Raw genomic sequence first — 72,089 nt, forward strand, 5'->3', positions numbered from 1 at the left:
AACACACGGAGGTCTTTTACAGCGCTTATTTGACAAAAGCGCTGTAAAAGGCGTAAAAGGCATTCAAATAACATAATAACACACGGAGGTCTTTTACAGCGCTTATTTGACAAAAGCGCTGTAAAAGGCGTAAAAGGCATTCAAATAACATAATAACACACGGAGGTCTTTTACAGCGCTTATTTGACAAAAGCGCTGTAAAAGGCGTAAAAGGCATTCAAATAACATAATAACACACGGAGGTCTTTTACAGCGCTTATTTGACAAAAGCGCTGTAAAAGGCGTAAAAGGCATTCAAATAACATAATAACACACGGAGGTCTTTTACAGCGCTTATTTGACAAAAGCGCTGTAAAAGGCGTAAAAGGCATTCAAATAACATAATAACACACGGAGGTCTTTTACAGCGCTTATTTGACAAAAGCGCTGTAAAAGGCGTAAAAGGCATTCAAATAACATAATAACACACGGAGGTCTTTTACAGCGCTTATTTGACAAAAGCGCTGTAAAAGGCGTAAAAGGCATTCAAATAACATAATAACACACGGAGGTCTTTTACAGCGCTTATTTGACAAAAGCGCTGTAAAAGGCGTAAAAGGCATTCAAATAACATAATAACACACGGAGGTCTTTTACAGCGCTTATTTGACAAAAGCGCTGTAAAAGGCGTAAAAGGCATTCAAATAACATAATAACACACGGAGGTCTTTTACAGCGCTTATTTGACAAAAGCGCTGTAAAAGGCGTAAAAGGCATTCAAATAACATAATAACACACGGAGGTCTTTTACAGCGCTTATTTGACAAAAGCGCTGTAAAAGGCGTAAAAGGCATTCAAATAACATAATAACACACGGAGGTCTTTTACAGCGCTTATTTGACAAAAGCGCTGTAAAAGGCGTAAAAGGCATTCAAATAACATAATAACACACGGAGGTCTTTTACAGCGCTTATTTGACAAAAGCGCTGTAAAAGGCGTAAAAGGCATTCAAATAACATAATAACACACGGAGGTCTTTTACAGCGCTTATTTGACAAAAGCGCTGTAAAAGGCGTAAAAGGCATTCAAATAACATAATAACACACGGAGGTCTTTTACAGCGCTTATTTGACAAAAGCGCTGTAAAAGGCGTAAAAGGCATTCAAATAACATAATAACACACGGAGGTCTTTTACAGCGCTTATTTGACAAAAGCGCTGTAAAAGGCGTAAAAGGCATTCAAATAACATAATAACACACGGAGGTCTTTTACAGCGCTTATTTGACAAAAGCGCTGTAAAAGGCGTAAAAGGCATTCAAATAACATAATAACACACGGAGGTCTTTTACAGCGCTTATTTGACAAAAGCGCTGTAAAAGGCGTAAAAGGCATTCAAATAACATAATAACACACGGAGGTCTTTTACAGCGCTTATTTGACAAAAGCGCTGTAAAAGGCGTAAAAGGCATTCAAATAACATAATAACACACGGAGGTCTTTTACAGCGCTTATTTGACAAAAGCGCTGTAAAAGGCGTAAAAGGCATTCAAATAACATAATAACACACGGAGGTCTTTTACAGCGCTTATTTGACAAAAGCGCTGTAAAAGGCGTAAAAGGCATTCAAATAACATAATAACACACGGAGGTCTTTTACAGCGCTTATTTGACAAAAGCGCTGTAAAAGGCGTAAAAGGCATTCAAATAACATAATAACACACGGAGGTCTTTTACAGCGCTTATTTGACAAAAGCGCTGTAAAAGGCGTAAAAGGCATTCAAATAACATAATAACACACGGAGGTCTTTTACAGCGCTTATTTGACAAAAGCGCTGTAAAAGGCGTAAAAGGCATTCAAATAACATAATAACACACGGAGGTCTTTTACAGCGCTTATTTGACAAAAGCGCTGTAAAAGGCGTAAAAGGCATTCAAATAACATAATAACACACGGAGGTCTTTTACAGCGCTTATTTGACAAAAGCGCTGTAAAAGGCGTAAAAGGCATTCAAATAACATAATAACACACGGAGGTCTTTTACAGCGCTTATTTGACAAAAGCGCTGTAAAAGGCGTAAAAGGCATTCAAATAACATAATAACACACGGAGGTCTTTTACAGCGCTTATTTGACAAAAGCGCTGTAAAAGGCGTAAAAGGCATTCAAATAACATAATAACACACGGAGGTCTTTTACAGCGCTTATTTGACAAAAGCGCTGTAAAAGGCGTAAAAGGCATTCAAATAACATAATAACACACGGAGGTCTTTTACAGCGCTTATTTGACAAAAGCGCTGTAAAAGGCGTAAAAGGCATTCAAATAACATAATAACACACGGAGGTCTTTTACAGCGCTTATTTGACAAAAGCGCTGTAAAATGACTTGAGTTAATGCATGAATTTTTGGAAAAACGATCAGGGAAATCGATTTCCCAATCGATTGGATGAGTTGCAGGAAGTTCACTATTTTAACCTAATCGATTTGCCAATCGATTGTATAAATATGTCTTTCAAAATCTTTTAAGAAATCGATTTGGAAATCGATTGGCAGAGAGGCAGGAACTCAGCAAAACTGCCAAAATCGATTTGGAAATCGATTTGGCAACACAGGGACTCATCAGAACTGACAAAATCGACTTAGAAATCGATTTGGTCATGCAGAAACTCAGCAGAACTGACCAAATCGATTTGGCAATCGATTGGCTCAGCAAAAGTCCTTATTTTGAGTTAGATAATCGATTGCTCAATTGATTTATCAATGCTTTGGTCAGTTATGTATTACTTGATGATTTGAGAACTTCATTTTGAGTTCATTGTTAATTGGCAAGCATTATATGAACTTTTAGCATATGGAAAATCCTTTTAAGGTGCATGCTTAGTTGAAAGGTTATTTTGTGCATTTAAAACTTAAATGTTATGTGTTATCTGTTAATTTCGGTTGGTGACCCTTTACAATTATTGTGGAAATCTGGGCTTTGCCCTCAGATGAGAGTCAGGACGATCCTACCGGTTCGTACCCTACGGACGGGAATGGAGATGGGAACGCTTGACTGCAGCTACGTTAGGAGGATCTCACGGGGCGCGTGGAGATCACTCAGGGTGTATAGTTTTTGGTAGGATGATCAGATTAGGTTGATGTATAGGGACTAGACGTCCTACTTTTTGGGTTGGAGTATTTTGATTTGGAAAACTGTACTTATACTAATATTGTCAGTTTGACATCTTATTTGAATGGGTCCCATGTACCATTTGTTGTTGTGTAAATGCTTTGGATTTATATTTGGAGAAACTTTTCCGCTGCTTGTAAATTATAATGACTCAATTACTTATCCAAAGGCATTTTCTTGTTTATTTCTCTGTTTCAGTTTAATTTCTTTTGAAAAAAAATACACCCTCGCTAAGAAAAACAGGGTGTTACAGGAAGCGCGTGTTAATAAAGAAGGAGTGGTTGATGATGAAAATGTCAAAAAAGTTGTTGAACTTTGTGTAAGTATATTATCACTTTAATATTTTTTAATATTGTATTTTAAAAATGCTATTGAACTTATCTTTTTTATGTCACATGTATTTTAGGAAATTATTGAACAAAGTTCTGAAACTCAAGAGGGCAACAAGGATACTTGCAGGGACATTCTTGGGAAAGTGTTTAATGTCCCTGAGTATTCCGGTCGAGTTAGGGGGAAAGGATTTGGCGTAACTCCCAAAAGCTTTTTTCCTCAAGAGAAGCGCCAAAAACCTTCCAACGAGGAAGTATTAGAGAAGCTCAGAATCCTATCGGAGCAAGTGGCACTCTTGGTGAATACGAATAAAGACAAGCAACTTCCGGTTCAGCTCCAACCTGAAATACAAATGGAGAGTGAAACCGGGAGTTGCAACGTCGGTTTGAAGAGTATTCCCGAGGTAATTAATTACTTACTACTTACTTGCTTATGTAATTACTTATGTATTAAACAAACTTATATATTAACTGTACTTATGTTTTAACTATTGATGTAGGGTGTCACTACATGTGTCCTATACTTGTCCTCGCCGACTCAACGGAAGGTGGGAAAAGGAATATTGCACAATACTTCGGGAGAAGTATTGCACAATATTCCGATCCCCGCGGGCCATGTCAAAGTATCGCCTACGGTTGCTTTCGAACCAACTGCACCGTTGCCCATACCGGACAACGATGGAGATATGAAGTTCTTAAGCGACGCTATTGGCAGTTACGTGGCATGGCCCACACACCTTGTTGCCCTCCAAAAAAAGATTCCCAAGGACAAATCAGTTACATCTCCCGAAAAGGTTTGTCACATTTATTGCCTAAGGTTTTTCATTTTTTCAGATTCAATAAACTAACATTTTACCTCATTTTTGTAGGTCCAAATAAATAAACCACCCCTACAGCCAAAAAAAGGCAGCAAACCTCAAAAATTGGAGGTTAATAGGGCTGCCAAACTACAAAGGCTGGAGGGTAATAAAGCTGCCAAACTTGCAGCAACAAAAAATCTGGATCGGGGAAAATCGGTCGCTGCTGCTGCTGCTCCTAATAAAAGTCAGCCACGCCTTGGTAAATACGGGGCGTGTCTTGACATCCAAATAAAAAGGAACATGGGCAGCAGCAACGATTCGCCCATTGTACAAATGAATCAAGACATCTTTGGAGATGAGTATATTGAATACCTCGAAAAGGAGCAAATGTACGATCTTCTCGAACATAAGGAGCTGAGTGTTACTGTAATCAGCTTGTACATAAGGTAAAAAATACTTTTAATTGCATTTATTTGTAATTAATTAAATGTATTGGTAATTAATCTAGTTTAAAATTTTCATTGAAGGTTTTTGTACGAGAAGGTCGTGTGCACGAGGAAACTGTTTTTTTAAAAAGCGTTGTCTTTTATCTTTGTGCCCAAAATTATTTTTGATCCAAAATCACTTCACAATCAGTGCACACAACAACAAAACATATTCAAATACCATAAGCAGTTCACACAATCAGTAGAACATAAATCAGAACTCTGTAACTTTTTTAACATATATGTAACTCTGTAATTTACAACCTAAGTAACTACATTCAGATACATATATACAACCTAATTTACAACCTAATTACCTACATTCAGATACGTATATATATATAACCTAATTTACAACCTAAACTACATTCAGATCCATATGCATGTTCATATATTGTGTCCTATGATCATTTACATATAATAACTAACAGAATATACATTATATGCACTAGCTACCATATAATATTCAGATCCCTTGCCCAGCAGCAAGCTATTTCCCAGAAAATCAAATAATTTTCATGTCAAGCACGTACTGACACCATTCTTCCTTTAATTCCATCAGATCTTCCTCAGAATATGATGGACTGGAATTGGCAAAGTACTGCAATATAAAAATTGAACATATTATATTAAGTTAGTATCAAATATATAGATAATTTATATATGAAAATCATATAATGCAAATACCGTACCGTTTCTGGGATAATAGTTTTATTCTTCTCAACAATCTCCTTCATGAATCTCAATATGTAGTACCCACAGTCGATGTTATTTGTTTGACGAGGGCACTTTATTGAGATCCATGTAATGTTATTAGACTTCTGCTTCGACACTTTAGCACCTCTTTGAGCTCGATAAACTTTTAAGGCACTATCGAATGAATAAATGTGATTATTAGAGCATGAATATTTATATATATATATATATATATAAATATTCATGCTCTAATAATCACATTTATTCATTCGATAGTGCCTTAAAAGTTTATCGAGCTCAAAGAGGTGCTAAAGTGTCGAAGCAGAAGTCTAATAACATTACATGGATCTCAATAAAGTGCCCTCGTCAAACAAATAACATCGACTGTGGGTACTACATATTGAGATTCATGAAGGAGATTGTTGAGAAGAATAAAACTATTATCCCAGAAACGGTACGGTATTTGCATTATATGATTTTCATATATAAATTATCTATATATTTGATACTAACTTAATATAATATGTTCAATTTTTATATTGCAGTACTTTGCCAATTCCAGTCCATCATATTCTGAGGAAGATCTGATGGAATTAAAGGAAGAATGGTGTCAGTACGTGCTTGACATGAAAATTATTTGATTTTCTGGGAAATAGCTTGTGCTGGGCAAGGGATCTGAATATTATATGGTAGCTAGTGCATATAATGTATATTCTGTTAGTTATTATATGTAAATGATCATAGGACACAATATATGCATATAATGGATCTGTTAGTTATTATATAATGGATCTGAATGTAGGTAATTAGGTTGTAAATTAGGTTGTATATATGTATCTGAATGTAGTTACTTAGGTTGTAAATTACAGAGTTACAGAGTTACATATATGTTAATAAAGTTACAGAGTTCTGATTTCTGTTCTACTGATTGTGTGAACTGCCTATGGTATTTGAATATGTTTTGTTGTTGTGTGCACTGATTGTGAAGTGATTTTGGATCAAAATAATTTTGGATACAAAGATAAAAGACAGCGCTTTTTAAAAAAAATGCCATAAAAAGCTAAAAAGCGCTTTTCATTTCAAATAATTAATTTACAGCGTTTAAAAAAAAAAAACACACATTTTACAGCGCTTTTTTTAAAAAGCGCTGTAAAATGTTGTTCTAAAGCGCTTTAATGGTGCACCTTTTACAGCGCTTTCGTGAGAAAGCGCTGTAAAATGTACAAGAAAAGCGCTGTAAAATGCAGACCCATAATATGAAATTATGGGTGGGTATTTTACAGCGCTTGTTTGAGAAAGCGCTGTAAAATGCACACCCATATATGAAATTATGGGTGGGCATATTACAGCGCTTTCTTGAGAAAGCGCTGTAAAATGCACACCCATATATGAAATTATGGGTGTGCATTTTACAGCGCTTGTGTTAAAAAGCGCTCTAAAAGCATACCCATAACTCATATAATGGGGTGCATATTACAGCACTTTTTTGTGAAGAAGCGCTGTAAAATGTGCATAACAAGCGCGTGTTGTATTTACATGTTTTATAGCGCTTTTTTAAAAGCGCTGTTGTATCATTTACAGCGCTCGATTCCACAGCGCTTATTTTTTTGAAAAAGCGCTGTAAATGGCTTAAAAAAAGCGCTGTAAAATGCGTTTTTTCGCGTAGTGTATATACGTTCTCCAATAAAACGTGATTTTGACTGCAATATGTAAGTTCCCAACCTAGAATGATCCTTAAAGTGATTCATGACAAACAATATCATATCATTTTCTTCTACTAAAAAAAAGGAAAATACAAAAAAAAAAGATTAAAAAAAAAGTAGTTGTATTGTTAAAAGTAGTGCACATTACGTGTTTGACAAAATTCCTAAGAATAAATTTTTTTCAATCACATTACTACTGCTTTGTGTTACTTTAAGTTCTTTGTACCAATTTTAATTTAAAAATATTGAGGTTCTTGCTGATTCAATTAAGAACTTGTAGAGAGCAATTGAGTGGAAAAAGGAAATTATAAAAAACAAACATAAATTGAGTTAAACACGAGTGAAAAATTCAAGAGTGTAAATATGTAAGTTGTGTGGTGAGGTCATTTTCTTTCACTTTTGTTTGTTTTCTTTTTTTGTTTAAAATATGACAGGAATAGGAGGTGGTGATAGTCCTCCTAAAGGGGGAAACAACAGATTGTTAGTGAAGGCTATAACTACTCAAATGCAAAGAATGTTGAAGGAACATACTAAAGATTTACATGCTAGAATTGAACAGTTAGAAAATCAAGAAAATCATGGTGATGACGGAGGTAGAAGAAGGAGAAGAGAAACTGAAGATGGGGTATAGGATATAGAATAGAGGGAGTGAAGCTTAAAATACCATTGTTTAAAGGAAAAAATGATATGGAGGTCTACCTTGAGTGGGAGATGAAAATTAAACAGCTCTTTTCATGCAATAATTACACGGAAGACAAAAAGGTAAAGGTGGCAGCCATGGAATTTACTGTTTATGCAATCATTTGGTGGGACAAGTTACAAAAAGAAAGTTTGAGGTATGAAGAACCAATGGTGGATAGTTGGGTGGAGATGAAGAGATTTCTGAATTTCCATAGCTTTCTGAATTTCCATAGCTTTCTGAATTTCATAGCTTTCTGAATTTCCATAGCTTTCTGAATTTCCATAGCTTTCTGAATTTCCATAGCTTTCTGAATTTCACATAGCTTTCTGAATTTCCATCTAAAAAGAACATGCTACTTAAGAAGAATGGAGATATTACTAGTGAATCATCTTCCGAATCTGCTACATCTAGTGATGAAGAGAATGAGGAAGAAGTTGTTGAGGGAGGAGACTTGTTCCTGGTTAAAAGAATGTTGGGCAGCCAATCAAGAGACTTGGATGAAACGGAAAGGAAGAATATTTTTCATACTTGATGTCTCATCCAAGGTGAGTTATATTCTTTAATTATAGATGGAGGAAGCTGCACTAATGTTGCAAGTGCAAGAATGGTGTCGAAAATGAACCTAGTGACTAAACCCCACCCAAAACCTTACAAACATCAATGGCTTATTATGCGAGCAAATTGTAAGTGGGCAAGTGGAGGTGAGTTTTTCTATTGGGAAGTATGAGGATACAGTTATATGTGATGTAGTTCCAATGGAGACTTGTCATTTACATCTCGGAAGGCCATGGTTGTATCATAAGAAAAGCAGTCATGATGGTTATACTAATAAATTCTCTTTTGTACATAAAGAACACAAAATTACTCTTGCTCCTTTGTCTCCAGGAGAGGTTGGTGAGGATGAATCTAAAATGAGAGAGAAAAAAAAGAAAAAAAAAAGAGAAAAGAAAAGAAAAAGAAAGTGAAAGTGAAAAGAAAGAGAGAAAAGAAAAAAAAAGAGTCGATAGAAAAAGGGAAAAGAAAAAGAGAGTGGAAAGAAAGAGAGAAAAACACAAAATTTATTCATAAAATAAAAAGAGGTGAAAAAGGCTATGCAATTAAAAAAGTCAATGCTATTGCTTTTGAGCAAGCAAAGTGACGTAAACTTTGTAGGTCTTACTAATTCTTTTCCTAGTGAAGTTGTTTCTTTGTTGAAGGATTTTGAAGATGTAATTCCCAAAGAGGTTCCTCAAGGCCTACCACCTATAAAAGGTATAGAACGTCAAATGGATCTCATTTCAGTTGTTTCATTGCCCAACATATCAGCTTATAGGGCTAACCCCCAAGTGACCAAAAAAATGCAAAGGCAAGTTGAAGACTTTATGCAAAAGGGATGGGTGCAAGAGAGTCTTGTAAGTAAAGAAGTGCGCCTAAGAGTATGGGTGAATTAGGTGTTTAGAAATTTTCTTGTTTTTAGAGATTTAGTGTTTGATTTTTCTAATTTAAGATAGTGTATGGAAAAGATAAATGGAAGGAAAATAAAGAACACAAAGATATTATCCTGGTTCCCCTTATAACCAAGGGTACATCCAGTCATCTTGCACACCACAAGAGATTTTCCACTATTGTTAGAATATGTACAAGTCCCACCCTAGGACCTTTGTTACAAACTCCTAACAATCACCCTAAGATAGCACACCACTATCTTAGTTTACAAAACTTGAAGAAAGAACACCATTTTCCTCAATTTACAACACTTGAAGAAAGTACACCACTTTCTTCAATTTTCAACACTCGAATGGTTTAGCAATATTGATTTTGACTTAGATCAATATGATATAATAGGTGATGTACAATGATAACAATCCAATATAATTTCAAGTACACTAGAGAACTTTTCTCAATGATATGAAAATGTAAAATCTGTACTTGAAATATAAAAGTGAAACTTTGAATAAATCAAAACATTTTAGAAAGTTTGTTCAAAGTTTGTTCAAGGTTTGATTGTAGGATTGGATTTGTTTGATATGAAGTTATGGTGTATTTATACTCCATAAACATCTCTTCAGATTTGTGGCCATTGATCCAAGATGTTTGATGAAGAAATGCAATGATCCGGAACCATTTCAGAATTGAAAAATTGCATTGTTTCTAGGTGTATTCGACTACAGCTTGTGTGTAGTCGAATACACATCCTTTTAACGTTCAGTTTTATTTGTATTTTGAAGCTTGTATTCGAATACACATTCTTGTATTCGAATACAGATGTTTGAAGATGTTCAGATTTAGCTACTGACTTGTCTGTATTCGACTACAACATGTTGTTACACTTATGTATTTTGTCAAAAATATTATTTTCAAACATTATTTATATATTTTTACTTTTTGAAAATCCTTTTGATGCATATGCTAAAATGAAAGGTTCTCATGTGCATTTGAAATATATGAATATTAGATTGCATCATGTACCTTTACATTATAAAACTTCTAGCATATTTGACCATAGTTGTCTTTGATGTTTGACTTCTTTTTGAGCTTGCAACTTGATCACTTTCCTTGGTCTTTGTCTTCATCAAAAATATGTATTTTACAAGTCTAAGTCCATGTGTAGTCCTTGTTATTCTTGTGGCTATGAAAGATGAGACTTGGAGGATGTGCACTGATTGTAGAGCCATCAATATTATCATGCTAAAGTATAGACATTCCATTCGTTGATTAGATCATTTATTGGATGAATTGCATGGTGCTTGTGTGTTTTCAAAAATTAATCTTAAAAGTGAATATCATCAAATTAGGATTAGAGAAGGAGATGAATGGGAAACAACCTTTAGAACAAAATATGACTTGTATGAATGATTAGTCATGCCCTTTGGATTAACAAATTTACCTAGTACTTTCATGAGAAACATGTGTTAAGGGAGTTTCTAGGGTAATTTGTTGTGGTCTACTTTGATGACATTTTGATTTATAGAAAACCTTATGATGATCATCTTTTGTATTTGAGAAGTCTGTTGGAAGCTCTTAGGCTTGAGAAATTGTATGCAAACATGGAAAAATGTTTTTTATATACAAATCATGTAGTTTTTCTTGGTTTTGTTATCAGCTCACAGGGAGTGCAAGTTGATCAAATAAGGTGAAAGCTATTCAAGAGTGGTCAACTCCTAAGAATGTTAACGAGGTAAGAAGCTTTCATGGCTTAGCTAGTTTCTATAAGAGGTTTGTTAAATATTTTAGTACATTAGTTGCACCTATATATGAAGTGATTAAAAAGAATGTGGGATTTAAATGGGGTGAAAAACAAGAGCAAACATTTTCTACCCTCAAAGAAAAATGGACTCATGCACCTGTTGTTTCATTGCCTAATATCTCTAAATCTTTTGAAATTGAATGTGATGCATCAAATATGGGGACATAGGCTGTTTTGATGCAAGAGGGGCATCCTATTGCTTATTTTAGGGAGAAACTTAATGGTGTTGTTCTTAATTATCCTACATATGATAAAAGAGTTGTATGCATTAGTGAGAGCATTACAAACATGGCAGTACTACCTTTTACCAAAGGAATTTGTAATACATAATGATCACGAATCATTGAAGTATTTAAAGAGTCAAGGTAAGCTCAACAAGAGACATGTCATGTGAGTTGAGTTTCTTAAGCAATTTCAGTAAGTGATCAAGCATAAAAAAGGTAAGTCAAATGTTGTTGCTGATGCACTTTCAAGAAGGTGTGTTTTGTTCTCTACTCTTGAAACTAAGTTTATTGGTTTTGAGTTAATTAAGGAATTGTATGAACATGATCCTGAATTTTCTCAAATATATAAACCGTGTGTGCTTGCTGCCCAAAATGGGTATTTTAAGCATCATGATTATTTGTTCAAAGAAAAGAGGTTCTATATGACAAAATATTCCATTAGGGATTTACTTATGAAGGAAGCACATGAGGGGATTAATGGGATATTTTGGAGTACAAAAGACTTTAGACATGTTGCATGAACATTTGTATTGGCCACACATGAAACGTGATGTACACAAATTGTGCGAAAGATGCATTGTTTGTAAGATATCTAAGTCTAAAGTTATGCCTCATGATTTGTATACTCTTTTACCAATACCTAACTCCCTTTAGATTGATATTTCTATGTATTTTGTTTTAGATCTTCCTCGGTCTAAAAGCGGAAAAGATTGAATCTTTGCCCCATGTTAAGAATATTAAGACAAAATAATATTAAGACATAGGAAGAATGTTGCCCCATGTTAAGTTTGCATATAGTAGGGTTGTTCATAGCACTACTTGTTATTCTCCATTTGAAATTGTTTATGGTTTTAACCCTCTCACTCCTCTTGATTTAATGTCTTTGTCAAGTAGTTATATTCTAATTCGTAAGGATGGGAACACTAAGGATGAATATGTTCGAAGATTACATGATACGGTAAAGACACAAATTGAAAATAAAGTGGATAGCTATGCTCGACAAGCTAATAAAGGAAGGAAAAAGGTTGTGTTTGAACCAAGTGATTGGGTTTGGGTTCATTTAAGGAAAGAAAGATTTCCTTCTCAAAGAAAATATAAGCTTCTTGATTTAAGGAAGCTTTGTCAAGTAGTTATATTCTAATTCGTAAGGATGGGAACAGTAAGGCTAAATATTTTTGAAAATTACATGATACGGTAAAGATACAAATTGAAAATAAAGTGGATAGCTATGCTCGACAAGCTAATAATGGAAGGAAAAAGATTGCATTTGAACCAGGTGATTGGGTTTGTGTTCATTTTAAGGAAAGAAAGATTTCTTTCTCAAAGAAAATCTAAGCTTTGCCAAGAAGAGATGGACCTTTTCAAGTGTTGTTAAAAATTATTGATACTGCCTATAAAATAGATCTTCTAGGTGAGTATGATGTTAGTCCTACTTTTAATGTGGTTGATTTGCCTCCGTATGATGCAGCTGAAGAAGATTGCAATTTGAGGTCAAATTCAATTCAAGAAGGACGAAATGATGAGGTTATATAATGCATAACTAAGGAAGGCATCATAGAGGATATTCAAGGTCTTGGAACTCCAATGACAAGAGCAAGGTCAAAGAAGGCAAAGGAAGTTCTAAATAACTTGATAACCACCTTATTTGAAGCAAGTACAACTCATGAAGAATTGAAGCCCAAGATAGTGAATTGCTTAATCCAAATTGAAGAAGTTAAGGAATGAAGGCTACATCTATGTGTTATCAAATTTTAGAATTAGTTTTAATTAAAGTAGTAGATTGAATTAGTAAGAAAATTTGGGTCTAATTGTAAAAACTTGAGTTGGGCCAAATTTAGACAATTTGTAAGGAGGTGCCACTATAAATGGCAAACCCTTTTTTTTTTCAAGGTAGATTTTAGAACATATTGTTATTTTTTGAGGCTTTACTCTCTAGAGTTGTTGAAAGAACCCACTTTGAACTTATCAAGGTTGTTAATCCTTGTGGCGTTCTTTTGGCTTATCAATCCCTACATTGTGGCGACATTCTGTTATTGGTTCGTTTGCTGAATAATAATTTTGAGTTTCCTTTACATCAAACCCTAATACACAAATTCTACCAATTTTCTTGTTTAGTAACCTGCAATCATGTATCGAGTTCTACATACATTTTAACGGTGATTCAACAGCCTAACTTGCGTTTTAGAACGTTATCTTTCACCTTATTTTGGAATCGTCCAATTTTGAGTTTCGTAGCTTCGATTATCGTGTTCTCCAACAAAACGTGATTTTAATTGCAATATGTGAGTTTTCAACCTAAAACAATTCTTAAAATGATTCATGACAAACAAGATCATATCATAGAAGTTTTGTCGCTTAGCAGTGTCATCGTGTAGCATCGCCACACCCATTTCAAACCTCTACAACCCCATAGTCGTGAAGGAACAACACACAATGAAAAACATTTTGTTTCGCTTCGTTTCTCTTCATTTTTTTTTTTCTGATATGGGTGATTTGTTTAGATATGAATTTTTCATTTAACTCTGCTTTGAAATTGTGTATGTGAGTTTTTGCTACCATTAAAATTAAAATCATTGATTTGTTTTGGAATGTTCAAATTGCATAATGTGAGATTCAATGGTGGTGTATTAGCATACAGACCATAATTGTTAAAAAACTTTATACCATATTAAGTGACAACGAAAATTGTAGGTAAAGTTTAAATATTTTATCATATTTAACTTCTTTTTAGCTACAGACAATGGTCAAAGGTAGAAGTCGAATACATGTGGTGATGGTTTGCAAAACTTAGTTACAGTCGAATAAATATAGTGATAGTCTGCACCACAGCTAATGTCATATAAACAAAATTAACAGAAATTTGGTCGAAATAACTAACTTGACAAATGAAGTAAAGTTAGGAGACCAAAACCATAAATAAAATAAAATAAAAATACAGTTATGGAACCAAAGTAAAACTATAAAATAAGTTAATGGATCAAATGTACAATAACAATAACCAAAACGTAGTTAAAAATAGGGAAAAAAACCAGTAAACTAGAATAAATAATAATTAAAAAAAATAAAAATAAAAATAAAATACACAAACTAGAAAAACCATTAAACCAATAAACCAGCAAAGAGTAAAACCAAAATTCATTAAATCAGTATTTATTAAAAAAAAAAACATCTCAGTAAACTAGAATGAATAAATGCAGTAAACATAAACAGAAAAACTAGAAAAATTAGTAAGGTAATTCATAAATTCATTATACTAAACTATAATACATCACAAAATAGATTCAAAAAACAGAATCCACACAGAGTTCATTAAAAAAAAACCTAGAATTTCAGGACTTTATTGAACCTTGAGGTGTTTGACAACAACAAAAAATCTGAACTTTTAGGGATTAAATTGTTGGTTTTTATGATAAATTAGAGACTATTTTGAAGTATTTTTATAGTTTAGGGACTACTAACGGTCAATTAACAGATACAATTAGCAGAGGAACTAACTTGATGGTGATGGTTTGCAAAACTTAGTTACAGTCGAATAAATATAGTGATAGTCTGCACCACAGCTAATGTCATATAAACAAAATTAACAGAAATTTGGTCGAAATAACTAACTTGACAAATGAAGTAAAGTTAGGAGACCAAAACCATAAATAAAATAAAATAAAAATACAGTTATGGAACCAAAGTAAAACTATAAAATAAGTTAATGGATCAAATGTACAATAACAATAACCAAAACGTAGTTAAAAATAGGGAAAAAAACCAGTAAACTAGAATAAATAATAATTAAAAAAAATAAAAATAAAAATAAAATACACAAACTAGAAAAACCATTAAACCAATAAACCAGCAAAGAGTAAAACCAAAATTCATTAAATCAGTATTTATTAAAAAAAAAAACATCTCAGTAAACTAGAATGAATAAATGCAGTAAACATAAACAGAAAAACTAGAAAAATTAGTAAGGTAATTCATAAATTCATTATACTAAACTATAATACATCACAAAATAGATTCAAAAAACAGAATCCACACAGAGTTCATTAAAAAAAAACCTAGAATTTCAGGACTTTATTGAACCTTGAGGTGTTTGACAACAACAAAAAATCTGAACTTTTAGGGATTAAATTGTTGGTTTTTATGATAAATTAGAGACTATTTTGAAGTATTTTTATAGTTTAGGGACTACTAACGGTCAATTAACAGATACAATTAGCAGAGGAACTAACTTGATGGATGCAAAAATAGTTTAGGGACTAAATTAGTGAGAGTGGTAATTTATGGACTAAATTGGTAGTTTATACTAATAATGTATATACATATATAACAAATTAATAAAAAATTTAAATCAGTCTCTTGTCTTTGAAATAAGAGATATAGCTACTTCCTTACTTTTCTTTCCAAAGTTAATCTTTCAATTGAAAGAAAATTCATAACGTATATATATTATACAAAAAATGAAACCTACTCTTCGTCGAAAGAAAATGGAGAAATGTACACGATTTGAATGAGCCAAGCAGCATCAAAACAACAAAGTGACTGACAAGGAATCAGTCAATTGACGAGATAGGAGACGAAGATTTAGCATGCCGTGCCACAAAAGATTCAACCAGTGGGTTCACAAGATGAGGAGCTTCATCCTTCATAGAGTTACATTTAATAAAGTAAGAAGATTACGGTAAACAAAATAAAGTTATACATTTGTGATATGGCCAATTAATGTTCCAACAGGTTCTAATATAAAGATAGAAATGAGAGAAAATACACATACCAAAAACAAGCATTGAAGAAAATTGAAATATTAATGTAAACCATCCTTATGGAGCAAAATTGAAACTCATTTTATTAAGAATGGCCATTTCAGTTATAATTAGTGAGAAGATGTCTAGTTTTATCAAAGTGAAAACAACTTTTGTTGTGAATAACTCTAACCTACCTTAACAAACTCAACTAACTATAACAAATATAAAATTAACTTATAAGTAACTAATGAATGATAAAGAGAAAATGTTACTTATCAAACTAACTACTTATCTTATAGTAGCCCATGTAGCTTCCATTCAGTTCTAGAGTTCCTCATTTGTATCAACATACAAATGTAATGCTCCCTAAGCATCGTTTGACTACCCTCTGTTCTATTGAACTATCCACGCCATAAAAATTACAAACAACAAATATACAATATTTTGAACAACGGCTGAAAACAAGGAAAGTTTTTAACCCTAGACATAAATACCAGAAGATCTTACATATTCACCAAAGCGTAGGCTGCTAATTTTAGAAACTGAAAGTATAGTCTTCTTATTGAGACTCCATATCATCAAAACTGTGACAATGTACTGAGACATGATAGTGAACTGGGCATCAACAAACACATTCCAGTGACAAGAGGACATAGTATTGGAGACCAGAAGAGAGCTACTAATTTTCCAAAACTAAAATATAGTACTAAGAGTGTATTTGTAGCAATAGCTTCATCTACAAATGAAGATGCCACACTAAGGAGAGGTAACTTGAAAACCTTTGACATAATTCCATAAATTTGCAAGAGAACACTAGCAGCTGCCATGTAAGCAGTCTCCATCAAGTGTGCTACAGGTTCAAGTGCTTGTCCAACAATGGCAGGAAAAGAAAATATTATAAGTTGTGGAAGTTGAGGTTGAAAGTCACATTGTAATAAATTAAGAGGCGAGCTGCTATGTCCCCAGCATCAACATAGTGATCATGGAAAATAGAAGGCTGTGATGGCTTTCCCTCACTCACATGTTCCTCCAAAGCTCTTGCCATGATAACATGGTTTAGAGCACCATCCACAGTTTTAGATATGTAAGGGCATACTGATTTCTCTGGTATAAGTATCACTAGATCCACATGACCATCGAATAATAAATGCTACAAAAAAAAGTATATCAAGTGTGTAGGAGCATACCAAATTTTTAGAGTTGGTGAGTCCTGAACATGTCGGCATTGTCCCAACAATAAGAACATCAAGTCCAACCAGTTGAGAAATATCCATTCCTTTCAATTTTACATCATCAACGAAACCTTTGTATCACAGTTAAAATAATGGCTCCATTTGTACTTCATCAAGTCATGTACCTGGTGAGGACCGGCAGGATGTGTCCAAATGGAGTATTTTAAATGGATGATATGTGCAATCCTAATCTTCGTTTTTCTGAAAAACAACAATCATATCTTGCTGAGTAGTAATAGGAATCACCAAACTACCCACATAATCAATGTATTTTCCAAACAAGTTCACTCTTCCCAGGATTTTTTGTTTGGTCAGGTCATAACCCTTGTCTTCGTCCCTTTGATGTAGTGATGGGGTGACTTTCTCGGTAGAGGCAATAGCAGTGGAGTGTTTGGAAGCTCCAAAGGGGGAGCCATCGTTTGGTAGATTGTGGCAGTGAGGTTACAAACCCATAGTTCCTTTTCCGACAAAACCCTCTTAGTCATTGTCGCAAAGATGAGTGTCCATGGTTGTCGTAGTCGTCAAAATAGAGAACCATAGAGGGGGAGGATGACTATAGTTGGTCTGAGTGATATGGCTAAGTAAGCCATAGCTGCGTGGCAGCAGATAGCTCATGTGAGGGTCTGAAGACTCCATGGAAACATGATTAGTCAATAACCAATTTGGTAGGGACAACAAGGGAACATCATGGTTGCTACATCGCCGTGGATGGCAGTGGGCACGAGCAATTGGATGAATGGGAAGGTTATTGTTGAGAAGTTCTCAAGCGTTTTGTACTCAGTCGTAACTTGAAAGGGATCGAAAAGAAAATCCATAGTAGAATCAGAATCGTCATAACTCATAAGGGTCCATTTCTATTGCAGATTCAAAACTAACATCATATTTGATTTCCTTTACATCACTGCTTCCGTTAGCAGCATAGCATTGCGATACTCTTGTTTTAAACATCAAAGAAAGGCACCAGTGAATGTGTCCCATTTTATTCTAAGGGTGATGGGGAAACCACCAACTCCATCATTTTAGTGCAGACCTCACAACGACGTCACAGCTTTCGACACCTTCTGCTGTGCCTCACTTGTTCCCTTTGCAACAAAACATTTCTCAGTGCAAAGAACCAACCGGTAGGCATTGTCTTCTTCGTCAAACATTGAAATCTCCATCTTCAACACTAATTTTGCGAGCAAGAGATCGAGAGTAAAAGCACCAACTATAAGCATCCTTTCCGCACAAAGATAGAGCTCAAGAGAAATTATGGAAGAGAAGGAAAATAAGAGATAAAATTGCTTTTAATTCTTCTGTATTTTCTCATTCACTTCTCATATGTTTATAGCGAAGTCTGTTTCCTAAATTTGCGCATCACCTGCCAGATTTCATCAGATCGTACACAATTCTTATAACAGAAGGAATCTAATCGGTCGAAAATACGCAATGCAAACAAGTGACTAAGCAATTTCTAGAAGCAGGGAAAAATAAAGATTTCCCAAATACTTTGAAATGGTCATGGTGGGAGCTTTTTCGCACCATGTTACCCTTTTTGGATGATGCTTGACTCTTCCTAGCAACACTGGAAATTATTGCAAGGTGAAGATGACAGACAGTAAAGGAACCATCCTTAGCTCAAAGCTCTTCATTATCATCCAATATTTGGCAAGTAGACTAAAATTCTCGTGACATTCCTAACTTGGTGTTCATAGTTGAACACTGTTGAAGTTGTGGGATTTTAGAGAAAAGAGGGAGAGAAAATAAGGGTTAGAATATTATTGATAATAGCTTTATGTTAACTTGATTACAAAAGACTCAATACTAATTTGAATTTATAGAGAAATATAGACTCAATCCTAAATCAGAAACAAATCATAATAATAATGAGAGATATTTTAATATATCTCTATGATTATAAATTGATACTAGAAATAACTCAAGATACTCTAATATATTATAATAGATATAATAAGATATTTTCTAATATTCTAACACTCTCCCTCAAGCTAAGCTTACTAAGCTTTAGATTGTTACATGAAAACAATGTTTTGCTCTGCAAAATAATAAAAAATGATGGAAAGGAAATTCAAGGATGTAAGTGAAGTCGGAGAGAATTCTATAAATATTACCTAGCCAGATAGCCGAAATGATCATCAGCATGAGAGAAATTCATGGCAAGCAATTGAACAAAGCAAGGTGAGTTCTTCTAAAAACTGCACTTGGATGTTTCAAACTAATAATATCGAAGACCCAAAATATTTAAACTTGAATCTACTTCAAAGAGAGAGAGAAACATGCTTTAGGGAGAGAAAGACAAGGCTAATACATATGGACAAAGATGGGACCAGTGTATCTGGGACAAATTGTCAAGTTGTATGCATGTGGCTCAAAAGAAAAAACTTAAAACAAATTTTGAACCAAGATGGAAAATCCAATCTAGACGACTGAAACGTTGTGCCGAAAGGCGAACAGATGCACCTGAGCTTGAGGCTTTTGGCGGCGACGCGTGGGATGAACACGGAAGATCTTGGAGGCACATGAGTGTGTACAAAGCAACTTTTGGCATAAAAAATCTGGGTTGTGTAGATTGGGTGATTCTACACACAATGAAAGTGGTTGTGTCGGAAAATTTTCTGGAAAACTTTTGCAGCAGCGACCGCAAATGGCAGGCAGCAGCAGACAGCGGATCTTGGAGGTAGCACGTGTAACCGTAGCCCAAAACTAGAAGATGATGGCAGATTCAGAACCAGGAGGCCGAGGCGAGTTCAATGGGAGAGGTTGTGTCTTAAAGGATTGTCGGACGCGCCGTCACGCGCGGATAAGAGCGGCAGCGTGTGGATCTGAAGCGCGTGCGCGCTTTGAGGTGTGGGCTGATCTGGAAGAGGTGAAGCTGATGGAGCAGTCTTTTACCGGAAAAGTCGCTGAAACAATGGCGGTGACAGCAGCGGCAGCGAATTGAATGGAAAATATGTGAAACCGATGTTAGAATGTGTCACGAGCGTGGTTTGAAAAAGGAATGATCACGTTGAAAAAGAAAAACTATGATTTTATTCCCAAACTGTTGGGAACTCGACAACGGAATAAAGGTAGAATCATTCAAGGAGAATCGAAATAGGCTCTAGATACCATGTTGAAGTTGTGGGATTTTAGATAATAGCTTTATGCTAACTTGATTACAAAAGACTTGATACTAATATCTATTTATAAAGAAACATAGACTCAATCGTAAATCAGGAGCAGATCATAATAATAATGAGAGATATTCTAAGATATCTCTATGATTATAAATTGATCTTAGGAAATAGCTCAAGGTACTTTGATATAATATAATAGATATTATAAGATATTTTCTAATATTCTAACAAACAAAAAGATCACTGATGAGTGATCAATGACTGAAATAGCTAAATTGATCAATAAAACCCAAACATACCAATGTACTCTAAACATGTCGTAAAAATAGACATGTAGATGAGAGACTAAATAAGCTTATGCCAGCAGCACTCTCTCCCAAAGAAATAGCTTCAAATCTCCCTTCTTGTCAAGTTGATGTTGGGTATGATGAGTGTTGATTGGAAGTTTGAGGGAGGAGATAATGAGTTCATCTATATGGGAACTGTTTCTATCACTGTGACTTATATATTGATGCTGAAGCACGTCTTAATTGTGATTGCTTATGACCAACATGTACATATGAGTATGACTTTTTCCCCACTTCCTACGAAGGAATAGATCTGTAGCAGTATTTATAAGAGTTGATAGTTTTTTAAAAGTTAACCAGGATGAATAAGAGGGTTTTTGTTCTTGTTCCTCATGCAGTATCATTCCATTTTTTAACAGCCCTTTTTGTTTTGTAAACAGTAGTTATGACTAGTATCTTTGTTTGGGGTCCGTATGTATGTACTGTTGTCACTCTCCCTCAAAGTTTTAGTATTCATATCTTAACCACTGATGACTACTATTACTGGGTTTTGTATGATAGTTGTTAATAAGATATCTATATTGCAGTTACATTGCCTTGTGTGCTATTTTGCTGGTGTTGAAGTCATGCAAGAAAAACTTCCCTTGAAATTAACAAGGTTTCTGCTCCCTTAACATCCTTAATTCCTATTGTTAGTGTAACAACAGTAGAATCACAAGAAGTGGAAGTTACAATGAGGAAGATAATCACCACTTAAATAATGCTAACTCAAAACTCTTTCACATATATAATTTTAAATATATTTTAGAGAGACATCAAGTGAACGACATGAATGAGAGACAGAGAGAGAACCTGGGGGCAATGTCCAACATTTGGAAGGACAATGAAGTCTTCTACTGAATCAAAATTTCCGTAATTTCTTCCCATCTCAATTGGTTCCCAGGGATCCTTGTCACCCCAAGCTATCAAAACCGGACACTGAAATAAGATAAATCATGCCTTTTATTTATGTTTGTTCCATTGCAGTTTTTATTAAAACTTCCCACTCCCTCGCCTAAGGTGAGTGCAAGCTTACCTTAACTTGGGGTAGCAATTCCTCTGGAAGAGGGCCGCCTGAATAACAAATAAACTCAAGAAAGACCTCTGCAGCGCCAGGTTCCAGTCCTGGACTAAGAATGATCTGCACTAACTCATCAGTCACCTTGGAAGTATCATGATAGCACTGTCAAAAGAAATTAATTCACAATGATTAAAGATTCAGATAAAAGAATCCTTGTTTGTCAACGTATAAAGCGTGATACACCTTCGAGCTCGTTGCTTATTACAACGGTGTTAGAAATCGATCATATGGGTGTACATTGAGAGAGCTAGGAGAGAATGTAAGGCAGCGTTTGTTTAAACTAATAGAATTATATGCCCAAGAATGATTTTCCTAAGAATCTTATTACCAGGGATACTATATTCACAAATATATTTGGTAAGTTATTGATATTCCTAGGAACTTTTGAAAAACTTATTTAGTTTAAAAATTAAAAATAGAACAAATAAATAGAGGGAAGAGGATAGGTATTGATAGTTGTGCTCTATTCTCATGGGAATAAAACATTCCCACCGTCAAACCAGAGAATACGAAATTGAGAAGTTGAGGGTAAATTTTATTTCTAGGAATAAATAATACCCAAAAATAACTTTTATAAACTTGTACCAAACATTAGAACTTTATATTCCCAACCCACTTTCTCAGGAATATTTGTAGCAACCTTGAAACAAACACACCCTAAGTGATTAGAGGCAGTTGTGGCTAAGCCAGAAACCAAACCCTCAGTGTGTTTGCAGTGTTTCAATGTTTATTTCTGTTTAAGTTTTGACCGTGACAAAATGGTCTATATAGTGAAACTGTTCCTATCAACAAGGTTATTCAATTTTATTATAAAATGCATTAATAGTCTTATTTTCCAGCATTTTCTTCTCTTTGTGTATCAAACATTCTTTAAACATAAGCTTCCTAAGAGATGAAGTTTAGCTGACTGTATGCTAGAAGAGTACCTGGCAAAGAATGTTCCTCACAGATTGTTCCGTTGCAACAATTTTAAAGAAGAATTTTCCTACAGCAGTATCCCTATAACATAAAGCTTGATAATGATAAATCCCTTGCTTAAGGCTTGAAAACTGTTCACATAAAGAAACTTCTGTGTCATTTGTACCTTAGCAATCTTTGGAATAATCTGATGAAAGGTCTTCCATACCAAGGTTGTTTCTTTATATGAAGCATGCGCAGAGAAATATTGAGAAGAACAATTCCCTGGCAGATTTTTGGTGCTGCTATAGCTGCCTGAAGACCAACAACTCCTGCAAAATATATTGGAATAGTGACTCTCGCGGCTTGTAACAAGAAAGTGAATCAACTAATTTAAAATAACCCTAAACAGTGATTAGTTATCACAAGGCACTTGAAGAAAATTTACCTCCAATAGAATTGCATATAAAAAATGCTTCATCCTTAATGACATCAAGACAAAACTCATTTAATTGTGTGGCCCATGTATCAAAAGTGTAAAAGGAATTGTCTCCCATTTGACGAGGATTTGGTTTATCTGAATATCCATATCCAATAAGGTCAATAGAGTATACACGGTGGGATTTTGCTAGAGCTGGAATGTTTTTCCTCCAGTGGTCACTGCAATGAAGTGTATTCTCAATCACTCAAAATAACTGCAGAACCAAACAGACCTAGCTATAAGACTTGTACAAACATACAATGAAAATTTGATATAAGACACGTATACATTTTCTTATATTGCGATGAGAGAAATATGCATGTGTTTAAGGATTTGTATACTTCATGGACACAGATACAATAGTGTTCTTATACCTAAACTTTGATCAGTTTAATACTGAATGTAGAATGCTAAAATCATATATACAGATCATTGATTAAAAAATGTTAGTATCAGACCAATGTAATTGGGAAATCGGTCATGTGTGGATATTATTTAACCCCAAGAACTAGCTTATCAGATAATCAGTGGAAACCTATGGAAAATTGGTCATGCAGAACCAAATGTTTCTATATTTTGTTTTTCCTAATTTGTATGTCAACTAAAATCATGTTTTTAGCCAAATAAAGACACAAATCATGCTACAAAGGCCATGTTTGAAAATTACGGAAAGAAATTGTTATCAATTGACTTCTTATTATTGATTTTTTTCATCTTATAAGACATAATATTGTCACTTTTTGTTCCTTTCAAACTTTGCCTAACAAAATTTCTGATAATTTTGTTACTTCATGCTAATCTAATACATTTGATAAATATTAAAAAGATGTATATTTAATAGTGTTGAACATGAAACATAAAAAGTAAGTAAATGTAACTAATACAAAATAAAAATTAGTGTATGATATGAAGAAGGTAGACCTGTTAGCTCCGAAACCGTGCACCAGAACTAGCGCAGGACCATTGTTCCCAGAACATTGATAACGAATAGAGTAACCCTTCCAATTCCACATTCTGCAATTACAAAGAAGAATTTACTATTAGTAAGAGAGACACGTCATCATAAGAACAACACTATCAATCTGATTCACAATTTAACATGTTAGATGAATTATTACCGTGTTTGAACCTGGAGCTGGTCTTCATTTTGGTTGCTTAATTTGGAAACGATTTGATTACTGAAGGTAGAAAATGCGACGACGCCGTTTGGTTGGGGAAAACGGGTTTTGGGGTAAGAGAATGGTGTTCGACGGTGGGAGAGTGTGAGAGTGAGAGTGAGAGTGGGGAAAGCAAATGTCATAGTAGCTAAGCTAACCAACTAACTCAGTGTTCCCGTTCCCGTTCCAGTTCCACTGATTAACTGGCTCGTTGCTTTATTTTCTCTTCCTTGTACTTCGTATCTCAATTTCTCTCCACTCTATTCCTGCGCTGGAGTACGCACCACGTAGTTGGTTTGCCATATGTTTAAATTGTAATAAATTTTTTCTCTAATATTAGTTAATCTAACAAATATGTCGATATATTAAACGTACGAGTTTTAACTAATGTTTGTCATTCCTTCTATACACAAAAATAAATTTATAATTAAAAAAATTCAACAGATAAAATAGTCAAATATAAAACAATTATGTGAACATGATAAATGTTATTTTGATAAAGAAAATATTTTGTTTTGGTGGTGAAAAGATAAGTATTGGATTTGAAATGTTGTGTGTTTAATCTCACTAGTGTCACTACAAAGAGACAAATATAAATCATTTTTTAGTGAATAGTGAGCCCAAAAATGTTTCCTACCTTAAATTGAGCATCGTACATTCGCATTCAATTTTTGTTATAAAATAAAAAACATTTTGATAAAAAAAATATAAATAACTGACTTTTTAGATTAAAAATAAATTGAGTTAAAATATTTTACTGACAAACAAAATGATATTATTAGTGTCTATTATATTAGTATGACATATCGCACATTTAAATAATGAACTTCACTCTTGTTTTAGGTTTGAATTCAACTATAAGAGTGGAACAATGTCAAAATTCTCAAATGACGGTTGTGTTGCACATTATAGTCCCTACTAGTTCTAGAGATTGATCTCTACAATTACTTGTGTGGTACACCGTTTAAATTCATGAGTATAATATATTTGTAAAATGAACGAAAAAAGTTGTATTTCTTAATGATTCATGAGGGGTTCACTACGTAAAAAAGTAGTCATTTGAGAGATAAATTTGAAATAGAAATGTTTATAAAGTGTTGATTGATTTAATTTTTGATAATTGTGTGATATTTGATGAGATTTTGTGATGTCATGATAAACCTTGAAGAATGTATTTTGTGACATAATTATATATGATGATGATGATGATGGTGACTGACAATTGAGATGTTATCAAATTGTGATGAGTATGTTGATGTCACCCCATAGTTGATGAAATAGTAGTGATTCCAACTTGTGCTAAAGATGGTGCTCTTAACATAGTAGTCTAGGCCAACAAGGGGAGAAAATAGATGTTGGGAACTTTTGAAGTTGATGGGAATTTTTGAAGTGGAGATTATTCATAATATAGGTAGGGTCTGACAAGCCTATTGATGTTTGGAAAGTACAATTGAATGAGTATGATTGTTGTGGTCTACTATTGAGCCTTAAGGCCAGATTGTTAGACCTTGTGGGTATTCAGGTGGGGAATTCTTATATGACTTGGAGGTAGCCCTCTAAATGTTGGAGTTACCATGCAACACAAGTTTACCTCGACTGTCCACGTATATGTGTCTCGGGTTGAGATGAGGGGATCTATGAGGACAGGACCAATTTGAATTGTCTGCCCACTTGTGTGGTGGCATAGTATCAAGCCTCCTAACTAAGTATTTTTGAGTTATAATGGTACCAAATCATGAAAAGTAGAGTCTAAGCTCATACATAACATTGCATTTTCTTGTAATTGTTTTGTTGTGATTAGTGTGTTTCAAAAGTGGTAGATGATTTGATGTATATTATAACGAGACAATGATTTTACTTGAGTGACTTTGATATTATAATATGGTATTACTTCCTTGAATATTTTGATATATCATGATGTGTTATGATACAATCTATTATGATTATTTTTGTGTTCTTCTTATTTATATTATACTATCAATAGTTATAAGTTGTATTTACTTACTAAATTAAGAAATTATAGTTAAATCAAGTTTATTGATATTGCACGGTTTTATAGGATACAAAAGTCTAAAGTGTTTCATTTGTATTTTGAGAAATGTGATATCCTAATTAACTCACAATTTTTTTTTATTCCTTTGAAAGAGATTTTATTTATTTGTTGTAAATGTTTATAAAAACACGGTATAGATTATTATATGTATTATTTTGGGGTTTAGGATGTCACGTTATCTTTAATAAAATATTTTACAATACTTAATACATATGCTGATGATAGTAGCACCTAGCTCCTCATATTCATTTGTTCACCCAAACATCAATTCACTTAACAACATATTTGCTTTCTTTCCTATTTCGATCTTTGAATTTTTTTTTTTTTTCTATTTCTTCTTTTCTCAATTTTTTTTCCTATTTCATTTTAGAAATTATCAAGGCTTTTCCCGATTTCATCATTGATTCTTGTTTGTCCGTTGAAAAAGCTTTTCCCGATTTCTTCATTGGCTCTCGTTTTTTCGTTGAAGAATCTCTTCCTGATTTCTTCATCATTTTTTCGATTATCTCTTCAATCGATTCCTTCAATTTCCTCTTTAATCAATTTCCTTCAATCGTTTTCCTTTAATCGGATTTCTTTTACGATTCAACGATTTATGATTTATGATTCAGACTCAACGATTCAGATTCAATAATTTAGGGATTCACGAGTAAGTGAAATTTTTTTCTTCTATTAGCAATTTGTATTGGTTGAATGATTTGATTGATTTTAGTTTTTTTTTTATATTTTAAAACTGATTTGATGTTCTTTTATTTGCATATTCAGATAAAAGATAGTGATAAAACAAAAAATAGATATGGAGTTTCTCATCTTGAAGCTCAAGTTTGATTGAATGATTTTGTTGAAATAGTATCATGTAATTTTTCTTAACATGTATTTTTCTTCAATGATGTTGTATAAATGCTTTGTAATTCATATAAAGTTTGTTGCTAGGATCAATAATCAGTATTCTGGTTTAATTTATTGAACTTTTGTTTAGTCTTCTGGTTGAACTTCTGCTTGGTATTCTGGTTGTTTCCAGAATGAACGATTTTCAATTTATAAATCTATGATATTTATTTATTTATGGATCCACACAAGGGCAAGTTAATATTCACATGCTTATATTTCTTCCTATATTCCTTCAAATTTCCACTAGTACACGGGCAAGTTAATATTTACATTGTTGATATACGCATAATCAAGGGAATTCTAGCTATATTGCACATAAAATGTGGTTGATACTTGATATTTTCAATTAGTAAGGGAAAATTGTGCTAGTATATTTGAAAACCTAGAGGTGTTTTTGCACACCTTGTAAGTGGGATTAAACCTAGCTTGATTTTTTTTAACGGTTCTTTTAGATTTTGAGGTAGGAGGTAATAGGTTTATGATAGCTTTCAATCTATGTAGTGTAATAACACACTACCATCTATTGTTAAATTATACATTCGTATGAAAGACAACTTAACCTAAGAATTGTGATCCATCATAATATGTTGCCAATTGATACGTCAAATCCTATAAGTTGAGCTTTGTATCCTCTATTTGTATGAAACTAATTAATTAATATATTGAGAGATGTGGCTTTGGAGGATTGAATATATGTCGAGTCGTAATCTTTCTTTTGTAATGAATCCATGTTAGTAAAGGTGGAGTAGAGGGATAATGGTCTGATGTTTGATATGGGCATGATCAGAAGCGGATTCAACCTAACATAAATGATATGTGATCGCAGTTATGGTCGTGTCATCATGATTTTTAAGTCTCAATTACCATAAATGAGACTTCGCCAATCATATTTGATTGTGATTCTCAAAAGTATCAAATATTCTGACTTGATCGCGATTTTGAAATCTTGTGTTTAAGTGATGTCTTTTTTTTATGATTTTTGTTAATTATATATATTTTTTATTGTGTGACAGGGCTTTAGGAGTTGGTTTATCAAATTTAAAATATTTCTCAGAAGCAAGTGTTGGAGGACAAAGAATGATGGAAATGATAAATAGAGTTCCAAAGATAAATTCGAAAAAAGATTTTAGAGAAAGTGTTAGGATAATTTGAATTTAAGAATGTTGAATTTGTGTATCCATCTAGACTAAAAAGTGTGATCCTAAAATGATTTTTGTCTAAAAGTCTCATCAAGTAAAATATTGACATTAGTTAAAATGTAACATCCCAATTTTTATAATAAACTATATTATTAATGAAATAGGATTTTAAACAATTAATTTAGTGTTAAAATTATTTTAGAATATATCTTGATCAATTTTATGATCAATTTTCTTTATATATGTGCTTTCTATGATGTTCTAATCTTGTACATATTAGACTAAATGAGTGATATATATAAATTTTTTTTTTATATTTTATATATTATTCTAAAAATACTAGTATTTTAGTGTATATATTTTAAAGATTAAGATTTTAAGTGATTTTACATGTATATGTGCGTTCGTAATTAATGTGATACTTTTTTTGAATGTTCGACTAATATTAAGTGTGTACACATTTATATTTTAATTATTTATAGCTATTTCCTATTTTTAGTTATTTCTTTTACAAATAATTATCTTGAGATATTAGTAATATTGTGATTGATTTTCCATGTTTATATATACTTCATATGAAATGGTAACTTTATACATATTTTTTGTGATTTAGTAATTAATATAAATTATTGATGTTGTATTTATTTATTTTTATCGTTTTGACTATACTTTAAAGATGGTAGTATTTTTATGCAATTATTCGAAAAATATTATAGTAATAATTATAGTTATTATTTTGAATATGATAATTTTGGTTATTAATATATTTTAAAAGATTAATTACTTTATTGTATAAAATATTAGTTTTGAAATATTAGTAATGTTTTATAAATGAAATTGTGTTAAAAAATTAGTTTTGATAATTTTGGTTTTATTTTAATAAAATAAAATAGAGTAAAATGTATTTTATGGATTAAGCCCCATGTAAGGGTAAAACCTAATAATAATAAATAATAATAATAATAATAATAACAATAATAATAATAACAATAATAATAATAATAATAATAATAACAATAATAATAATAATAATAATAAAAATAAAAATAATAATAATAATAATAATAATAATAATAATAATAATAATAATAATAATAATAATAATAATAATGAACAAAAGAAAAAGAAAGGAAGGATAGTATATTGTTGCATCGTCTTCTTCGTGAGCTGCAACCTCCTTAACATTTTCCTCTCCTTCTTCTCTCTTCGACCATGATCATTATAGTGAATGTCGTGCAAAACCGACACCACATTTGTGATCTCCTATTTCATACCCAACTTCAATCGCAAATTGAAACGCTCTATTCCTCTTTGTCAAAAATCACACCTCCAACTGTTGATCAGGATTTCAACCATCACTACTATCACCAACAAAAACTGAGACCACATTTAGACTCCACGAAACACCCTCTTCCAATAACTATGTTTGAAATCACCAACTGTTTCACTTAAAAAAATGGATTTTCACTCTCGTCGCGGCTGTGTTGTCGAATTCCGACCAGCACGTTCATCTTCTGGAAAAAAATGACAGTATTTTTGGATTCCTCTCGTTGAAACCTTCAAGAGGCACTACCCATTTACGGGTTTCGGTGAAGTTGATGTCGGACCCTGTCGACTCTCCAACGCTCGCCATGTTTTCATTGACTCTGCAAATTTTTCGATGCTTTTGGACTCTTACGTTGCGCGTCGTCGATATATGATGGTTGTTGGAGATTTTTCTAATTCTTATATCTTACGAAAGCGTCAAACTAAGGTAAGGGGTGAAAGTGAGTTTGATTTAATGAGTGTAAATTTACTGAGATAAACGGAAAAACCATATTTCTCATAATTCATTTGAGGCTTGCTACGTACGGCTGAAACCTTTTGAGTAATAATTCACTAATGACAAAACTTGAATTTGGTGAGGTTAAAATATGAGTTAGAAACTTTTGTAGGGTGTTTGTTTGATTTGATTTCGAAGATCGTGTGGTAGTTGAATTATTGCACAATTGTGTATTTGGTGTATTATCTGTTTTGTACCCTTTATATTTTTATATGATATATAATATGATGAATTGTAATTATTTGCATTGCAATTAACGCGATGTGTTTGAATGATCTAGTATTATTATATGTGAGTGGAAATTTTGTATTGTTGGAGCTTGTGTATCATGATGATAAATTTTGGATGTAATATATGACTGTGGAAATATGCATTAATGATGTGTACTTTTTGACTTATGATGTTACCACCTTGATAAATATGATGAAATGGATATTGTGTTTAATTGAATAGTGGTGAATTCAACATGTGTCAATGATGGTTCTCTTAATGGAGTGAGTAGCCTAGACCAAAGAGGGGAGAATATGTATGTTATTTGTTTGAAGTGGGGATTATCTTGCCACAATATAGGTAAAGTCTGACAAACCTAATGATTTCGGGGAACTACAACTGAATGAGTCTCATCGCGACGATCTACTGTTGAGTCTTAAAGAAAGATTGTTAGACCTTGAAGGTATTTGGGTGAGGAACTCCTAGGTGACTTGGACGTAACACTCCATATGTCGGGAGCTAACATGCAACACATGTTTACCTCGATTATCGCGTATACATGTCTCAGGTTGAGTAGATGGGATCTATGAGGAGAGTGCCAATTTGAATTGTCCGTCCACTTGCGTGGTGGCATAGTACTTGATTTGTGTTTTGACTTACTTGACGTTGTGGATTCTATCAATGTTTTACCTTGGTTATTATTGTTAATTGTGATTTGATATGATACAGTGTTTAATTGATGTTTTACGAGTTCTTGTCAATTGTTTTATACTATTACATATTTTCGAAGCTCACCCCTTGTTGCTTGTGTTTGACGCTTGCGATATTTTGGGACTTCTGCGAATTTCTTTCAGAATTAGCGCATTTTACTTTTTATTTCCATTGAGGTTTAGAGTGTCATATAGAGGAAGTGGTTATGGAAAATCAACTATTATATCACTTTTGCAAAACATTTATGATCTAATTAGTTGAGAAATATTTGTTGATGAAATTTCTATTCATAAGCTTCTAATGCTCATAATTTCATTTCAATATTGCCACAAGGATATGATACTCATGTTAGTGCTATAATTAAAATGCTAGGAATGCAAGTAACATGCATTTAATGGAACTAGTAAAATTAAATTATATTTTATTGTAAGTTTCAATGGAAATAGTTAATAAAAATAAATTAAAAATTAAAATTTAATTTACTTTTATTAATAATTTAAAATTACAATTAGTAATGAGATAAAATAAATTTAACTTAATAAATAATAATAATAATAATAATAATAATAATAATAATAATAATAATAATAATAATAATAATAATAATAATAATAATAATAAGTTTTAGTGACAGACAATACCGTAACAATATATCAATTCTTTATTTATATTTATCTAGTTTTTAGTGACAATCATTATAGTAGGTACAAATAAAAAACATGTAGTGACAAACTTCAAATATATAGTAACAGTCCTCAAAACATAGCAAGACGCCCTTTAAAATTGATGGTGGATCCGGGTGTCACTCAAAGTATTATTGACCTTTATTTATAGTTTTTGTCTTTTAGTAACAAACTTTATCTGTCACTAGAAGTCAATTTTCTTGTAATAAAGCATGTTGTATAAACTCATCTCATAACTCAGTCATTTCTATCTATCCTTGCCTTTTTATTTATCTAGAGCATGTTATATAAAATCGTCACATAATTTAGTCATCACATAACTCTTTCTCTTCAGGGTCTCCAATTTAACTTAAAGTTTGGATTTGATGTCTCTTTTACAACGCTTTTTCCAAATAAGCGCTGTAAAAGACCTCCGTGTGTTATTATGTTATATGAATGTTTTTTAAAGCCTTTTACAGCGCTTTTCCACATAAGCGCTCTAAAATGTCTCTTTAGGTTAATTTTAGAAGGCTCTTTTACAGCGCTTTGTCCAAATAAGCGCTGTTAAAAGGCCTTATTGTTTTTGTGTTTTGTTATGTTATTTTTTAAAGCTCAACATGCAAAACCCACATAGTAGTAACTGGTCACCACCAAAATCCCTTCCTCTTCACCAAACTCCTATTAGAGCGCTATTTTTACAAGCGCTGTAAAAGACTTGCAAGACTTGCGCTTTCAAATAATTAAATGACCTATTAGAGCGCTATTTTTACAAGCGCTGTAAAAGACTTGCAAGACTTGCGCTTTCAAATAATTAAATGACCTATTAGAGCGCTATTTTTACAAGCGCTGTAAAAGACTTGCAAGACTTGCGCTTTCAAATAATTAAATGACCTATTAGAGCGCTATTTTTACAAGCGCTGTAAAAGACTTGCAAGACTTGCGCTTTCAAATAATTAAATGACCTATTAGAGCGCTATTTTTACAAGCGCTGTAAAAGACTTGCAAGACTTGCGCTTTCAAATAATTAAATGACCTATTAGAGCGCTATTTTTACAAGCGCTGTAAAAGACTTGCAAGACTTGCGCTTTCAAATAATTAAATGACCTATTAGAGCGCTATTTTTACAAGCGCTGTAAAAGACTTGCAAGACTTGCGCTTTCAAATAATTAAATGACCTATTAGAGCGCTATTTTTACAAGCGCTGTAAAAGACTTGCAAGACTTGCGCTTTCAAATAATTAAATGACCTATTAGAGCGCTATTTTTACAAGCGCTGTAAAAGACTTGCAAGACTTGCGCTTTCAAATAATTAAATGACCTATTAGAGCGCTATTTTTACAAGCGCTGTAAAAGACTTGCAAGACTTGCGCTTTCAAATAATTAAATGACCTATTAGAGCGCTATTTTTACAAGCGCTGTAAAAGACTTGCAAGACTTGCGCTTTCAAATAATTAAATGACCTATTAGACCGTGTTTTTTACAAGCGTTGTAAAATCATTCACTTTAAATAAAAATCATTTACTTTAAATAAATAAAAACAAATTTAAAACGAATTTACGCACTACGTCAGAAATGACATTTAACAGCGCCCATTTTACAGCGCTTTCTAAACACAAGCGCTGTTGTAATTATATTTTAAAAATAACGGAACCTATTACAGCGCTTTTTATGTAAAGCGCTGTAAAACAAGCGCTGTAGTAGGTCATATAACGTTTGCGCATCACGTTATAAGGCTTTTACAGCGCTTGTCAAAAAAGCGCTGTAAACGGAAGCGCTTTCGCGAATCAGTTACAGCGCTTTTTTCACAAGCGCTGTAAAACACATGCGCTTTCATTGAATTTAACTACCTATTACAGCGCTTTTTTCACAAGCGCTGTAAAACACATGCGCTTTCATTGAATTTAACTACCTATTACAGCGCTTTTTTCACAAGCGCTGTAAAACACATGCGCTTTCATTGAATTTAACTACCTATTACAGCGCTTTTTTCACAAGCGCTGTAAAACACATGCGCTTTCATTGAATTTAACTACCTATTACAGCGCTTTTTTCACAAGCGCTGTAAAACACATGCGCTTTCATTGAATTTAACTACCTATTATAGCGCTTTTTTCACAAGCGCTGTAAAATACATCTTTCAAATAATTATATACGTTGGAAACCCTCATATCCTCTACATCTTTCAAATAATTATATACGTTGGGAACCCTAATATCCTCTACGTACTGTGCGGCCATCTACGTTGTCTAAGGTATTTTTTACACATGATCTGTTATGTTTTGAAATTGTCAAAAATTGTCAAAAACTCATACCACATGATCTGTTCTGTTTTGAAATTGTCAAAAATTGTCAAAAACTCATACCACATGATCTGTTCTGTTTTGAAATTGTTAGTTGATATTGGTTTCTTTTTGAAACTTGTTGATATGTTTTGAAAGCTTATTATTTTTGTTACTGCATTTATATAGGTGGTATAATATGGATAGGAAATGGATTTCAGCCAATCGATTGTCAAAAGAGTATGAAATTGGAGTGAAGGAGTTTGTTGAGTTTGCAGTGAAGAATGCAAAAGATCCAAATAGAGTAGTTTGTCCTTGTTTAAAATGTTGTTTTGGAAAACGTGTTAGAGAAGATGAATTAGAAGGACATCTAGTATGTAATGGAATTGATCAAAGCTACACATGTTGGATAAGACATGGTGAGAAAAAAAAAGGAAACATTAATTTTGAGAATAGTTCTACATATGCTTCAACTGATTTCGATACAGATACATATGAGCCGGACCGAGTTGATGAGATTGCAAAAGCAGTTGAAGAAGATCTTCGAGATTGTCCTAAAATGTTTGAAAGTTTGTTGAGTGATGCAGAGAAAGAATTATATAATGGTTGTACTAAATTCACAAGACTGTCAGCGATATTAAAGTTGTACAACTTAAAAGCGAGTAATGGATGGTCTGATAAAAGCTTTACGGAATTATTAACACTCATAAAAGATATGTTGCCAGATGATAATGAACTTCCCAGTCGAACCTACGAGGCTAAACGGATTTTGTGTTCTATTGGAATGAGTTACGAAAGGATTCATGCGTGTCCTAACGATTGCATTTTATTTCGAAACGAATATGAACTACTTAAGGCGTGTCCGAAATGCAATGTCTCTCGATATAAGAAGAAAGAATCTACTCCAGCAAAAGTCGTGTGGTATTTTCCTATAATACCAAGATTTAGGCGCATGTATCGCAGTGAAGAAGATTCAAAACACTTGACATGGCATGCAGATGAAAGAATTAGAGATGGAATGTTTCGACACCCTGCAGATTCCCCACAATGGGCAAAAATTGATCACGAGTATCCTGAATTCGGGATAGAGTCAAGAAATCTAAGACTTGCACTTTCTACTGATGGAATGAATCCACATGGTCTTCAAAGCATCTCACATAGCACGTGGCCTGTGATTTTGGTAATATATAACCTACCTCCATGGTTATGTATGAAGCGTAAGTTTATGATGTTGTCTCTGTTAATTTCTGGACCCAAACAACCGGGGAATGATATCGACGTATACTTGACTCCTTTAATTGAAGATTTAAAAATTCTGTGGGAGACAGGTGTGGAAGTTTATGATGGGTATAGGAAAAAGTGTTTCAATTTGAGGGCTATGTTGTTCGGCACAATTAATGATTTTCCAGCATATGGTAATTTATCAGGATATAGCATTAAAGGTCAGTGTGCATGTCCTATATGTGAAGAGAGTACAAATTGGATGCGGTTGAAACATTGTAAGAAGAATGTGTTTCTTGGACATCGTAGATTTTTACCTTATAGTCATCAGTATCGTGGGTGGAGAAATGCATTCAATGGAAAATCAGAGGAAGGTAAAGCTCCTTTAGCACCGACTGGATATCAAATACTTGAAAAAGTACAAGGTTTGACCAATAAATTTGGCAAACCTTTTGCGGGAGAGCTGGTGAAAACTGGGTGGAAGAAAAAGTCAATTTTCTTTGAATTGCCATATTGGAAGTCATTGTATGTAAGACATTTCCTCGATGTGATGCATATTGAAAAAAATGTATTTGAAAGTGTTATTGGTACGTTACTCAATGTTCCAGGAAAGTCTAAAGATGGCGTCAATGCAAGATTGGACTTGGTCGATATGGGAATAAGAAATGAACTGGCTCCAGTAAAGAAAGGAAATCGCACATATCTACCTCCAGCCGCTCATACTCTATCTAGAAAGGAAAAAATTGTTTTATGTAAATTTCTACACGAAGTTAAAGTTCCAGAAGGATACTCTTCGAACATTAAAAATTTGGTTTGTATGAAAGACCTCAAGTTAAAAGGTTTGAAGACCCATGATTGTCATATTATAATGGAGCATTTGCTACCAATAGGTATACGTTCCATTTTACCTGAAAAAGTTCGACTAGCCTTAACTAGATTATGTTTCTTCTTCAGGGAAATTTGTAGTAAAGTGATCGACCCTCAGAAATTACCGACATTGCAGAGGGAAATTGTTGTTACTTTGTGTGAGCTTGAAATGTATTTCCCACCATCGTTTTTTGATATAATGGTTCACCTTACTGTTCATCTGGTTAAGGAGACACAACTTTGTGGGCCAGCTTATATGAGATGGATGTATCCGATAGAACGATATATGAAAATATTAAAAGGGTACGTAAAAAGTAGAAGTCGACCAGAAGGTTGTATTGCTGAACGATACATTGTTGAAGAGGCTGCTGAATTTTGTACTGAATATCTGTCCAATGTTGAATCCATAGGGCTTCCCATGTCTCGTCATTCGGGAAGACTATCAGGAGAAGGGATAACTGGAAGGAGACTACTGACTATATCAAGGACAGAATGGGAGCAGGCACAATTGTATGTTCTGCACAATGATGATGAGGTTCAACCGTATGTTACAATACACATTGATCAGTTATCTCGTTTGAACATGAATAGGAATCAAAATTGGATAACTCGAGAGCACAATCGAAGTTTTGTAACATGGTTAAAAAATCACATAATGTCAAAATTTGATATAGACCCCGGATCAATTTCAAATAGATTGAGGTGGCTAGCAAATGGTCCGAGCTTACATGTCTTTTCTTACACTGGTTATGTTATTAACGGCTACACATTTTATACCAAAGAACAAGATGATCAGACCACTATGCAAAATAGTGGAGTCACTCTCGTAGCTGAAGCGATGCATGTCTCAAGTGCAAAAGACAAAAACCCAATATATGCAAATCTATCATATTTTGGGGTTATCGAGCGCATATGGGAGTTAGACTACACAATGTTTCGTGTTCCTATATTTGGTTGCAAGTGGGTCGATAATAATAATGGCGTTCGGATTGATGAGTCAGGATTCTTGCTTGTCGATTTTAATAGGGTGGGATACAAAGACGAGCCTTTTATTTTAGCGTCGCAAGCTCAACAAGTGTTTTATGTCACTGATCCTTCTAATGATAAATGGTCTGTTGTCCTATCGACCAATAAAATAAGTGATGATAACAATAATGATGAAGATGTTGGTAATGATCTTTTATTTGCAACATCACAACAACCACATGAAATTGATTCAACTGATGATGGTTTATATCTTAGAGATGATCATGATGAGGGAATTTGGATTAATCCATCGTTTCGTATTGTAAATGGACAAACAAATGTGAATGTCACCAGGAAAAGAAGAAGGGCATCTTAATGTATATGTTTAATTGTTTTATATAAGCTATGCATGTAATCTGAACTGTGTTATTGTAAATATGCATGTAATCTGAATTGAGTGTTTTATACTAAGTTCTGATTAATTTATTTTCTGAACTGAACTGAACTGAACTGTACAGAGAGATTCTCATTGTCATTTCTAATAATTCATGCATGTAATCTGAATTGAGTGTTTTATACTAAGTTCTGATTAATTTATTTTCTGAACTGAACTGAACTGAACTGAATAGAGAGATTCTCATTTCTAATAATTCATGCATGTAATCTGAATTGAGTGTTTTATACTAAGTTCTGATTAATTTATTTTCTGAACTGAACTGATAAAAAGGTTTTTAATGTCATCCCAACCCAAATAAACCAAACACAAAAATAAAATAAAACAATAAAACAAAACACATGAGTTTGGTGAAGAGGAAGGGATTTTGGTGGTGACCAGTTACTACTATGTGGGTTTTGCATGTTGAGCTTGTTTAAAAAATAACATAACAAAACACAAAAACAATAATAGCGCTTATTTGGAAAAAGCGCTGTAAAAGAGCCTTCTAAAATTAACCTAAAAGATACATAATAACATAATAACACACGGAGGTCTTTTACAGCGCTTATTTGGAAAAAGCGCTGTAAACGATCATTTTAAAAATAAAATAATGAGTGTGTTATACCTTTTACAGCGCTTTCCACACAAAGCGCTGTAAACGACTCTTTTGAAAGTGAGTAAAAAAGACATTTTACAGCGCTTGTTTGCCAAAGCGCTGTCAAATGGCTTTAAAAATAATATTCATCAGACACCTAATTTCTTCAAACACCTTGTACGCATCATGGGATTCAAAAAACATCAGACACAAACCCATTTCTTCAAACACATTGTACGCATCATGGGAATCCAAAAAACATCAGACATTAACCCATTTCATCAAACACCTTGTACGCATCATGGGAATACCCAAAAACACATTGTTAACAAAAACATCAGACACAAACCCATTTTTCGCAACATGGCAATGATCCTGAATACCAAGTTTCGATTTAAGAAGGAAAGAGAATGTAAAGAGATAAAAAGGGTGTTGAGGTGGAGATTGAATTGTGAAAGAGTAAGCTTTGATGTTTGTGAAGAAGATGCATAAAAGGAGAAGAGTTTGGTGAAGATGAAGGGATTTTGGTGGTGACCAGTTACTACTATGTGGGTTTTGCATGTTGAGCCTTCTAAAATTAACCTAAAGAGACATTTTAGAGCGCTTATGTGGAAAAGCGCTGTAAAAGGCTTTAAAAAACATTAATATAACATAATAACACACGGAGGTCTTTTACAGCGCTTATTTGGAAAAAGCGCTGTAAAAGAGCCTTCTAAAATTAACCTAAAGAGACATTTTAGAGCGCTTATGTGGAAAAGCGCTGTAAAAGGCTTTAAAAAACATTAATATAACATAATAACACACGGAGGTCTTTTACAGCGCTTATTTGGAAAAAGCGCTGTAAAAGAGCCTCTTAAAATTAACATAAAGAGACATTTTAGAGCGCTTATGTGTAAAAAGCGCTGTAAAAGGCTTTAAAAAACATTAATATAACATAATAACACACGGAGGTCTTTTACAGCGCTTATTTGGAAAAAGCGCTGTAAAAGAGCCTCTTAAAATTAACATAAAGAGACATTTTAGAGCGCTTATGTGTAAAAAGCGCTGTAAAAGGCTTTAAAAAACATTCAAATAACATAATAACACACGGAGGTCTTTTACAGCGCTTATTTGACAAAAGCGCTGTAAAAGGCGTAAAAGGCATTCAAATAACATAATAACACACGGAGGTCTTTTACAGCGCTTATTTGTCAAAAGCGCTGTAAAAGAGCCTTTTAAGAATTTAACTAAAGAAGCCTTTTAGAGCGCTTTACAAAAAAAGCGCTGTAAAAAGGCTTATAAAAAGCGCTGTAAAAGTGTTACGTATATATAACAGTTACCTCTTCAGTTTCCTCTTCATTACGTAACCTTCATCTCAACCTTCATTTCTTCTCTTCTTTTGCAAACCCTATCATCCCGTCCTTTACGAACCTTATTTCCACGATCATCTCCTTCATTTCGAACCTTATTTCCATCCAAGATCATCTCTCCCATTTCACACAATATATTTTCATTGAAATACGTAACCCTCATTACGTATTTCTTCAAACCGTATTTCTGTGAACCATATTTCTGTGAACTTTCTGCAAACCCTCTTTTCTTTGCATTTCGTCTTTCTTCGAACCATCATTATTCAGGTATTGATGTTATTAAATTTTTGTAATCATTAGAATGCATGTTGAGCTTTTTTAAGATATACTGATACATGTTGAGTTTGTTTATAATAATGCATGATCCATGTTGAGCTTGTTGATGTTATACTAAAGTGCATGTTGAACTTGTTGTAGTTAAATGGATACAAACAAAGATTTAGAAGTTCAAAATGAAGAAGTTGGCACCTCTAAGACTTACGAAAAAGAAGTCAAACGTGGTGCAACTATCATGCAGAAAGTCATTAAAGCAAGGAGTAATGGCATTAAATTTGAGGTATACTATATATACTCTGTTTGCTGTGTGTTTTTTTATCTTTTTTTAGGGTTTAGGGCATGTACTTACTATATGAGTTTATTAGGTTGGCTGGAACGAGAGTGGTCAGCCAGTTGACCCCAACAGCTCCATGTTTGTAAGCTACATTGGGGCTGTTGTTCGTCAAAATGTCCCAATAACAATAGACAACTGGAGAGATAAGGCGTTGAAGGATGCCAAAGATATCATCTGGAATGACATTCAAGTAAATATTTTGATCTACTCTTTTGTCATTTATAATTTTTTTTCTGTAAAATACATTACTTATAATTGTTTTCATTGCAGACCACTTTTGTTCTTGATGAGGAACGAAAGTCATATGTTTTGAGAGTTGCTGGGAAAATCCATCGTGGATTTAGATCCCATCTCTCAAATTTCTATCTAAAAGATAGAGAAGGAAACACAAATGCTGAACCTCCAAAGATATATCAACATTATATATCAAAGGATGAATGGAGTGCATTTGTTTCCAAACGTTCTGACCCGGCGTTTGTCGTAAGTTATTAATTTATTAGCATTTGTGTTTTATTATTCATATTCGTAGCGTATTTTAAATTTTTACACAATTGCTATTTTTTTTTTATATAGAATATTAGTAAGGCAAATCGCGAACGGGCAAGCAACCCAAAACACCCATACAAGAAATCACGTATGGGATATGCACGCCTTGAACAACAAATTGTAAGTAATTAAACATCACTTTTATATAATGAAGTAATTTGTATTATAAACTATAGTGTGTAACTAATTTGTATTATTTTGTTTATGATTTTAACGAATAGAGAAAAGACACCCAAGCCGATCAACCCTTGGGTCGTCATATCTTATGGAAGGAAGCGCGTGTTAACAAAGAAGGAGTGGTTGATAATGAAAATGTCAAGAAAGTTGTAGAACTTTGTGTAAGTATATTATCACTTTAATATTTTTTAATATTGTATTTTAAAAATGCTATTGAACTTATCTTTTTAATGTTACATGTATTTTAGGAAACTATTGAACAAAGTTCTGAAACTCAAGAGGGCAACAAGGATACGTGCAGGGACATTCTTGGGAAAGTGTTTAATGTCCCTGAGTATTCCGGTCGAGTGAGGGGGAAAGGATTTGGCGTAACTCCCAAAAGCTTTTTTCCTCAAGAGAAGCGCCAAAAACCTTCCAACGAGGAAGTATTAGAGAAGCTCAGAATCTTATCGGAGCAAGTGGCACTCTTGGTGAATACGAATAAAGACAAGCAACTTCCGGTTCAGCTCCAACCTGAAATACAAATGGAGAGTGAAACCGGGAGTTGCAACGTCGGTTTGAAGAGTATTCCCGAGGTAATTAATTACTTACTACTTACTTGCTTATGTAATTACTTATGTATTAAACAAACTTATATATTAACTGTACTTATGTTTTAACTATTGATGTAGGGTGTCACTACATGTGTCCTATACTTGTCCTCGCCGACTCAACGGAAGGTGGGAAAAGGAATATTGTACAATACTTCGGGAGAAGTATTGCACAATATTCCGATCCCCGCGGGCCATGTCAAAGTATCGCCTACGGTTGCTTTCGAACCAACTGCACCGTTGCCCATACCGGACAACGATGGAGATATGAAGTTCTTAAGCGACGCTATTGGCAGTTACGTGGCATGGCCCACACACCTTGTTGCCCTCGAAAAAAAGATTCCCAAGGACAAATCAGTTACATCTCCCGAAAAGGTTTGTCACATTTATTGCCTAAGGTTTTTTATTTTTTCAGATTCAATAAACTAACATTTTACCTCATTTTTGTAGGTCCAAATAAATAAACCACCCCTACAGCCAAAAAAAGGCAGCAGACCTCAAAAATTGGAGGTTAATAGGGCTGCCAAACTACAAAGGCTGGAGGGTAATAAAGCTGCAAAACTTGCAGCAACAAAAAATCTGGATCGGGGAAAATCGGTCGCTGCTGCTGCTGCTCCTAATAAAAGTCAGCCACGCCTTGGTAAATACGGGGCGTGTCTTGACATCCAAATAAAAAGGAACATGGGCAGCAGCAACGATTCGCCCATTGTACAAATGAATCAAGACATCTTTGGAGATGAGTATATTGAGTACCTCGAAAAGGAGCAAATGTACGATCTTCTCGAACATAAGGAGCTGAGTGTTACTGTAATCAGCTTGTACATAAGGTAAAAAATACTTTTAATTGCATTTATTTGTAATTAATTAAATGTATTGGTAATTAATCTAGTTTAAAATTTTCATTGAAGGTTTTTGTACGAGAAGGTCGTGTGCACGAGGAAACTGTCAAATAAATACTCATTCTTGTCTCCGCATAAGATGTCGATGTTCAAACTCGATCCAGACAATGTAAAACACTACATTGTAGATATGTTTTTAAGAAATAAAGAAAGTGATAAATTGTTCTTGGCACCATATAATTCAGGGTACGTAATTTTATCTTTTTTAATTGATGAGAATTTAATTTATTAGTTGTCTATAAACAAAATTGCTTAACCAATTTTTTGTTGTTGTAGGGCACATTGGGTGCTATTTGCAATCAATGCGGTCTCTGAAGTGATATACTATTTGGATCCCGTGCACGGCGATTACACCAATCACCCCGGAATAAAGAATATGCTCGACACGTAAGTAATATTCATTTATTTCTTACATATATATATTTATATATATATATATATAAATATATATATGTAAGAAATAAATGAATATTACTTACGTGTCGAGCATATTCTTTATTCCGGGGTGATTGGTGTAATCGCCGTGCACGGGATCCAAATAGTATATCACTTCAGAGACCGCATTGATTGCAAATAGCACCCAATGTGCCCTACAACAACAAAAAATTGGTTAAGCAATTTTGTTTATAGACAACTAATAAATTAAATTCTCATCAATTAAAAAAGATAAAATTACGTACCCTGAATTATATGGTGCCAAGAACAATTTATCACTTTCTTTATTTCTTAAAAACATATCTACAATGTAGTGTTTTACATTGTCTGGATCGAGTTTGAACATCGACATCTTATGCGGAGACAAGAATGAGTATTTATTTGACAGTTTCCTCGTGCACACGACCTTCTCGTACAAAAACCTTCAATGAAAATTTTAAACTAGATTAATTACCAATACATTTAATTAATTACAAATAAATGCAATTAAAAGTATTTTTTACCTTATGTACAAGCTGATTACAGTAACACTCAGCTCCTTATGTTCGAGAAGATCGTACATTTGCTCCTTTTCGAGGTATTCAATATACTCATCTCCAAAGATGTCTTGATTCATTTGTACAATGGGCGAATCGTTGCTGCTGCCCATGTTCCTTTTTATTTGGATGTCAAGACACGCCCCGTATTTACCAAGGCGTGGCTGACTTTTATTAGGAGCAGCAGCAGCAGCGACCGATTTTCCCCGATCCAGATTTTTTGTTGCTGCAAGTTTTGCAGCTTTATTACCCTCCAGCCTTTGTAGTTTGGCAGCCCTATTAACCTCCAATTTTTGAGGTCTGCTGCCTTTTTTTGGCTGTAGGGGTGGTTTATTTATTTGGACCTACAAAAATGAGGTAAAATGTTAGTTTATTGAATCTGAAAAAATAAAAAACCTTAGGCAATAAATGTGACAAACCTTTTCGGGAGATGTAACTGATTTGTCCTTGGGAATCTTTTTTTCGAGGGCAACAAGGTGTGTGGGCCATGCCACGTAACTGCCAATAGCGTCGCTTAAGAACTTCATATCTCCATCGTTGTCCGGTATGGGCAACGGTGCAGTTGGTTCGAAAGCAACCGTAGGCGATACTTTGACATGGCCCGCGGGGATCGGAATATTGTGCAATACTTCTCCCGAAGTATTGTGCAATATTCCTTTTCCCACCTTCCGTTGAGTCGGCGAGGACAAGTATAGGACACATGTAGTGACACCCTACATCAATAGTTAAAACATAAGTACAGTTAATATATAAGTTTGTTTAATACATAAGTAATTACATAAGCAAGTAAGTAGTAAGTAATTAATTACCTCGGGAATACTCTTCAAACCGACGTTGCAACTCCCGGTTTCACTCTCCATTTGTATTTCAGGTTGGAGCTGAACCGGAAGTTGCTTGTCTTTATTCGTATTCACCAAGAGTGCCACTTGCTCCGATAAGATTCTGAGCTTCTCTAATACTTCCTCGTTGGAAGGTTTTTGGCGCTTCTCTTGAGGAAAAAAGCTTTTGGGAGTTACGCCAAATCCTTTCCCCCTCACTCGACCGGAATACTCAGGGACATTAAACACTTTCCCAAGAATGTCCCTGCACGTATCCTTGTTGCCCTCTTGAGTTTCAGAACTTTGTTCAATAGTTTCCTAAAATACATGTAACATTAAAAAGATAAGTTCAATAGCATTTTTAAAATACAATATTAAAAAATATTAAAGTGATAATATACTTACACAAAGTTCTACAACTTTCTTGACATTTTCATTATCAACCACTCCTTCTTTGTTAACACGCGCTTCCTTCCATAAGATATGACGACCCAAGGGTTGATCGGCTTGGGTGTCTTTTCTCTATTCGTTAAAATCATAAACAAAATAATACAAATTAGTTACACACTATAGTTTATAATACAAATTACAAGTGATGTTTAATTACTTACAATTTTTTGTTCAAGGCGTGCATATCCCATACGTGATTTCTTGTATGGGTGTTTTGGGTTGCTTGCCCGTTCGCGATTTGCCTTACTAATATTCTATATAAAAAAAAAATAGCAATTGTGTAAAAATTTAAAATACGCTACGAATATGAATAATAAAACACAAATGCTAATAAATTAATCACTTACGACAAACGCCGGGTCAGAACGTTTGGAAACAAATGCACTCCATTCATCCTTTGATATATAATGTTGATATATCTTTGGAGGTTCAGCATTTGTGTTTCCTTCTCTATCTTTTAGATAGAAATTTGAGAGATGGGATCTAAATCCACGATGGATTTTCCCAGCAACTCTCAAAACATATGACTTTCGTTCCTCATCAAGAACAAAAGTGGTCTGCAATGAAAACAATTATAAGTAATGTATTTTACAGAAAAAAAATTATAAATGACAAAAGAGTAGATCAAAATATTTACTTGAATGTCATTCCAGATGATATCTTTGGCATCCTTCAACGCCTTATCTCTCCAGTTGTCTATTGTTATTGGGACATTTTGACGAACAACAGCCCCAATGTAGCTTACAAACATGGAGCTGTTGGGGTCAACTGGCTGACCACTCTCGTTCCAGCCAACCTAATAAACTCATATAGTAAGTACATGCCCTAAACCCTAAAAAAAGATAAAAAAACACACAGCAAACAGAGTATATATAGTATACCTCAAATTTAATGCCACTGCTCCGTGCTTTAATCACCCTTTGCATGATAGTTGCACCACGTTTGACTTCTTTTTCGTAAGTCTTAGAGGTGCCAACTTCTTCATTTTGAACTTCTAAATCTTTGTTTGTATCCATTTAACTACAACAAGTTCAACATGCACTTTAGTATAACATCAACAAGCTCAACATGGATCATGCATTATTATAAACAAACTCAACATGTATCAGTATATCTTAAAAAAGCTCAACATGCATTCTAATGATTACAAAAATTTAATAACATCAATACCTGAATAATGATGGTTCGAAGAAAGACGAAATGCAAAGAAAAGAGGGTTTGCAGAAAGTTCACAGAAATATGGTTCACAGAAATACGGTTTGAAGAAATACGTAATGAGGGTTACGTATTTCAATGAAAATATATTGTGTGAAATGGGAGAGATGATCTTGGATGGAAATAAGGTTCGAAATGAAGGAGATGATCGTGGAAATAAGGTTCGTAAAGGACGGGATGATAGGGTTTGCAAAAGAAGAGAAGAAATGAAGGTTGAGATGAAGGTTACGTAATGAAGAGGAAACTGAAGAGGTAACTGTTATATATACGTAACACTTTTACAGCGCTTTTTATAAGCCTTTTACAGCGCTTATTTTGTAAAGCGCTCTAAAAGGCTTCTTTAGTTAAATTTTTAAAAGGCTCTTTTACAGCGCTTTTTTCAAATAAGCGCTGTAAAAGACCTCCGTGTGTTATTATGTTATTTGAATGCCTTTTACAGCGCTTTTTTCAAATAAGCGCTGTAAAAGACCTCCGTGTGTTATTATGTTATTTGAATGCCTTTTACAGCGCTTTTTTCAAATAAGCGCTGTAAAAGACCTCCGTGTGTTATTATGTTATATGAATGCCTTTTACAGCGCTTTCACACATAAGCGCTCTAAAAGGCTTCTTTAGTTAAATTTTTAAAAGGCTCTTTTACAGCGCTTTTTTCAAATAAGCGCTGTAAAAGACCTCCGTGTGTTATTATGTTATATGAATGCCTTTTACAGCGCTTTCACACATAAGCGCTCTAAAAGGCTTCTTTAGTTAAATTTTTAAAAGGCTCTTTTACAGCGCTTTTTTCAAATAAGCGCTGTAAAAGACCTCCGTGTGTTATTATGTTATTTGAATGCCTTTTACAGCGCTTTTACACATAAGCGCTCTAAAATGTCTCTTTATGTTAATTTTAAGAGGCTCTTTTACAGCGCTTTTCCCAAATAAGCGCTGTAAAAGACCTCCGTGTGTTATTATGTTATATGAATGTTTTTTAAAGCCTTTTACAGCGCTTTTCCACATAAGCGCTCTAAAATGTCTCTTTATGTTAATTTTAAAAGGCTCTTTTACAGCGCTTTTTCCAAATAAGCGCTGTAAAAGGCCTTATTGTTTTTGTGTTTTGTTATGTTATGTTATTTTTTAAACAAGCTCAACATGCATGCAAAACCCACATAGTAGTAACTGGTCACCACAAAAATCCCTTCCTCTTCACCAAACTCTTCTCCTTTTATGCATCTTCTTCACAAACATCAAAGCTTACTCTTTCACAATTCAATCTCCACCTCAACACCCTTTTTATCTCTTTACATTCTCTTTCCTTCTTAAATCGAAACTTAATTGGTATTCAGGATCATTGCCATGTTGCGAAAAATGGGTTTGTGTCTGGTGTTTTTGGGGATTCCCATGATGCGTACAAGGTGTTTGAAGAAATGGGTTTGTGTCTGATGTTTTTTGGATTCCCATGATGCGTACAAGGTGTTTGAAGAAATGGGTTTGTGTCTGATGTTTTTTGGATTCCCATGATGCGTACAAGGTGTTTGAAGAAATTAGGTGTCTGATGAATATTATTTTTAAAGCTTTTTTACAGCGCTTTGTCAAATAAGCGCTGTAAAATGTCTTTTTTACTCACTTTCAAAAGAGTCGTTTACAGCGCTTTGTGTGAAAAGCGCTGTAAAAGGTATAAAACACTCATTATTTTATTTTTAAAAGGATCTTTTACAGCGCTTTTTAAGATAAGCGCTGTAAAATGTCTCTTTATTTTATTTTTGTGTTTGGTTTATTTGGGTTGGGATGACATTAAAAACATTTTTATCATTGTTTATTGGATTAAAAATATTGTTATCATTGTCTTTATCACAATACTTTAGGAGATGATGAATTATTAGAAATGAGTATTCTGAAGAATCTATATATATATATGCACTGAGCAAAAGAGAATCTCTCTATTCAGTTCAGTTCAGTTCATGTAAATTACTAATTTATATTCAGTTCAGTTCATGTAAATCAAGCTAAATATAAAACACTCATTGTTACATGAACTTGGTATAAAACACTCAAATCAAGCTAAATATAAGCAGAAAATAAATTAATCAGAAAATAAATTAATCAGAACTTAGTATAAAACACTCAATTCAGATTACATGCATATTTACAATAACACAGTTCAGATTACATGCATAGCTTATATAAAACAATTAAACATATATATACATTAAGATGCCCTTCTTCTTTTCCTGGTGACATTCACATTTGTTTGTCCATTTACAATACGAAACGATGGATTAATCCAAATTCCCTCATCATGATCATCTCTAAGATATAAACCATCATCAGTTGAATCAATTTCATGTGGTTGTTGTGATGTTGCAAATAAAAGATCATTACCAACATCTTCATCATTATTGTTATCATCACTTATTTTATTGGTCGATAGGACAACAGACCATTTATCATTAGAAGGATCAGTGACATAAAACACTTGTTGAGCTTGCGACGCTAAAATAAAAGGCTCGTCTTTGTATCCCACCCTATTAAAATCGACAAGCAAGAATCCTGACTCATCAATCCGAACGCCATTATTATTATCGACCCACTTGCAACCAAATATGGGAACACGAAACATTGTGTAGTCTAACTCCCATATGCGCTCGATAACCCCAAAATATGATAGATTTGCATATATTGGGTTTTTGTCTTTTGCACTTGAGACATGCATCGCTTCAGCTACGAGAGTGACTCCACTATTTTGCATAGTGGTCTGATCATCTTGTTCTTTGGTATAAAATGTGTAGCCGTTAATAACATAACCAGTGTAAGAAAAGACATGTAAGCTCGGACCATTTGCTAGCCACCTCAATCTATTTGAAATTGATCCGGGGTCTATATCAAATTTTGACATTATGTGATTTTTTAACCATGTTACAAAACTTCGATTGTGCTCTCGAGTTATCCAATTTTGATTCCTATTCATGTTCAAACGAGATAACTGATCAATGTGTATTGTAACATACGGTTGAACCTCATCATCATTGTGCAGAACATACAATTGTGCCTGCTCCCATTCTGTCCTTGATATAGTCAGTAGTCTCCTTCCAGTTATCCCTTCTCCTGATAGTCTTCCCGAATGACGAGACATGGGAAGCCCTATGGATTCAACATTGGACAGATATTCAGTACAAAATTCAGCAGCCTCTTCAACAATGTATCGTTCAGCAATACAACCTTCTGGTCGACTTCTACTTTTTACGTACCCTTTTAATATTTTCATATATCGTTCTATCGGATACATCCATCTCATATAAGCTGGCCCACAAAGTTGTGTCTCCTTAACCAGATGAACAGTAAGGTGAACCATTATATCAAAAAACGATGGTGGGAAATACATTTCAAGCTCACACAAAGTAACAACAATTTCCCTCTGCAATGTCGGTAATTTCTGAGGGTCGATCACTTTACTACAAATTTCCCTGAAGAAGAAACATAATCTAGTTAAGGCTAGTCGAACTTTTTCAGGTAAAATGGAACGTATACCTATTGGTAGCAAATGCTCCATTATAATATGACAATCATGGGTCTTCAAACCTTTTAACTTGAGGTCTTTCATACAAACCAAATTTTTAATGTTCGAAGAGTATCCTTCTGGAACTTTAACTTCGTGTAGAAATTTACATAAAACAATTTTTTCCTTTCTAGATAGAGTATGAGCGGCTGGAGGTAGATATGTGCGATTTCCTTTCTTTACTGGAGCCAGTTCATTTCTTATTCCCATATCGACCAAGTCCAATCTTGCATTGACGCCATCTTTAGACTTTCCTGGAACATTGAGTAACGTACCAATAACACTTTCAAATACATTTTTCTCAATATGCATCACATCGAGGAAATGTCTTACATACAATGACTTCCAATATGGCAATTCAAAGAAAATTGACTTTTTCTTCCACCCAGTTTTCACCAGCTCTCCCGCAAAAGGTTTGCCAAATTTATTGGTCAAACCTTGTACTTTTTCAAGTATTTGATATCCAGTCGGTGCTAAAGGAGCTTTACCTTCCTCTGATTTTCCATTGAATGCATTTCTCCACCCACGATACTGATGACTATAAGGTAAAAATCTACGATGTCCAAGAAACACATTCTTCTTACAATGTTTCAACCGCATCCAATTTGTACTCTCTTCACATATAGGACATGCACACTGACCTTTAATGCTATATCCTGATAAATTACCATATGCTGGAAAATCATTAATTGTGCCGAACAACATAGCCCTCAAATTGAAACATTCTTTCTTATACCCATCATAAACTTCCACACCTGTCTCCCACATACTTTTTAAATTTTCGATTAGAGGAGTCAAGTATACGTCGATATCATTCCCCGGTTGTTTGGGTCCAGAAATTAACAGAGACAACATCATAAACTTACGCTTCATACATAACCATGGAGGTAGGTTATATATTACCAAAATCACAGGCCACGTGCTATGTGAGATGCTTTGAAGACCATGTGGATTCATTCCATCAGTAGAAAGTGCAAGTCTTAGATTTCTTGACTCTATCCCGAATTCAGGATACTCGTGATCAATTTTTGCCCATTGTGGGGAATCTGCAGGGTGTCGAAACATTCCATCTCTAATTCTTTCATCTGCATGCCATGTCAAGTGTTTTGAATCTTCTTCACTGCGATACATGCGCCTAAATCTTGGTATTATAGGAAAATACCACACGACTTTTGCTGGAGTAGATTCTTTCTTCTTATATCGAGAGACATTGCATTTCGGACACGCCTTAAGTAGTTCATATTCGTTTCGAAATAAAATGCAATCGTTAGGACACGCATGAATCCTTTCGTAACTCATTCCAATAGAACACAAAATCCGTTTAGCCTCGTAGGTTCGACTGGGAAGTTCATTATCATCTGGCAACATATCTTTTATGAGTGTTAATAATTCTGTAAAGCTTTTATCAGACCATCCATTACTCGCTTTTAAGTTGTACAACTTTAATATCGCTGACAGTCTTGTGAATTTAGTACAACCATTATATAATTCTTTCTCTGCATCACTCAACAAACTTTCAAACATTTTAGGACAATCTCGAAGATCTTCTTCAACTGCTTTTGCAATCTCATCAACTCGGTCCGGCTCATATGTATCTGTATCGAAATCAGTTGAAGCATATGTAGAACTATTCTCAAAATTAATGTTTCCTTTTTTTTTCTCACCATGTCTTATCCAACATGTGTAGCTTTGATCAATTCCATTACATACTAGATGTCCTTCTAATTCATCTTCTCTAACACGTTTTCCAAAACAACATTTTAAACAAGGACAAACTACTCTATTTGGATCTTTTGCATTCTTCACTGCAAACTCAACAAACTCCTTCACTCCAATTTCATACTCTTTTGACAATCGATTGGCTGAAATCCATTTCCTATCCATATTATACCACCTATATAAATGCAGTAACAAAAATAATAAGCTTTCAAAACATATCAACAAGTTTCAAAAAGAAACCAATATCAACTAAAAATTTCAAAACAGAACAGATCATGTGTAAAAAATACCTTAGACAACGTAGATGGCCGCACAGTACGTAGAGGATATTAGGGTTCGCAACGTATATAATTATTTGAAAGATGTATTTTACAGCGCTTGTGAAAAACGCGCTGTAATAGGTAGTTAAATTCAATGAAAGCGCATGTGTTTTACAGCGCTTGTGAAAAAAGCGCTATAATAGGTAGTTAAATTCAATGAAAGCGCATGTGTTTTACAGCGCTTGTGAAAAAAGCGCTATAATAGGTAGTTAAATTCAATTTTGAAAGATGTATTTTACAGCGCTTGTGAAAAAAGCGCTATAATAGGTAGTTAAATTCAATGAAAGCGCATGTGTTTTACAGCGCTTGTGAAAAAAGCGCTGTAATAAGTAGTCAAATTCAATGAAAGCGCATGTGTTTTACAACGCTTGTGAAAAAAGCGCTGTAATAGGTAGTTAAATTCAATGAAAGCGCATGTGTTTTACAGCGCTTGTGAAAAAAGCGCTGTAACTGATTCGCGAAAGCGCTTCCGTTTACAGCGCTTTTTTGACAAGCGCTGTAAAATCCTTATAACGTGATGCGCAAACGTTATATGACCTACTACAGCGCTTGTTTTACAGCGCTTTACATAAAAAGCGTTGTAATAGGTTCCGTTATTTTTAAAATATAATTACAACAGCGCTTGTGTTTAGAAAGCGCTGTAAAATGGGCGCTGTTAAATGTCATTTCTGGCGTAGTGACATTAGACAACAAGCCCCTCTAGAATTCTAAGCACCACTCCACCTTTAGCCCATGAATCAACAATATGATGTAAGATTTTAGGTCTAATATTTAGCAATTAGTCTAGTCTTTATTGACTTGAAAAGAATTAAACAAAAACATTAAGAAAGAACAATTCAAAGGAAACTTTTACGAAGTTTAGATGCAACCACAAAGTAATAATTTAAATCTAACTCTATACAAGTGTATCCATGAAATCAATCATACCAAAATCCAACAGGGTAAAGAATAAATCCGCATCATAAATGTAGTAATTGAAAGCAAAATTAAACATGAATCCATGACAAATAGATCATAACTTCATGACAACCAACAAGTATGAAAACCCCATCTCGTTTACAAATTTTCTCTCGTGTTATTTACCTTGTGTTATTTACTAGAGTATTCCTTGGTTAACAAAAACAAATACCAATGTGGCTTTATATTTACTTAAACATGGAAGAGTTAAAATGAGCATGCACACACTAATGCATTGCATGCATATCGGCATAAACAATAGTTACAGTAAATAGTATAATGAGCTCTCACTTACTCATAAGTAAATAGTATTAAACCATTGTTTGTAAACAAACTAAAACAAACAATATTAAATGACATTAACACTCAAACAGATAAAAAAAAACATTAACAAAGCATCAGCATCATGTTGATGAATGGCCATTTAGAAAACCATCTTGTCGTCACTACGTCAAAAATGACATTTTATAGCGCGCCTTTTATAGCGCTTATTAAATACATACGTTGTTGTATAATATTTTAAAAATAACGGAGGATACAACAACGCTTTTTTGACAAGCGATGTGGAAAAAGAGCTGTTGTAGGGTCATATAGGGTCAAATAGCGCTTGCACATAATGTTTACAAGACTTTTACAACGCTTTTTCAAAAGCGCCCTCACATAATGTTTTACAACGCTTTTGGAGCGCTGTAAAATATAACACTCTCACCTTATGTTATACATAGCTTTTAAAGCGCTTTTTTGACAAGCGCTGTAAAAGACTTGCGTTATCACGTAATTAAATGACCTATTAGAGCGCTTTTTATACAAGCGTTGTAAAAGACTTGCACTTTCACATAATTAAAGGAACTATTAGAGCGCTTATTGTACAAGTGCTGTAAAATCATTCACTTTAAATAAAATCATTTACTTTAAATAAATAAAAACAAATTTAATACATTTTCCTAACCCTACGAACCCTCATCTCCTCTACTCTACGAACCCTTCTCTCCTCTATTGTGCGTCCATCTACTGCTCCTCCTTTAAAAAAATTGGATACGTTTTCTCAGGTATTGTATTTATTAATTTGTTGTTGTCACTAAAACTAATAAATTGTTACATAATAAATCATATAAAATCTATTCTTTTTTGAAATTTGTTGATCTGTTCTATTTTGAAATCGGACTTGGACCTTGGTTTCTATTTCCAATATTAGATATGTGTACCATATATTGGTATAATGTTATCAATAGCTTATTATTTGTGTAACTGTATTTATACAGGTCATATAAAATGGACCGAAAATGGATGTCTGCCAATCGATTGTCAAAAGAGTATGAAAATGGAGTGAAGGAGTTTGTAGTGAAGAATGCAAAAGATCCAAATAGAGTAGTTTGTCTTTGTTTAAAATATTGTTTTGCAAAATGCGTTAGGGAAGATGAATTAGAAGGACATTTAGTATGGCATGGAATTGATCAAACCTATACATGTTGGATAAGAAATGGTGAGAAAAAAAAAAAGGAAACATTAATTTTGAGAATGGTTCGACATATGCTTCAACTGATTTCGACACATATACTTGCAAAAGCAGTTGAAGAAGATCTTCGAGATTGTCCTAAAATGTTTGAGAGTATGTTGAGTGATGCAGAGAAACCATTATATAATGGTTGTACTAAATTCACAAGACTGTCGACGATATTAAAGTTGTACAACTTAAAAGCGAGTAATGGATGGTCTGATAAATGCTTCACATAATTATTAGCATTCTTAAAAGATATGTTGTTAGATGATAATGAACTTCCTAGTCGAACCTACGAGGCTAAACGAATTTTGTGCTCTATTGACATGAGTTACAAAAGGATTCATGTGTGTCCTAACGATTGCTTTTTATTTTTTTCCGAAACGAATATGAACTTCTAAAGGTGTGTCCGAAATGGAATGTCTCTCGATATAAGAAGAAATAATCTACTTCAGTAGAAGTCGTGTGGTATTTTCCTATAATACCAAGATTTAGGCGCATATATCGCAGTGAAGAAGATTCAAAACACTTGACATGGCATGCAGATGAAAGAATTAGAGATGGAAAGTTTCGACACCCTGCAGATTCTCCACAAACGGCAAAAATTGATCACGAGTATCCTGAATTCGGGATAGAGTCAAGAAATCTAAGACTTGCACTTTCTACTGATGGAATGAATCCACATGGTCTTCAAAGCATCTCACATAGCACGTGGCCTGTGATTTTGGTAATATATAACTTACCTCCATGGTTATGTATGAAGCGTAAGTTTATGATGTTATCTCTGTTAATTTCTAGACCCAAACAACTGGGGAATGATATCGACGTATACTTGACTCCTTTAATTGAAGATTTAAAAAATATGTGGGAGATATGTGTGGAAGTTTATGATGGGTATAAGAAAGAATGTTTCAATTTGAGGGTTATGTTGTTCGGCACAATTAATGATTTTTCAGCATATGGCAATTTATCAGGATATAGCATTAAAGGTCAGTGTGCATGTCCTATATGTGAAGAGAGTACACATTGGATGCGCTTGAAACATTGTAAGAAGCATGTATTTCTTGGACATTGTAGATTTTTACCTTATAGTCATCAGTATCGTGGGTGGAGAAATGCATTCAATGGACGTGTCCTAACGATTGCATTTTATTTCGAAACGAATATGAACTACTTAAGGCGTGTCCGAAATGCAATGTCTCTCGATATAAGAAGAAAGAATCTACTCCAGCAAAAGTTGTGTGGTATTTTCCTATAATACCAAGATTTAGGCGCATGTATCGTAGTGAAGAAGATTCAAAACACTTGACATGGCATGCAGATGAAAGAATTAGAGATGGAATGTTTCGACACCCTGCAGATTCCCCACAATGGGCAAAAATTGATCACGAGTATCCTGAATTCGGGATAGAGTCAAGAAATCTACGACTTTCACTTTCTACTGATGGAATGAATCCACATGGTCTTCAAAGCATCTCACACAACACGTGGCCTGTGATTTTGTTGATTTATAACCTACCTCCATGGTTATGTATGAAGCGTAAGTTTATGATGTTATCTCTGTTAATTTCTAGACCCAAACAACTGGGGAATGATATCGACGTATACTTGACTCCTTTAATTGAAGATTTAAAAAATATGTGGGAGATATGTGTGGAAGTTTATGATGGGTATAAGAAAGAATGTTTCAATTTGAGGGTTATGTTGTTCGGCACAATTAATGATTTTTCAGCATATGGCAATTTATCAGGATATAGCATTAAAGGTCAGTGTGCATGTCCTATATGTGAAGAGAGTACACATTGGATGCGCTTGAAACATTGTAAGAAGCATGTATTTCTTGGACATTGTAGATTTTTACCTTATAGTCATCAGTATCGTGGGTGGAGAAATGCATTCAATGGAAAATCAGAGGAAGGTAAAGCTCCTTTAGCACCGACTGGATATCAAATACTTGAAAAAGTACAAGGTTTGATGGCAACCCTTTTACGGGAGAGCTGGTCAAAACTGGGTGGAAGAAAAAGTCAATTTTCTTTGAATTGCCATATTGGAAGTCATTGTATATAAGACATTTCCTCGATGTGATGCATATTGAAAAAAAATGTATTTGATAGTGTTATTGGTACATTATTCAATGTTCTAGGAAAGTCTAAAGATGGCATCAATGCAAGATTGAACTTGGTCGATATGGGAATAAGAAATGAATTGGGTCCCGTAAAGAAAGGAAATTGCACGTATCTACCTTCAGCCGCTTATACTCTATCTAGAAAGGAAAAAATTGTTTTATGTAAAATTTCTATCAGACATAGCTCATACCTCTGGGGTATTCTCGGTAGACATCTATACAAAAGCATTGCCCCAAGAATTTTAACTCCCCCACGTCACATCAAAAAGTGGTACATGGACCCATCAAATAAAATGTCAAGGTGACAATATTGGTATAGGTATAGTCTTCCAAATAAAAATAGATACAACAAAAAGAAAGACATCTAGTCCCTATACGTCCATCTAATCTGATAATACTACAAAAACTGTACATCCCGGGTGATCTCCACGCGCCCTGCAAGATCCACCTAACAAAGCTCCAGTCAGGTGTGTCCAACTACTTTCCCATCTACAGGGTACTAACCGGTAGGATGGTCTTGGTTCTCATCTGAGGGCAAAGCCCAGATTTCCACAATAGTTGTAAAGGGTCACCAGCCGAAATTAACAATTAACACATAACATTTAAATTTCAAATGCATAAAATGGCCTTTCAACTTAGCATGCACCTTGAGAGGGTTTCCATATGTTAAACATGCATAATCAAAGTTGAAAAATGAAGTTTTAAACAAAACTGCACTGTCGTATTCGAATATAGCATCTCTGTATTCGAATACAAGGCTGTTTTAGAAGTCAGCAGCAAAAACAGGATGCTTGTATTCGACTACACATAAGTCAGTAGCTAAAATAGGATGTTTGTATTCGAATACAACCTTCTGTATTCGAATACACATAAGAAAACAGCAGAAAACAGCAAAATTCAGCTTTTGAAAGGGTTTCGAAATCAATCAACACTTACACACAAATCCAAGCAATCATACTTAGCAATTATAGCACAATCACCATGACAACTTGAGTTTCGAAAAGGTTTTACAATCAATCACACTTACAAACAAATCCAAAACATTCACACTTAGCAATTATAGCACAATCACCATGATAACTTGAGTTTTGAAAAGGTTTTGCCATCAATCACACTTACACACAAATCCAAAATATTCACACTTAGCAATTATAGCACAATCACCATGACAACTTAAGTTCAAACACTCAATCATAATCTTGAATCAAACATGACTCGCGTGCCAAGCACCCTAATGCAATGTGTATATGCCAAAATGCATGAATTCTGGAATTCCAAACGAAAACCCTCCTCGAAGGGGCTTAAATCATAATTGTACTGCCTATCACAGGCCTTGTACTAATTACCAAGGTGCCACCCATCACAGGCCCGCACGATTTACTAAAGTGTCGCCTATCACAGGCCTTACACTGTTTTCTAGAGTGTAATCGCTCACGGATCAGCACAACTAGAGTGCAATCTCTCACAGATCAGCACGACGCGATAATCGCCGCAAGGATAAGATGATTCAACTAATCACATGACATCATCTCGTGGCCCATCACGGTCACCACTATCACCATGGCCCCATCGCGGTCACCATGTACTATGAAATGCATGAGCATAATCATTCTATCCACAACAATCATTAAGTAAATGCATATATTAAAAGATTCTCCATTTTTAATACTCATTTAACACTAATGATTTTCAAAGTCCACACAGAGCATACTCAAACATTTATTTTTCCACCACACACATCAAATTTAATCCACAATTTACATTAAACCTGATCAATTCAAAATTCACAAAATCCACACCAAGTTTAATCATCAATCAACACAAAATTCAAACATAACTTTCACAAAACACACCTCAAACACATCAAATTTCATTTCCTTAACAACACACATAAATGAATGAAATTCTTTTTCCATAAAACACTCATTAATATCTCCAAAACCGAACTCCAAAATTTCACCCATAAAAGCATTTAATTCATTTTCCCCAAATTTACACTTCAAACCCAACACATTTATTTTCCACTCAACCACAAATAAGCCCCTAAATGCAAACTAAAAGTTTGGAAGAAGCCCTTACCTTAATGGTAGCTTTAACAGCCGATTACGGCACCGCGATTAACGACATCGCTTCCAAAGTTAGTTCACTAGCACCGTAGTGTGGAGGTGAGCAACTTTCCCTTCTATCTCTTTGTGAAAAGAAGCTTAGATCTAGAAGAAAAGTGAAGGTTTGTGTTTGACGGTTTTGAAATCACCAACACCATTTTCCTTCGTTTTTTAATCAAAAAAGAAGAACGAAGCTGGGAATCTTTGTTTTCTCACCCACTTTATTTTCTTGAAGCAAAATAAAACAAAACAAAAGAAGAAGAAAGAAAGAAGGAGAAGAAGTGTCATGAGACAGTAGAGAGAGGAAGAAAACGTTTTGTTTCTTTCCTTTTGTTTTTCCTTTCTTCTATTTTATTTTCTTTCTATTTCATTTTCTTTCCTTTCTAGTTTCTTTTCTTTTCCCTCCAAACATATATATATATATATATATATATATATATATATATTAATTATAACTTAACAAATTTCTAAAAATATCTAGATATTTATTAACATTACCATTTCACCCATAACGTCTCAAACCATTTGATAAAAATATCTACTCTCGTCGCAACTCAATTGATAGATAAAATTTTCAGCAACCCGAGATATTTTTGACAAAACTGTCCAGTATTAAATTATTCGTAACATAAATAAATTATTCTTCGACAAAAGATTCACCGTAATTAATCTAATTTATTTATTGACGAATGGTTTTAATCGGGGCATCAAAAGATGTTTTTGGGCGTTAAACTCACAAATTATCAATAACTTGGCTAAAAAGTCTCAGATTTCAATACCAAAATACATAAATTAGAATTTAAAACTATGGGTCTTACATTATATGAGATGGATGTATCCGATAGAACGATATATGAAAATATTAAAATGGTACGTAAAAAGTAGAAGTCGACCAGAAGATTGTATTGTTCAACTGTACATTGTCGAAGAAGCTGCTGAATTTTGTATTGAATATTTGTCCAATGTTGAATCCATAGGGCTTCCCATGTCTCGTCATCCGGGAAGACTATCACGAGAAGGGATAATTGGAAAGAGACTAATGACTGTATCAAGGACAGAATGGGAGCAGGCACAATTGTATGTCATGCACAATGATGATGAGGTTCAACTGTATGTTACAATACACATGAATCAGTTATTTGGTTTGAACATGAATAAGAATCAAAATTGGATAACTCGAGAGCACAATCGAAGTTTTATAACAAGGTTAAATAATCACATAAAGTCAAAGTTTTATATAGACCCCATATCAATTTCATAGATATTGAGGTGGCTAGCAAATGGTCCGAGTTTACATGTCTTTTCTTACACCGGTTATGTAATTAACGGCTACACATTTTATACCAAAGAACAAGATGATCAAACCACTATGCAAAATAGCGGAGTCACTCTCGTAGCTGAAGGATGCATATCTCAAGTGCAAAAGACAAAAACCCAATATACGCAAATCTATCATATTTTGGGGTTATCGAGCGCATATGGGAGTTAGACTACACAATGTTTCGTGATCCCATATTTGGTTGCAAGTGGGTCGATAATAATAATGGCGTTCGGATTGATGAGTTAGAGTTCTTGCTTGTCGATTTTAATAGGGTAGGATACAAAGATGAGCCTTTTATTTTAGCGTCGCAAGCTCAACAAGTGTTTTATGTCAATGATCCTGCTGATGATAAATGGTTCGTTGTCGTATCGACTAATAAAATAAGCGATGATAACAATAATGATGAAGATGTTGGTAATGATCTTTTCTTTGCAACATCACAACCACATGAAATTGATTTAATTGATGATGGTTTATATCTTAGAGATCATGATGAGGAGGGAATTTGGATTAATCCATCGTAACCACATGAAATTGATTCAATTGATGATGGTTTATATCTTAGAGATGATCATGATGAGGGAATTTGGATTAATCCATCGTTTCGTCTCGTTAATGGACAAACAAATGTGAATCCCACCAAGAAAAGAAGAAGGGAATCTTAATGTGTTTAATTGTTTTATATAAGCCATGTAATCTGAAATGAGTTCATGAAATTTAATTGTTTCATCTGCCATAATTGAGCATTTTAGTATTTAGCTTGAACTGTATTTGAGTTTCTGCTTATACTTATTTTCTGCTTTTATTTAGCTTGATCTTAGTGTTTTGTACTAAGTTCATGTAATTTAACTGTATGTTTGACCTGCCATAACTGATTTTCAGCTTATATTGAACTTGAAAAAGCTTTGTTTGAGTACTAGGAATTTTTCTTGAACTTGAACTGATCATCCCAATATGAGTTGATCATGTAATTTAGCATTGATATATATATATATATAGGTATTTAACTAATTATTTGGAAGAAAAAAAAGATCCAAATATAGGTATTTTACTTGAACTGAACTGAACATAAACTTGTAATTTTACAGCGCTTTTGTCAATAAGCGCTATAAAAGCCTTTAAAAAAAATAAGGAGGTCACAAAGCTTTGTTTTATACTAAGTTAAAGAGGTGTTTTAAAGCCCTTGTTGCAAAAGCTCTGTAAAAGGCTTTTAAAAATACAACGCCTGTTACATAAGAAAACAAAGAGGTATTTTAAAGTGCTTTTTGGAAAAGCGCTGTAAAAGGCTTTTAAAAAATAAAATAAGGAGGTCTTTTACAACGCTTTTGGACAAGCGCTTTAAAAGGCTTCTAAAAAAGCGCTGTAATAGGCTTTTAAAAAATAAAATAATGAGGTCTTTTACAGTGCTCTTCCAAAAAAGCAATGTAATAGGTTTTATATATAACAATAAGCTGCTTCAGTTTCCTTTTCATTACATAAACTTCACTACGCTTCAGTGTCCTCCTCCTCTTCATTGTCCTTCTCATTGGGAACCCTATTATCCCTATGAACCACATTGCCAACCATCTCCATTGCGAACCATCTCCATCTTTGTTAATATCCCTATGAACATTATTACGTACTCTTCTCATTGAAATACGTAACCCTCATTACGTATTTCTGCGAACCCTACTATGTCCTTCGAACCGTTCGTATTTCTGTGCATTCTCGATGTTCCTTCTTAAATGAAGCTGTAACCCTACTAACCCTATGTATTTCTTCGCACTCTTCATGTATTGTATTTATTGATTTTTTGTTGTCACTAAAATGCACGTTGAACTTATACTGCTACGTACTTAGACTACTGCATGTTGAACTTGTTAAAGTTATACTGAACTGCATGTTGAACTTGTTGTAGATAAATGGATTCTAACAAGGTTTTGGATTATCAAAATGAGGAAGTTGTCAATACTAAGACTTATGAAAATGAAGTTAAACGTGGTGCAACCGTTATGAAAAATGTCAAAAAAGCAAGAAGTAATGGCATAAAAGTTGAGGTATACTGTACTTTGTTTGTTGTTTATTTTTTATCTTTTTTGAAAGCATGTACTTACTATATGAGTTTATTAGGTGGGATGGAATGAAAGTGGCCACCCAATTGATCCCAACAGTTCCATGTTGGTAAGTTATATTGGTGTTGTTGTTCGTCAGAATATCCCAATTACAATTGACAATTGTAGAGATAAGGCTTTGAAGGATGCAAAAGATATACTATGGAATGATATAAAAGTAACATTTTTACTCCACTTTTTTGTTACTTATAATTTTTTCTATTGAAATACTTTACTCAAACTATATCTTTATTTGGTTTGCAATCTGCTTTTGATGTTGATGAGGTGAGAAAAACTTACATGCTTAGAGTTGCCAGAAAAATACACCGGGGATTTAGATCTCATCTGTCAAATTGCTACCTAAGAGATCGTGATGGAAATATGATTATTGAAGCTCCAAAAATATATAAACACCATATATCAAATGACGAATGGAGCGCATTTGTAGCTAAACATGCAGACCCCGCGTTTGTGGTAAGTGATTAATTTATTAGCATTTGTGTTTTATTATTCATATTCATAGCGTATTTTAAATTTTTAAACGATTGTTATTTTTTTTATTAAGAGTATAAGTACGGAAAATCGCGAGAAGGCCAAAAATCCAACACATCCATACAAAAAATCTCGTATGGGATATGCACGTTTAGAGCAAAAAATTGTAAGTAAACATCACTTTTATATAATGTGGTACATTATAAACTATAGTTTCTAACTAATATTTTGTTTATGATCTTAACAAATAGCTTTTGTTTATGTCTTAATGAATAGCTACAAGAGACCCAATCCGATCAACCATTGAGTCGTCATATTTTGTGGAAGGAGGCTCGTGTAAATAAAGATGGAGTTGTTGATAATGAAAATGTTCAAAAAGTGATACAACTTTGTGTAAGTATATTATCACTTTAATATTTTATAATATTGTATTTTAAAAATGATATTGAACTTATCTATTTAATCTTACGTGTATTTTAGGAGAATCTAGAACAAAGTTCTGAAAATCAAGAGGACAACAAACAAGTTAGTTGCAGGGACATACTCGGTAAAGTATTTAATGTTCCTAAATATTCCGGCCGCGTGAGGGTGAAAGGATTTGGCGTAACTCCAACCCGCTATTTTTCACAAGAGAAGCGCCCAAATCCATCTAATGAGGAAGTAATAGAGAAGCTCAAAGTCCTAACAGAGCAAGTGGCATTCTTGGTGAAGACGAATAAAGAAAAGCAACTTCCGGATCAACTCCAACGTGAAATACAAATGGAGAGTGAAAACGCTAGTTGCAACATTGGTCTTAAAAGTCTTCCCGAGGTAATTAATTACTTAATAAAATAAGAAATTCATCCCACCTAATCATTTCACATACTTATGTATTAACCATTGATTTAAGGTGTCTCTACTTAATCTACGCTGATATTTTATAACGAGTCTGACACAATAATGCATAGTGTTGTATTTATCCTCCCTTACTCATCGCAAGGTTGGAAAAGGAACATTGTACAATACTTTGGGAGAAGTATTGTGCAACACTCCGATCCCTGCCGGCCATGTCAAAGTATCACCTGTGATTGCTTTTGAACCAAATGCAACGTTGCCTATATCGGACAACGATGGAGATATGAAGTATTTGGGAGAAGCAATAGGTAGTTAAGTGGCATGGCCCAAAAATCTTGTTGCCCTTGATAAGATACGTGTAATTGAAATGTAATTTTAATTGATATGTATATTTAATTGTACGATATATGATTATGATTGATTATATTTAATTGCTGATTTTTTCCGTTGTTAACTTTAATTTCACATTTATTTAGATTCATACAAAGTCTAAAGGGAATGACAAGAAGATTCCCCGCAACGAGTTAGTCACGTCGTCGGAAAAGGTTTGTCACATTTATTGTGGCAAGTTTGTCATTTTTTTTTTCTAGATTCAATTAACTAACAAACTGGTTAACCTCATTTCTTCAGATTCAATCAAAACCACCCGCACAACAAACCTGCCAGAATAAAGCCGCACCACAACTGGATGTTCGTGGTAAAAATAAAGATGGCAAACTTCAAAAATTGGAAAGTAATAAAGCTGCGAAAATTCAAAAACTGAATCAGGGTAAATCACTTGTTGCTCGTAAAATAATTCATCCACGTCTTGCTTGATTTGGGTTGTGTCTTGACATACAAGAAAAAACGAATATGGACAACAACAATTCACGTATCATAAGCATGGAGAAAGCTATTTTCGGAGATGAGTATGAAGAACTACTTGAAAAAGTGCACATATACGAACTTCTCAATCATAAGGAGCTAAGTGCTACAGTCATCAGCTTATACATTAGGTAAAATACTTTATTTAAGATAAAAATTACTTTTAATTGCATTTATTGGTAATTAATTTAATTTATTAGTAATTAATCTAATTTGACATTTTCATTGAAGGTTTTTGTATGAGAAGTTGGTGGGCACGCGCAAATTGTCAGATAGATTTTCATTCTTGTCTCCGCATAAGTTTTCAATGTTTAAACTTGATCTAGTTAATGTAAAGAAATATGTTGTAGATATCCTATTGGGAAATAAAGAGAAGGACAAGTTGTTCCTTGCGCCATATAATTCAGAGTAATTATATATTCTTTATTTATATCTTTTTTAATTTATGAGATCTTAATTTATTAGTTGTGTAAACAAAATTGCCAACCAAAATTTTGTTGTTGTAGGGCACATTGGGTGCTGTTTGCAATCAATGCGACCTCTGAAGTTATATACTATTTAGATCCCTTGCACGGCCATTACAACAATCACTCCGATACAAAGACTATCTTCGACACATAAGGAATATTCATTTATGTCTTATATATATATATAATGTGTTCTTTAATGCTATAATAATCACATTTATTTGATAGTGCTTTACAAGTTTTCCGAGCTCAAAGGATTGCTACAGTGTCGAAGAAAAAGTCAAATAACATCATATGGATTCCAATAAAGGTTTGAAATATATGTCTTTAAAATTTCATTAACAATCAATGCACAAATATTTATTAACTTATATGTTTTATTTTATAGTGTCCTCGTCAAACTAACAACATAGACTGCGAGTACTATATATTGCGATTCATGAAGGAGATATTTGATATGAATCAAACTATAATCTCAACAACGGTACGATATTTTCATTATATTTTGATTTTCATATAAACTATGTATATATTTGATTCTAACTTATTTATGTTCAAATTTTATATCGCACAGTACTTTGACAATTCTAGTCCAACATACTCTGAAAGAGATCTAACTGAAATAAAGGAAGACTGGTGTAAGTGTGTGATCGAAATGAAAATTATTTGATTTGTTGGGAAATTGCCATGCTGCAAGGTTGTGAATATGTAAATGTAAAAAATATATGTTGTGTTGCAAGGTTCTGTTGTGAATATGTAAAGTTATATAGTTATGTGTTTTTGTGAATATGTAAATGTAAAAAATATGTAATTGTGTCAATATCATGTGTTGTTTGTAAACTGATTGTGCCAATATGTAAAGTTACAAGTTTGTTGTGAACTGATTGTGTCAATATGTAAAGTTATAAAGTTATGTAGTTCTATTGTTGTGAATTGATTTTGTCAATATGTAAAGTTACAAGTTTGTTGTTGTTGCTGTTTAAACGAAAAATATAGTAATTGTGTCAATATCATGTGCTGGATGAAAATGATTTTGAAAAAAAATTAAAAGACAGCGCTTAAAAAAATATAATAAAAAACCTGTTTATACAAACAAACGTTATTTTAAAAATTCTATTTATAGTGTTTTTTAATAAAAATAGAATAAGAATGCACCTATTACATCGCTGTAAAACGTGCATAAGAATGCACCTATTACATCGCTGTAAAACGTGCATAAGAATGCACCTATTAAAACTAATACAACAAACAGCGCGTTTTTATAAGAGATTTACAACACTTTTTTATTTTAAAGAATGCACCTATTACATCGTTGTAAAACGTGCATAAGAATGCACCTATTACATCGCTGTAAAACGTGCATAAGAATGCACCTATTAAAACTAATACAACAAACAGCGCGTTTTTATAAGAGATTTACAACACTTTTTTATTTTAAAGAATGCACCTATTACATCGTTGTAAAACGTGCATAAGAATGCACCTATTACATCGCTGTAAAACGTGCATAAGAATGCACCTATTAAAACTAATACAACAAGCAGCGCGTTTTTATAAGAGATTTACAACACTTTTTTATTTTAAAGAGCGTTGCTGTATCATTTTAAAGCGCTAGATACTACAGCGCTTAATTTTTTAAAAAAACGCTGTAAATGACTTAAAAAAAACGTTGTAAAATAGTATTTTTCGCGTAGTGCATTGTTTTATTGACACAACACAAACAAAACTTGAAAACTAATGTTTAAGAGAAATCTCCACTTCAAAACTCTTAATTTTTGAGATTTCTACCTCTCTTGAAAACATTAGTACTATTAGAATTTTTAACAAATATAAACTATAGTACTAACAAATTATGATATATATTATCAATTTTTAATTATTGTCAGAGACTAAATTATCTATTTTTAAAAGATATTACATGTAGGGTGATTAAGTTGACGAGTCACAGGACATGTAAGCATAAAAAACAATTTTTCTAATGATGGTTCACATAGTAACTAATTTGGCCCAATTTTTTTTTCTCAAAGACTAAAATGTATTTTTAATTTTCAATAGATCAAATTGGGTCTTTATTTTTAATTTTTTAATTAAATTTCAAATCATTAATGCTATATGATAATTACTATTTCGACAAAGTATCAAATTAACATATTTAATAAATATTTTTTTATTTATAGTAAAACTGGAATCGGTTAATGGGTTTCAAGACCCTTACATAATTTAATGGACTTTTATTTTTAATACATTTTCTTACAAAATATATTTTTCTTACAAAATATAATTTTCGTATTGATTCTTCAATTTGAGAATTTTTTAATTTTTTTTTTTTTTGAAGAAATTGATGCTCAAAAAGAGGGAAAAAAAACTTAAAAAAAATTTATTAGAAACTGAAGGCCCAATACGGAAAAGATATTGCTTGCCACCAATATGGCAAAAATAATATTATTTGTTGATTTTAAAATGTTACTCCAATAGTGTTAAGGACATATCAACGTCGAACATCGCATATGTTGATAGTAAAAAAATCTATTCAATTTTTTTTTCTCGATAAACCAATCTTATTAATGAGTTAAACTTTAAAGGATCACAAACATAATTTTAGTTAAAATAATATTCATATGACTTTTTGTAATAATTAATTTTAATTTTACAGACATAGTGTACATATTATAAATATATTTACAATAGATATAAAAAGTTTACACACAAAAGCATATCAAAACATATTTATTTAGACAAAAATATAAACGTCAACATTTATAAATAAGATTTATAGGAGGAAATAGTTACTTCATGCAAGTCATATGGCTTAATATGATTTATTTTTCACTTCCATTAGTCAATGGAAAAACATATTTTTCAAAGTTTTTGGTGTCGCTTAAGATATATAAAACCTCTAACTATCTGATTTCATTGCACATATATACAATTATTATAGTTAGATATTTTTATAGAATTTCATAAAAAAACAATAGATTATAACATAATCCCTCACAAGTATATTTATTAATACATTTAAAATAGTGTATAATCATATAGGTTAGCTTATATAACTGTTTTACATCAAATTATAGATGTAAACTTGCAATGGTTATCAATGTTATTATGCCATCAACAAAATCAAACTTAATTTTCGTAAACAATAGGATTAGTTTGATTGTTTACTTATGTAACAACTAATGAGGAACATATATAAAAAACCCACGAGTCTCAATCACTACTAGAAATTAGCATTTTTCCTGCAGAAATATATCCGCTGACAATACACATATTTTTTTGCGGTTTAGAATTATTTTAGTAACTTTTCTGCGGTATTCGTTTCCATAGGTAAAACAGCAGATACATTTTTCTTTTGCTTCGAATTTACATGTGATTATAAGTCCGCGGCAAAGTTCACCTTTTTCCAAGGATTTATCTGCGTGATGTTCCGCAGGAAATTCCACAGCAAACTCCGCAGCAAATACAATATGTCTTAATTTTATATAAATAAAGTAGAATGTATTTTTAAACAAATTAAAAAAGTAAGGCAAATTCCACAGTTAGGGATGACAATATAATCCAACCCACAGTATCCGCTCGAACTCGTCTTGATTTATAAGGAAAAATCCGCTTTAATTGTATGCAGAGTTTGTCTCGAAATTGAAATTCTTGGACGGAGAGAAGTTTGGGGTATTAATATTACTTCCCGCCTCGTAAGAAATTTCTATGTTTTAATTTTTATATAGATAAAAAAAATTTATGTTTAATTTTATGTTTGGGGTATTAATATTTAAAGTTTGGGGTATTAATACTTATGTTTAATTTTATTAGTGCCTTTTAAAATTGTTCAATTTTTTAAAACAGAGAAATTGTAAAAAAAATCTAATCTTATAAGTTTAAGTTAATCTCAAAACCAAGTCATAGCCACCACACCTAATCAGAGAACCTTATTTTCTCAACCTCGCCGCCACGAAGCCTCAACCTTGCCGCCATTGCATCTCAATCATAGCCACCACCGTCACACCTAGCCACCATTGCCACCACTGTCACAACATTCGTCGTCTTCGTCACTCTCGTGTTTGAGCTTTGCGACATTCTCGACCTTCAGCGTCGTTCAGATTTCTCATGAATGACCCCCGATTCTACCTCGACCTTCAGTGTCCTTCATATTTCTCGTGAAGGAGGAGAAAAATGATTTTCGTGAATTACAGTAAGTTAGGGTTCTGATTTTCTTCCGATTTAGTGATGACATTTTTTTAAGATATAATTAGTGATGATATTTTTTAATTGATAAGTGTGGCCAAAACTAAATGTGGTTAGAGTGATTTTTTTCCATTTTGTATTGTGTTTCTTTTGCATTTCACTTTTGCTTATTTCTTGAAGTCTTAACTATTAAGTCACAATACTTTAGTTATTAGAGAGACTTTTGTTAGTAGAATGTGTCTCAAATATTCCTTTCCTTTATTTGTTTGTGATGTGAAGTAATATAATACCTTTTCTTATGAGTGTTTTAATTTTTAGGGCTTAGGGATGATGCATTAAATCTTTTCTACCATTTCTACTATAGTTCTTACTCAAACTGTCTCTCTAATGTTGTAATTCTTAATCCTATCTCACCTTGTATTTCCACACCTCCAACACAACATTCACAAGGACACACGACTCCGAAAATATATAAACGATATTTCTATGGACACAGGACAAAAAATAGGGGAGAAAAGGACTCCAATTTTTTTATTGTGATTCTATTAAGAAGCTGTTGTTTCTGTGTTGCTTTCATCAAGTAATATTAAAACCATGGTGAGGCTTACTGGCTTAGTGTAGAACAAGAATTAGATTTTTTGTGATTTGTCGTTAGAACTGAAGAGACCGGACAATTAGTTAGGGATAGTTAGCGCAGTTGGCAAGTTAGTAGGGTGAACAAGTTCCATAATAAATAGAACGATGCATGGGTAGAGTAGAGGGATTATTTATATTACCGACCAAGTCTAAAGAATATCTATTGGTTATTGAAGAAAACCTTAATTAAATTGTATACCTCTTCATTGTTTGTGTCTATCAATGGAAAATCAATGGATGAAAAGTGAGCACCAGTCATAGCAGAGTTCCTTAGCCTCCTGCTTGATGAAAAGTTCTATCTTTATTTGTTTTTAATGACGCAAGGGATATGTATTAAAGCTGAACAATGCAGCTAAATATCCAAATAGAAATTGGCGATGCATTTAAATTTTCAACTTAGGAGAAAAATTTAAAGAGAACAAATTCATTATGTTCATCTTTGATATTCAAAGTTTTGCTACTCCGTTTAAAAAGTCAGACATATTAATTAATTGTCGTTGTGCTACCCCAGATGGAGTTGAATATGTTTGTGTTAGTTCATTTAACTTCTAGTTTAATATTTTATATGGTTGAGTATGTTCTGTACTTGTTGCTTAGACTTGTGATGACTCTTCATCATATGCATATTTTTCATTGTTTTTAGTCTAATATATCTTTTATTCATTAGTTAATTTAATGAGTTATTTGATATATTTTATTAATTTTATTTCTTTGCTTTAATTAAATATATATGTTTTTATTTCCTTGATTAAATAGAGATTTTTCGGTGTTTTGCATTGTTACTTTGTTGTAATGCAGTGCTGAATTTTTGTGAGAAATCAACATGACATATGTGGAGTATTTCAGCCATATCTGGAGTTTTAGATATTCAATTGAAGTCACACCAAATGCAAATGACAGCTATGCTCCATAGCGATAACTTTCATGAAGACACCAGAACCAAATTCAGATTCAAAAGAGGAGAAACATGCACTAAACTCCAGATAGAAGATGTTCTGCACCCCAAGCGCATTTTGCACAGATAGAAGATGTTCTGCACCCCAAGCGTCTGAAGCGTGCGACGCGCAACAAAACACATTAAAACTCGTTTTTTTCTCACTTTTTAGGGATCTTTTTTACTATTGGGAAGTTGGGAGACTTGTGCCCTAGTATAAAAACTCAAAGACGGACATTTCTAACACCATTGGAGCAGTTTTATCAAGAATCATTCATGAATCTTTCTTGTAATTCTTCTCTAATCTCTATCTTTTATATCTTTGTCATGACTAACTAAAGCCTATTTGTTAGGGATGAGTGTAACAAGATGAAACCCTTATTTTTCTAATTTGATTTCTTGTTATATGAATGAGTTTATTGAATTATTATTCTCATTTTTGTGCCTAATGCTTTTTATTGTTTGATCAACATTAAAATGTTATACGATTCGTATTTTGAAACAGAAGTGGACTTCACGAATGCTTGAGATGAGAAATTTATGAATTGACTAGGAAAAGATGCAGGTCATGAAACCATTTAAATTAGTTGCAGAGGCAATAGTTTAAAAAGAAGATTCCTAAACGATCATGCTTAATTATCATCTTAATAAATCCACTAAGGAATTAGGGGTTACTTTGGAATTAAAGGTTATGTCACTAAGACATTAGGGCAAGAATAATAAAGTGAATTCGGTAGTAATTCAATAAATAATTCAATAACTAGGATCGAATTAGACACCAAGGTTGGATTCGAAGTGAAACTCATCCTTGACATTTTCTTATTATAAAAGATCAATTTTATTACTATTGTTAATTTTAAATATTATTTCAATCAATTTGGGAACTTTTTATTCAATTTTAGTAATTAAATATAATTCGATAGTAAAACACAATCTTGGAGTTCGACACTCGGTATTACCGTTTTAATTATTACTTGAAATGATTCATTACAATTGCTGAAACGCTATCAAGTTTTTGGCGCCGTTGTCGGGGATTGTCATATCACTATTGAATTTAATTTATTTACTTAATTGAAATTTTTTGTTTTGCCATAAAATTTTTGCTTTTATTTTAATTTTAATTTAAAAAAAAAATTGTTTTTCTTTTATTTTCTATTTTTATTTGTTGAACTTGTTAATGTCATGTGCTAGTGGTTCGTCTCTTCTTTGTTTGAGATAACTATTCACTGTAGAGCATGAAAGATTATAATAATGATATTCTACTACAATTATATGAAGAGTGTGATACTTTTCTTATATCTGGTATATGTCGCATGATTGAGGGGAAAATCTTGAGACATACATTTTTAAAATATCCCCCTCATATCCCTCAGATGCAGCCTCTTAGTTGTCACTTTTGCGGATAAGGATATCAGAATGGAACTTGTTCTGGTGACCTTGCCGAACTAATAGAATATGAAGATTTTTTGGTCAAAGATGTAGAAAACGACGAGTGTTATATTAAAAAGATCAATTGGGAACAAATTCTACCTCCTAAAATTATATCCAAAGAATCAGATGACAAAGACTTCCAATTCACATTACGGACGTTTTGGTTGAACTCATGAAGAATAACATGGTTTAAATTGAAAGATTTAAAAGTCAATGTGAGAGGTTATTTGAGCAAGTTGTTAAGTTTGAGATGATAGAGGAGAAGTTGAAGATAATTATATTATTGTGGAAGAAGAAGATAAGCAAGAGAAAAAGACGAACGAGGAAAAGAAAAATTTGAGATTGATAAAATTTGAGATTCAATCTATGCCTTGTTCATCAATGTCCAATTGAAAAGGACATGGAAGCAACATCTTTTATTTCTCAAGTTCATGGAATTTCTACCAAACAAAAAGAAGAAGAAGGATGATGTGTTCTTCCTGTCATATATGTCACCTTGACAATAGTTGAGGCGTACATCAAACTAATGGCTTTAAAGAAGCGCTTCATGGGAGGCAACCCACAAGTAGAGGTAACTTTTATTTTTTGCAATCTTATTGTGTGTAAACGTGCACTATGATGAAGAATTATTAACAACTTCCATTTGATCTTAAGTTTCCTGTTTTGGATTTTGAAGTTTAAACTCTATTTCTTTGCTCATATCATTGCTCAATTCGATAAGTTTCACTAATGCATGCATTGTTGATTACTCCTTGGTTGTTGAAGCCTCACTTGCCATTTTTTTAAAA

At 33.4% G+C, this 72,089-nt stretch overlaps 2 protein-coding genes across 4 annotated transcripts; both read right to left on the bottom strand.

The window, feature by feature from the left end:
• Positions 1–15,554: 15,554 nt before the first annotated feature.
• LOC101494661 (uncharacterized) lies at positions 15,555–24,612 on the bottom strand. Of its 3 annotated transcripts, none has more exons than XM_004514118.4 (8): positions 24,283–24,611; positions 24,086–24,178; positions 23,132–23,343; positions 22,871–23,015; positions 22,713–22,785; positions 21,742–21,888; positions 21,519–21,644; positions 15,555–15,929 (listed from the first exon to the last, which is right to left on the bottom strand). In XM_004514118.4, the coding sequence occupies exons 1-8, from the start codon at positions 24,462–24,464 to the stop codon at positions 15,840–15,842; spliced, it is 1,068 nt and encodes a 355-aa protein (XP_004514175.1). In that variant the 5' UTR covers positions 24,465–24,611; the 3' UTR covers positions 15,555–15,839. The 3 variants fall into 3 exon arrangements, with proteins under 3 accessions (XP_004514175.1, XP_073221396.1, XP_073221397.1); XM_073365295.1 differs by lacking the exon at positions 15,555–15,929 and adding an exon at positions 16,287–18,623 and having other exon boundaries at positions 24,283–24,612; XM_073365296.1 differs by lacking the exon at positions 15,555–15,929 and adding an exon at positions 18,630–21,352 and having other exon boundaries at positions 24,283–24,612.
• Positions 24,613–29,705: 5,093 nt separating this feature from the next.
• On the bottom strand, positions 29,706–51,406 carry LOC140919386 (uncharacterized). The gene is made up of 3 exons (XM_073365394.1): positions 51,336–51,406; positions 50,193–51,220; positions 29,706–29,737 (listed from the first exon to the last, which is right to left on the bottom strand). The coding sequence occupies exons 2-3, from the start codon at positions 51,208–51,210 to the stop codon at positions 29,706–29,708; spliced, it is 1,050 nt and encodes a 349-aa protein (XP_073221495.1). The 5' UTR covers positions 51,211–51,220; positions 51,336–51,406.
• Positions 51,407–72,089: the final 20,683 nt, after the last annotated feature.

This window comes from Cicer arietinum, chromosome 2, assembly GCF_000331145.2.
Source record: "Cicer arietinum cultivar CDC Frontier isolate Library 1 chromosome 2, Cicar.CDCFrontier_v2.0, whole genome shotgun sequence".
NCBI classification, from domain to species: Eukaryota; Viridiplantae; Streptophyta; class Magnoliopsida; order Fabales; family Fabaceae; genus Cicer; species Cicer arietinum.

Coding starts and splice junctions, on each gene's coding strand:
- LOC101494661 (XM_004514118.4), bottom strand. CDS start 24,464: ATGACATTTGCTTTCCCCACTCTCACTCTCACTCTCACACTCTCCCAC. Junction 23,344..24,085: donor CACGGTTTCGGAGCTAACAG/GTCTACCTTCTT, acceptor ACTTCATTGCAG/TGACCACTGGAGGAAAAACA. Junction 15,930..21,518: donor ATGTTGGACATTGCCCCCAG/GTTCTCTCTCTG, acceptor AACTCTATGAAG/GATGAAGCTCCTCATCTTGT.
- LOC140919386 (XM_073365394.1), bottom strand. CDS start 51,210: ATGGATAGGAAATGGATTTCAGCCAATCGATTGTCAAAAGAGTATGAA. Junction 29,738..50,192: donor TCCATGGTTATGTATGAAGC/GTAAGTTTATGA, acceptor CCTGATCAACAG/TTGGAGGTGTGATTTTTGAC.